General features: G+C 41.5%; 1 protein-coding gene across 3 annotated transcripts; it reads right to left on the bottom strand.

Annotated features, from left to right (window-relative positions):
• Positions 1-19,293: 19,293 nt before the first annotated feature.
• On the bottom strand, positions 19,294-55,009 carry ELOVL4 (ELOVL fatty acid elongase 4). Of its 3 annotated transcripts, none has more exons than XM_087777085.1 (6): positions 54,698-55,009; positions 37,677-37,864; positions 34,252-34,332; positions 27,069-27,240; positions 24,719-24,846; positions 19,294-24,194 (listed from the first exon to the last, which is right to left on the bottom strand). In XM_087777085.1, exons 1-6 carry the CDS (start codon positions 54,798-54,800, stop codon positions 23,919-23,921), a joined length of 948 nt encoding a protein of 315 aa, XP_087633211.1. In that variant the 5' UTR covers positions 54,801-55,009; the 3' UTR covers positions 19,294-23,918. The 3 variants fall into 3 exon arrangements, with proteins under 3 accessions (XP_087633211.1, XP_087633212.1, XP_087633213.1); XM_087777086.1 differs by lacking the exon at positions 54,698-55,009 and adding an exon at positions 54,264-54,504; XM_087777087.1 differs by lacking the exon at positions 54,698-55,009 and adding an exon at positions 48,865-49,070.
• Between the last annotated feature and the right edge of the window lie 17,080 nt (positions 55,010-72,089).

Raw genomic sequence — 72,089 nt, 5'->3', positions numbered from 1 at the left:
CAAGCTGCTTGGACAGGAGATCCCCGTGGAAGAGGGCGCATGAGACGACAGTGACATCCAGGTCTTGCCACTCAGCTCTGGGGCTTCTCATCTCCCTGCAGAGATGTCCCCTCTGTGGTGGGACCTGGGGTCCGTGGGACAGGAGGGGGTGGCAGGACCATGGGCAATGTGGGTTTTGGTGCCAGTGAGCTGAACGTGAAAGGGAAGGTATTAATGGCCCTACCAGGTTTGGGAGCTTGAGGTGTGAACCTCTACCCTGCTACTGTAGCCAATGCAGCACCCAGCCTTTGCTGTCTGCTGGCCAGCTGAACCACCCTGCAGCACCGCAGGCTGCCCTGGGTGGGCACACAAGCTTTCCACACAGCCTACCCACCGAAATGGATAGGAGGATGAAAAGGGAAGGGAGAAAGGAGGGTGAGAAGAAAAGGCCAGGAGAGGTTCGTTGAGAGGAGGTGCAGGGCAGGCAACAGAGTAATACGGACATGAACGAGCAGGCGGAATGACCAAGCCACGTGCGTGCAGGTGCCTAGTAGAGCTCCCATCCTTCCAGGTCAGGAGACGCTGCTCTTATTAATGATTTCAGCAGCACGTGAGAGAGGTGCTAAAGAACTTTGTCCTTAATCCACAAGCAAGGCACAAATAGTTTGTGATGGAAAACAATATTAAAATTGTGGATTTTTACAGAAAAATAATAACACCCATTAATCAAACAAATGGCACGTTCAGGAATTGAGCAGTGTGGGAGAGCAAATTGATTGCAGGAGTTGTCTATTCCCCCTACGTCTCTCAGCATTTCAAAGTGTACGTAATACCCAGCTTTATTATTTGCTGGCCCTTTAAGTTGGAATTGAAATGCAATTAAAACAGCACTTGAGAGAGCCATACATTTTAATTAATGGCCTGCATTGCTGAGAAGTTGGAAAACAAAAAGAGCATTGCCCACTTGCAATGAGTAAATCAAGACAGATGCGTTCCCGGGCGTCCATACATCAATATGACGACATAATCTAGTAAAGCGAGAAACCCATCTCTGCTGTAATATCACTCGTTTTGCTTCAGAAATTTAGCCCAATGGGTGCGTATGATAAGTTGAGTGCCAGCTGAATGGCCTCAGTTTTTAAAAATGGGACAAAATATATCTAAGGGGATGCAGTTCTTCCACAGGGCAACAAAACCAAAAAAAGCCCCTGTGAGATTCAGCCCACCAAACCCCCCTCCCTGCCACGCTGCATCTCCTTTTGGTTTCCAAAAGCCAAATTGGTGGCTCAGATGCAGCAGTTGCAGATGGGGGTGACACCTACGAGTGGTGTGAGAAAGGTATGAGCCCCGTGATGTAAAGCCTGGGGTTTGCTCCAGCTCAACAAGCTTGTTGGCGCCTGGGCCAGCACTCGCTCTTCCCAACAAGCATGGACCCTGCTGGGAAGTATCCTGGCTAACCCCTGCTGCTCCCAGAGGCACTGCTCCCATGGACAATCTGGATGCAGCATCCCTCTTTTGGAGGGTACGCAGGTTATACAGTATATATATGTGTGTGTATATATATATTTATGCCAAAGACTGGTACCAGGCAGGTTTGCAAGCGTAGATGTGGACTTTCTCTCCCAGTCCCTAAGTTCATGAATATTTTAAGTAATGATCATCTTGTACATAGCATTTACTTGGAAACATATTGACACACTGAAAAACAAATAATGCCACTATATTTTGCTAAATAAATAGCAAAATGGGACGTGGTTCACATGATATAAGTCACAGAGACTTTCAAGATTATATATATCCACCCACACATCACACACCAGTTATGATTTTGCCTAAGGAGCAGGGGCTACATAGAAGAGATTTCTTCAGCTCTTTACCAGGGGAAAACCAAACCGAACCAAAAGAAAAAAGGTCAAACTCTTACTAAAAGCAGAAACTGAAATGAGAGACTGGGAGAAAGCAAACCTAGCAACCATTTTAAAACACATTTAGAGATCTTAAAATTACAGACCACAGAGGTAACAATTTGCAGAGGACAGCATTTTTTCAGGTCAATCGGTCTTTCCTGGACTAGGGAAACTCCAGGAAGAAGTGGCAAAAGAAAGGCACTTATGAAGCAGGATGACAGAGGAAATTGGCTGCTGTTAGAATGAGATAATGAGCCTTAACAGAAATAAGTTGAGCTGTCCTGTGCCCTTGTTCATTTCTCAGTTAAATCTGACCATTTTGGAGAAGATGTGGACAACCTTTGGGGCTATAATCCAACAGCAGGCTCTGATCTAGGCACCCTCAGCAAAACACAGAAAGGATTGGGATAGAGAAGTGAGAAAATGCCACTCAGCAAGTCAGCGGTCCTCCTGCATTTTGAATGCTTTAGTTGGTTTTGGTCACTTCATCTTAAAACACATGAGGCTGAAACTGATGGGCTCCAGAGAGGAGTCAGCAAACAAGCGAACACAGGGAAAAACCCTTCTTACTTCCATCTCGAGGTGGAAGTAGCTGAAGGCTTTCCATTCGTCTCAAAAGAGCAGTTTGGCTTTCAACACTTGTTCTATGTCACGGAGGGTTGCAAATCACAAACTGGCCTACCAGCCACCTTTGCAGAAGTGCATCCGCCCCAAGCAGCCTCCTAGGAGAGACACCGACGCAGATCAGCCAGCTGCCACAGCAAGGGGTTTGCTTGTGCAGCCTTTGGCAAGATTGTGCACTGGTAGAAACCAGCTCAGAGGAGAAATTGCAATCCTCTGGATACAAGGAAATGTCAAAAAGCTACCAAGAACACCTAAATATTCCTTATTTTATATCCATTGGGTGAGATGTATGGATTTTATTGTGAGTGAATGTGGAATATCTGCTCCTCTCCTTAACCATGAAGCTACAAAATCAGGTTTTATTTGTGTATGTCCTCTTCCTTTTTCCCCTCTTGGGAATACCCAGACAGTAAGTTGCCAGTGTTGGCTGACGGAACCATTGACTCTTCCTGTGGCCACTGCTTTTTCAGGTGGCTCACACCACGTTACTGAGCAATCCAGCCTAGTCAACCCATTTAGCATGTATGTCTACAACAAAGTGTCAGAGGGGCCGTGGGCCCCATATAAGCCTCATAGAATCATAGAATAGTTCAGGTTGGAAAAGACCTTTAAGATCATCGAGTCCAACCGGTAACCTAGCACTGCCAAGTCCACCACTAAACCACATCCCTAAGCACCACATCTACACGTCTTTTAAATACCTCCAGGGATGGAGACTCAACCACTTCCCTGGGAAGTCTGCAGGTCTTGGCTAGGCAGGAGACAGAGACCTACAGGTCCAGAACAAGGAGGTGCCTGGCAGATGCGTGTTGCGTGGGGAGTTGCATGTACATTTGTTGGGGGGATTAGGGAGAAAGAAAAAGCAGGCTTCTTGCAGCCTGGCTTCTGTCACCTCTGCCTTTTCATTAAATATGGTTGGAAAATATTTCTCAAGTGGAAAACAGCTGTTTGTATATTTTGTTTATTTTTTTTCTCAGCATTTAATAGATCCTTTTAAATGCATCATCAAGGCTTTCTAGCAACTGGCAGTCTAGTAACATTTGCCCACTTTGGAGTGCGTGATTTATCCCTGAGATGAGAAGAAGGTGGGTGGCCCTTAATCCACACCTGCGTATTCACTGGGGAAGCAGCAAAGCTGAAGTACTTCATCTTCTGGGAAGCCTGCTTGAGCATGCAGATGTCCTCTTGACAGCATCTTAGCAGAAACTGGAATATCATATTGTGGCTCAGACCTGTGAAATGAAGCCCAAACAGGCCCCTTACCAGCCCCATTTTATTTTCTGAGGTATTAAAAAGCCGGAATGGGGGAGATGCACATGAAAAGTTACTAGTGGCTGAAGCAAAGGGACCTAATTAGAGGCCTAGATAAGTGCACTGAAGTGAAAGCAGGGAATTTGGATGAGACAAAAAGACACTGTGTAATTATTAAAATAACTAATGTGTTGCTTTATAAACCACGATGAACCACTTATTTAGGGCTATGCCATATTCTGAACTTTGATCGGCTCACAGAGTTATGTCTTAATTGCCAACTTTTTTATAGCAAGGCAAAACAAACACAGTCAGAGTTCCCAAATCTATGTGCTATCATTGATGCCAAGGAGAAAATCCCCTTCTCTAGTGATCAAAGACTAAAGGTGAACTTGAACTTTCCAAGAACCTGAGGTGGAGTTTGAATAAGAATTTGTCATGAAAATGGCACAAGCCTTTGGATCAGGTATCCAAGATGACATACTAAAAATAAAGAAGGATCTCTTCCCTTCTTTTGTCATCTGTCCATACCGCTGTGGCCACTCAGACCTGACCACTTTCTACCTCAGAGCAGCATCCCACTGGCCAGCTTCTGCACCTTTGCTGCTTTTGTCCTGCCTGTTCTGCAGGTGAAAACCATGAAAACCAGCTGGCAGTGTAACTGGTAAAGAAACAGCAAGTTCACCCAGCTGGCATGCTAGAGAGTGGGAAAATTGCATTATCCCAAACTAAAAGTGGATAAAATCCATTCACCTACAGTTACCCTTGACTATACCTTTGCTTTGTCCCTCAGTTTTGAATCCAGTCTGCAGGTGTATTTAAGCAGAGCATTTGCAATGGAATGTAATTGGGAACAAGCTAAATATGGGGAAAAAAAATAAATTCCCCAAGAATCTACTGGAAGATCTTCACTTTCAACATTTTAGCATTTAAAAGCTTTCTTTAAGAGCTACACCATGTTTTCTGGCAGCAAGTCCTTACAGTGCTCCCTCATCCATGCTCATAATCAGCACTGGTTATTTTTGCTGCCGTCACCTCCAGCCCTCTTAGGTACTCTCCCTGAGGTAAAGCCGTTTCATGGGTACATTGGTGAAAGAAACAAACCACACACCTAAAGCTACTCATAGCTATTAATTGGGGTTTGCTAATTAGAAATGAGAAGAGTCATTTTTTTCAGGAATTCATCCCTCTTTTTTGTTTGGAAAGCCAGACAGCTTGAGTGCCTATCCTTTAAAGATAAGCTTCCAGAGGAAAAAACAGGATCAAAAACCTGAGCTTCTCAAGATTCAAGATCTGGTACAAAATAGAAAGCCATAGCTAGACTCATCTGGGAGGATGGTGACCCGAAATGTTTGCTTGCCTCCCCACTACAGCCTTTCCGTGACTAAAGCCACTTGTGGTTATAAGGCACCATCCATTGGATCCAGCCTCAGGAAATCCCAATGCTATTGACTGATTTCTGGAAGAAGAGGACGGATACCCTAAATGTGCCCTCTTTTTATACACCATCCCTATAGACGTGCTGTCTCCTGGCAGAGCCTGGGCACTGAGCTAGGTGGACCTTTCTATGATCTTTTCTAGGGTCCCCTCTGGTGTGGCAGTCCCTGTGTTACTGGAACAACCCCCAGATTTTCTTCTTGCTGCATCCAAAAGTGGCACCTGCTCTCCTAGACATCGCATGTTGGTCTATGTTTGTCTCAGTTTTGCCTTCCTGTTTGCTTATTGCTAAGAAGGATTTCAGGAGCGCAGGCAAGCCTCCCGCAGGCCACCAGGACCTTTGGGCTTGGTGCCCATGATCCACGGCCATGGGCAGATGTGATTCAGCACTTCTTCAGCATACTGCAGGTTAATGGCAAAGCAGTCGGAGCTTGGGCTGCCCCCAGGAAACTGGGACACCCAGGAAAAGGAGAAAAAAGGACTCCGGGATGATTAAAGCAACACCCTGAAGGACTGACCCACTGCTGGGGTGGAGGGTCCCTTTGCAGGACCCCAAACTACGTTGATAACACCTGCAGTTTCCCCATGGGGCAACTCAGGGGCTGAACAGGTTAACTGAAAAAAACCACATTAGATCTTTAAAACCAGTATTGGTGGGCAGCCCTGCGCTGTGTAATAGAAAGAAAACCCCCCACACGGCTGGGTAATCCTGTGATATTTTGAAGAAATCATGCCCCCTGCTGATTTAATTAGGTTTTTTTTAGCCTCGGCTCTAAACCTGATGAGAACATTCAAACATACTGATTAGCGTTCAAGGTCAATAACTCAGATGTCCTGCTGGATAGTAAAAATCTTCTCTTTCAACCCTGAAATAAGATGCTTATTATTGATTTTTCAGAAGCAGAAGGCAAAAGATGAATGGCGTATCCTTGCAGGGCCAGCCTTTCCGAGACCATGCCTAACATTTTACATGCCCTTTGTAGCATTTAATGGGGAAATAAAAGCCTGGAATAATCATACAAACAGAAATTTGTGACCAGGGGATTCACCAGGTTTATAAAGCCTCCGTGGATGTTTGTGACTTACCCGCATGGTAAAATCATCTCATTTTCTAGTCTGCCTACAAAGGACAGTCATCGGCTGCCCATTTAAAATGATCATGAGTGATTAGCACAATAAAAATAGATTGCTGTGGAAAAGCAAACACAGTTGTTTTACGAGATGGTTTTTTTTATATCCCAGTATCTCAGATCAACTTTCTCAATGGCCATCAGTATAAAAAAAGGCACGTTTTTTTCAGAAAACCTCAGCTGTGTCAAACCAACCAGCACGAAGGTCACCCCAAAGCTTCTCTCCTTGTAGGCTGGACAGCAAAAGCAGGAAAGCAAGGAAGAAAACCCAGCGGCATGCTGTCATGGGGTGCAAACTGGGCTCCCGGCCAGCCCCGCACTCCCGTCCCGCAGCGGGGCTGGACATGGGCTCACTCTCCCCACTCCGCTTCCCGGCAAAGGGCAACCAAGCCCCCATTTCCCATTGCCCCTTTTCCATCTGTCAGCTTGGGGTCGCTGGAGCTATGATACAGAGATATTCTTGCTGGATTTAAGCTAGTCCAACATTTCTTTCCCCTAAAATCCTCCTTACAGTGCTTTCTGGTCCTGTATTGTGTTCTGCTATTGTTAATGCAACTCTCAGTGACATTTTCTTTTGGCTTTCCTCTCCCAGCCGCTAGATTGCAAACCTGCCTTCACTGGAAGGTCATTGAGTACCCTCTAGTGGATATTTTTGGAAAATATAGCTCAGCTCTTTATTGCTCTCCGGAGACTTGGCAGCAGCTCTCTGGAAAGCCTTGTGTTTATAGTTAAGATACACAGGGGATGGATTACAGTAAGTACAGCACATGCTAACAGTTGCAAATTCTTACAAGAGCTCCTTCTCTTTTGTTAAATCCAACATGAAGGGCAAACAAGATTAAAAATCAATATTTCCGAGAGAAACTGCTTAAGTTTTTTTAACTAGTAGATGTGTACAGGGCCAAAAATACCTGCAAGGAAAAATTAATCTGCCAACAGTATTCGTTTTCAGTTTTTGGAATAGCCTGGGATGGCAGCAGGCCCCTGACTTACGGCATCCAAGGCTAGGCTGGAAATTATGGCAGGGAGATCCTGGGAGGAGCAAGGATATATCCCCATGATTGGCCTCCTTACCCTTTATTTATTACCTTTATTAATCATCCCTTTTTTAAAATTAGTTAAGGCGTTTGCTCTTTGCTTCCCGTGAACTGTAGGTGGCGGGTTAGCCTTTGCAAATAGCCAAACTCCCACCCAGCTGCTCACTCACCCCCCCTCCTCAGAAAATGGGATGAAAAAGGTCTTGTGTCAAGGTAAGGACAGGGAGCTCACTTGCCAGTTACCATCACAGGCAAAACAGACTTGATTGGGGTAAAAATATTTTAATTTTTTGCCAATTAAAATAGATTCATGTAGTGACAAACAAAGACAAACATTAACATGATAAGTTTTTTCTCCCCCTTTTCCCAGGATCAGTTTTGTTCCCAACGCCTCTACTTCCTCCTTCCCCCACATTGCACAGGAGGATGTGGAATGGGAGCTGGGGTCAGTCCATAACAGCTCCTCTCTGCTGCTCCTTCCTCCTCATGCTTTTCCCCTGCTGCAGTGGGGGTTCCTCCATGGGCTGCAGTCCTTCAGGATAAACCTGCTCCAGTATGGGTCCTCAACAGCACGATGGATATCTGTTCCTGCTTCTGGAGTGCCTCCTTCCCTGCTCCCTTCCTTCTCCTCCTCCGACCTTGGTGTCCCCTCTGCTGTTTCTCACTTTTTCTTTCCTCCTCTGCCCATCCAGCATTTTTGCCCTTTCTGATATAATTTAAAGATAATATTTTCAATAAAGTGTTGCATGGTACTGAACCAAAAGATTCACAGAAAGCCAAATATCTGCCTACACAGAGTGCAGGCAAATCATCTCCATGCAGAAAAACCCTCCATGCCTGTCTCCTCTTCATCACAGCAAGCAGCATGAGTTTCTGTTCCTGTCATCTGTCAGTCCAATCCCTCTGTCAGCAGTCTCATCGGTTCGCTTTGGGTTGATGTCAGACAATTACAAGGCTCATCTCTATGCCTTTTTAAGTGTGGCTTAATGCTAATACTCTGTAAGGCTTCAGGAATTTCCCTAGTACACCAGAATGTATTAAAAATGAAGATGAGTGGGCCAATTATCTCCTAGGCAGATCTTCCAGACCTCCTGAGTATGTAGCAAGACTTAAACCTATTTATGTCTAATACGGATTTTTAATGTCCTCACTTATAACTTAGCAGCTAAAAAATACGACTTCTCTCATTTTGCTTGACTATACCACCCTGCTTCTTTCTAAATGCATAACAGAAATATTTATCTGTCTTTACCTTCTCCCCCATCACATTCATAGGGAGCTGCTGCTGCTGCTGCCGCTGCCTGCTGTTTTTCAGGGACACCCATCAGGCTTTGCCCTTTGCACGTCTCATTTCTCTCCAGGAGCACAAGCTCCATGCTGGTCTGATGCATATTTCACAAAAATACAATACCTCCACCAGCTTAAAAGGCTTCTGGACCCCTCCTGGCCATATGTTGGCTGTTCACCTCCTTTTTTAATGTCATCTTTCCTTGTGGAGCTTTTGGCTGTGGCTCCTGAAGCTGAACCTCACACGCCATTCTTACGCTGAATATTGGTCACTGTTGAAGCTTCAATTTCTGAACCACCCTGATGGATGGAGTTTTGCTTTTGCTGACAATCACCATGATTTCCAGCAAGTAGCTGGCTGTCCATTTGTCATGATTTGACAGTAAACCAGACTCTATATACACGTAGGTTAAAGACGGGCCAGTTGAGCCCCGAACCCTCTCTCTAACCTCCTACTTTGGATTCTACACAGTCCCCCCTCTCTACTAACATTTGAGACACCTTCAGCCTCCCTCTGCCCCATCCCTGGGTTGGTCAAGGTTTCCAAAGGGGCTATGACCCCGTGGAGAGGAGCCTGCGCTGGAGCAGGCTCCTGGCAGAACCTGTGGAGAGAGGAGCCCACGCTGGAGCAGGTTTGCTGGCAGGGCTTGTGACCCCACGGGGGACCCACGCTGGAGCAGTCTGTTCCTGAAGGACTGCACCCTGTGGAAGGGACCCAGGCTGGAGCAGCTCATGAAGAACTGCAGCCCATGGGGAGGACTCACGTTGGAGTAGTTCGTGGAGGACTTTCTCCTGTGAGAGGGACCCCACGCCGGAGCAGGGGAAGAGTGTGAGAAGTCCTCCCCCTGAGGAGGAAGAAGTGGCAGAAACATGTGATGAACTGATCGCAACCCCCATTCCCCATCCCCCTGCACCACTCAGGGAGAGGACGTAGAGAAATCAGGAGTAAAGTTGAGCCCGGGAAAAAAGGAGTGGTGGGGGAAGGTGTTTTTTAGAATTGTTCTTATTTTTCATTCTCCTACTCGTTGTTAATTAGCAATAAATTAGATTAATTTCCTCGGGTTGGGCCTGTTTTGCCCATGACAGTAGTTGCTGAGTGATCTCCCTGTCCTTATCTCAACTCACGAGCCTTTTGTCGCATTTTCTCTCTCCCATCCAGTTGAGGAGGGGGAGTGATAGAACGGCTTGGTGGCCACCTGGCATCCAGCCAGGGTCAACCCACCTCACAGGGATGTGCCAGCTCAAGCACCGAAGAGACAATCTGTTTTACAAAGCAAGTGGAAGTGTTTGTTTCTATGTGATTTCAAGCACAAGCAACAAACACATATAGCAAAAAATAAATTGGCTTAGCCAGCGCTTCAAAGGGCGTGAGCTGCCACCCATGGTAATTTCAATGTGATACCTGCCACCTTCCCCTTTGCAAAAGGCCGCTCCAGTGATTCACGCGCTTGTCTACTGATGTTCCCAGCTTTTTAAACCACACCGCTTACTCTTTGCCTTGGACCCAAACTTTTCAAATGCTTTTTAAAAGGTGTGTGTGTGGGGGGGGGTGTGTGTGCGTGTGTGTGTGTATTTACAGAGCCTTCTTTTGAAAGAGAGGCCTTCCCAGGCTGTGCCCCGAGAGACAGGGCTGGCAGTGGGAAGTCGCCCTCCTCCCCTCCCTTGCTCACTTTGCTCACGCTTGCTTTTCCCCGCAAAGGGATGGAGCCGCATCCTCCCTCCCCACAGGTGAGAGTTGAGGCACCGAGCTGCTGGGAACCTGCTGGCTCTCCCTGGCAAGGGGTGCCTTGCCCTTTTCTGATTAGGCTACAAAGTTAGAATGCTGATGTGCAGTCAGGCTGCACAGTTATGATGCTGATCCAAATGGAAAGCCAGGACATGTGGGTACCTCCTTCCCCTGCTTTATTGCCGGGTGGAGCAATGCTGGGGGCTGCAGGAGCATGGTGCTTCCAGACCCTCCTCTTTTTTGTGCTGAATCCCCCTCTGCCAGCCCAGCCACTCACCATCTCAAAGAACCTTCAAAATCTTCCCTAAAGCATTTTTTTTTTTAATTAGCAGAGATGGCAATGACTACTTTTTAAGAGGAATAAGGAGCTCTGCACCTGTCCGTCCCTGTGGCTCCACAGGGGCCTGGCACGGTGGGCGGGCACCGCGCTCAGTGACACACTCCCAATGCCTCCAGTGACGGATCCGCTTGGCAAAGCAGCTCTTCTGGTTACGTTCAGCTCCTTGATCCTTTTTCTCTCCCTTTCCAGGAGTGACAACTTTTCCATTTGTACCTCCATTGCATCACCACCCCCCCTCTACAGCTGCCCTGCATTTTTTTGCCTAACAGCATGTAATTAATCAGCTCAGGTTTGTAATAAAATATGACGCCCATTTAATAGACTGAGTCACCGGTAGAGCCAAGCAAAATTAGCCGATGGGAAGGATGGCAGGGGAGATAAGGCAGGGCTGTCAGCAGGCGAGGGGCAGGCCTGCCTTGCACAGGCAGCACTCTGCGGCAGCAGCCTGGGCGACACCAAAACCAAACCCGCACATGTTTCCTGGTTGCTTGGTGATGTTTCGGCACGTTTCCCTGCCTTACCCAGTGCTTGTGGTGGGAGCCAGATTGGTCAATCCTTTCCATAAGCGATGGGCATGAGTGGAGGGTTAGGTGGAGAACCGGGAAACAAACAGAAGGGGTGGAGCGGAGAGGTGACTGCCACCCCCGTGGGGACACGCACTCTCAGGACAAGGGGAAGGGGTCGAACCCCACCGAGGGGATGAGCCCTTCAGGGGGAGCCACCAGCCTCGTCCCTGGCATTTCAAACCTTGTGCTGATTTCTATTCGTAGCATTTTTTGTTGCCAGTTGCCGTACAGTCACATTGTTAGTCTTCATTAGGGGGTGATAAAATACACATGTAAAACCTGTGGTAAAACCAGCCGATCACCGGCACTGTGCTTTATGAGGTCTGGAGTCGCAAGACAAAGCAGTTCTGCGGCATTACAAAAAAATCTCCCTCTTGTGGCTCAGAGATCATCAAAGCTAACAAAGAGTTGTCCTTATGCAGCTGAGAAAGGCTTTAGGGCTTTCATATGAACAGCTAAACTGATATATCAGGGACCGCTCCTTAGTAACACCAGGAAGATGGCGGGGGTTTGTACAATTTACTTCGCAAGAGTTGCAGAAAAACACAGCAACAGCAGATTAGTTCCATTTTAACATTAGAAATTCAGAAAATAGCCTGTACAGACTCAACCTAAGAGATGACACATGCACCTTGGAAAGAGAAGGATTGACCAAAGTGAAAAGTGCAACATCATAATTTCCATAATGGGGGTGGCTGGGTGTGTGTATCCAGACACATGTAGCAAAAGTAATCACTTTCTGATTTTGTGGTTAACACAACTGCAGTTGTGTTGGAAGCTTTTTAAGCAAAATCGTTTTAGCTTTGTTTCATGTAATTATGAATATTTCCATATGACTGCTTTTCGGCTGGTTGTTAGAAAAGGCTTATCTGGAAAATTTTTATGATGTAAGCTAATTACATCCCAAATTAAAAAGATTTTGTTATTAATGAACAAGATAGTAGGATTTGGCGTTTGCTTTCAGCATTCAGTGAATTTCCTATTTAATGCTGTACAAACTAACTCGGTATCTTATCCCAGAGCAGAAACTGCAGAAGTTGTGATGGTACAAATGGCGTGTTGCAGGATATTCATCGCACGAGAAGATTCAGGCTGCCCTGGGGACGGGCAGGAGAGCAAAAGCTCTGCCAGTTCTCTAGATGGCCGTGCCCAGGGAGGCAGCAGTGGCTGGGGGACCTCATTTCCAGTCCCTCGCTGCGATGAGTCCTGTGCAGAGCTTGCAGACGCAGCAGCAGCTTTGCGTTAGCCTGCCACGGCTGCAGGAGGAACAGGATCAAAGGGGAGAGTCATCACTACCCAAGTTCTTGCAAGTCTTGTTCCTGGTTGTTCATCAAGTATTCCAACCACTTTGTGAATGTCTCTTTTTTATTGGAAAAAAATATTAACAAAGAGCTAGCACTAACACAAATTACCTACCCCACTTTTTATTGTTGAATAAATAATCTCCTTTATAGTGCTGCCAGGAGGGATAACGCTATTGTTAAGGCATGACACTACACCAGAGAAAGGCTGTCTGCTCAAAACTTGTTCAGTCCTCCCTGATCCTTGCCTGTAGCCACTGGAAAGCATACAAACCTCCCACAGTTAAACAGCATGGTAGCCTTTCCAGGCAAACTATAGGTCTTCTCTTTTGGTTTTCTTTCCCTGTTAAGGTAAAAAAAAAAAAAACCAAAAAACAAAGCTGAAAAACCTGAAAGGGGCCTTTTACTGATGTTGAGAAGCTCCTGAAAGAGCAGCTGAAAGCATTTGCTTTTGGTGGCAGGTGGACACTAGAGAAGCCACTTTAAGATGACCCATCAGTTAAATTCTTAAAGGCAAGGAGGTGGAGCTGCAGAAACACCCTACCTATTGACGCCAGAACATTATCTAGCTCTTCCTTAGAAAACATCACCAGTTCGGGAAGGCTCCAAGTGTTCCTAAGGAAACACTGTAGGGAAACGTATCATCAAGCTGGCTGTGCCTTCACCACCACTCACCTGTATCCATCCCTATGCAGTGTAATCCACTACCACCTCACAGGTTGTGCAAAACCTGCTAAATCCAAGTGCCACCTAGAAAAGGTTTTGCATGTGGATGCAGTCTCCAGCTATGGGAATTTTCACCTTCCCCACTAAATTGCATACAGCAGAAATTCAGCACCCTCTATTTTTATTTATTTATGTAATTAAATAGCTATTCAGTCAATCCCGTAAGTCTCTAAAGGTAAACCAGTCCCAAGGAATAGGAATGACCAGTGGTGAGAACGTTGTAATTTTAAAAGGGGGTCAGGGCCAAATATCCCTATGATTTCTAATTCTTTCACCTTCCATGGGATGCCAGGGCAATCCTGCTGGGCATGTATGGATTCCTCCTTGCTAACATAAAATGCTGCTTCTGCGCCAGAATTTCCAGCTTCAGAAACTGAAATTCTGGCTCAAACATTCAGACTGGATTATAACAGCTGAAAAAAAGAAATCAAGAAATACAATTAGCCCACCCCCCATCTCTGATTGAGTGTATCATTAATCTCTCCTCTACAGCATTCTTCACCACCGTAAAGACTATTTTATCTAAGCAACAAAGAGAGCCCAGCTGGGGCTTTAAAACCTGAGATACTGATTTTCTTAAAATAAATAGCATTAGTAAGCAATAATGAGGACATTTCTTAATTTGGTTGCTTCTGCTACTAAAATAGCAGAGGGCACAAAAAGAACAGTAAGTAATAACCTCAGTGAGCACACTTCAGGGATTTTTCTTCTTTACCTTATTCCTCAATGCTGAGGAAAGAGATGACAAAGTTGTGTTGAATGGAATGACTTTTGAAATTTAGAATCATAGAATAGAATCATAGAATTGTTAAGGTTGGAAAAGACCCTTAAGATCATTGAGTCCAACCATTTGTTTATTTATTTATTTAAATCAAGGATTTAGGACACAAAAAGCTGCATTTTTTTTCTGAATTCCTGGTTCCTAGACATAACTTTTGCAGCTAATATAATGGCACAGATCTCTATATCCTGGCCTAGCTACAGTGCTGAAAAAAAAAAAAAAAAGCAGTTGACTGTATCTACTTTCTGGCAGATTATGGAATTTTTTAAAATTTATAAATCAGATCCAGAATACACTGCTCACCAGGTCATAACAATGTTGAGAGCTAATCTTGGTGTCTAGCATTATGCTTACAGTGGGAGTTTTGCTCAGTGAAGGAGGTACCGCACAGCGTTCTGTGCCTGTTCTAGCAAACAAAAAAAGAACCACATTGCTTCAAGATGTTATGCTGCCAAAATTGCTACATGAAAATTTAAATTGAGAACAGAGCTCCAAATCACTTGTCTGGCTAAAACAACGCGTTACTTTCAGCATCCTTGCAATTCAAAAGCAAGCAAACCACTAACACTTTGTGCATCTGGTTGTAACCCAGCTTATGTTCCTACCCCCCCAAAAAAACCCCCACGCATCAAGATATGGCGTGAAGAAAATACCAGGAATATTTTGATCAGATTAAAATACCTACGTAGGCCCCAGTCAGTCGTTAAAATTCCAAAGAAAACACATTGCAGACAAGTCAATTAATTCTTTCTATTTAATGCATCACCTACTAGAGTTGCTGAGCAGCCATCTTCTAATACCTGCAGTGAACCACTGAAAGCCCAGTGCTGCTCCCTGGTAGCCAGTGGCAGGACCAGATGCTCAAAAAGTCAAAGACTGAAGGTGTTGAAAGGATGAGAACTTGCCTCAATCAGGTGATAAAAAACGAGCTGAAAACATACTTTTGCAAGGTAACATGAGTCTAAGTATATTAAAAACAACAACAAAAAAAACCAGGCTTGCATAATTTAGAATTCAAATTGTCGTCCTAATAGTTCAGTTCCTCACAGTGCAAGGATTATAGTAAATTGCTACCTCTATAGCTTTCAACGGGCTTTGGACAAGACCTTCTAGATCCAAGGGATTTATAGACTTGTGAGACAGCCAACTTATGCCAACTGCTTATCATTACGGTACTACAGGTGTATTCTGTAGTGCTGGTGCAACCAGAGGCATTCAAGAGAGTCTGAGCTACAAGTGTTGCACATGCAACCTCAGAGCTGAGCCCTTATCAAAAACATATTTAATAAAGCGTCAGAAAGCAAGGAAAATAATAATAATAAAAAAATCTTCCCACGCGCTTGTTTGCAGCACAAAGCAGGTTTTTTCTCAGTAAGGAATCCGCCACAGCCAACACTGTGTGAGATCGAAACACATTGCCACTTCTCCTAGTGTTTTACTAAAGTAATTATATATCTTCACTGTAAAGTCTTTAAAAAAAACCTAAACAGAAAAAAATTTAAATCTTTTGTAATTATTTTTCTGTTATTCTCTGAATATCTTAGTGCGCAATGTGAGGTCTCGGTGGTAAGTGAGATCTTACAAATTCTGCTAGCACCATGGAGTGTCCTTAGGTAGTGAAAATTCTCACTGAAATAAGTGAAACTTCACCTAGAGAACACCAAAAAGCATCAAAAAGTCAGGATGAGAATTTTTACCTGTGCAAGAAAATATTTGTACTAGTTACCTGACTTTGAAATAAAAAACAAAAGTCAGATTTATATAAAAATCCATTTTTTATTAAACTCTGATCACAGAAGAGAATAGCTCAATATAAAATCTCTAACAAAGTGATTTTATAGTGCAGTGAACTCCCCGTCTCTCGCAGCCACAAGCTCTGGTTATGAGTATACAATTTGCCTTCCTACCACAGAATACAAAACTGGAGTTTGTCCTTGTGGCCCCGTATTTGTTAAGCAGGAAGACAAAAATTTCATAAAACCTGATCCTTTTTCTAGCTTATTGTATCCATAACACCCAGTTTTGTAATGATGCTTTGAGACCATTACCCGTGAAGTATTGTCAGCCTGCTCAGACCGTGCGGCTGCTATTAGGTATTTCAGCCTGTAAGAGAAGTCACTTCAAATGCCCCAGTGACAAATCCCAGCAGTAAATGATTTCCTGAACACACATCGCCATCTTCGTCCAAGGAGCCACCCTAAGCAGAGCAGAAGGGCATGCATGGTGGTTAAAGCCAGAAAAGGGGAAAAAAGGGGAAGTTTTCAGTAAAAAAACCTAGCTACTACATAAAGCCTCACTTTCTGAAGAAATCCTAAAAGGTTTTGGGTTTTTTTTGTCTATTTAACTGGAGTATTTCTAGCACATTTGGTTTATGTCAAGCAACTAAGAACTGAAAAGCATGCTAGGCTCTCTATGAATACTGAATCCAGAGCCCCATTTTCTTCAAACTCTGTACCTCAAGCTGCCAGTGGAGTGTTCCAACACCCCCTGCCAAGTGCGGTGATTTGAGAATAGGCAGAAGTGAAAAAAAACCTTCCCTCTTTGGCCCAAGGACTTCTCCTGCCCCTTCTGCCAAATGTGTGGAAACCAGGTCAGACACCAAATCCCAGGTGAGAATCTGCTGTCCAGTAAAGAAACTTCATCATGCGCTAGATGGACCCAGACTGCTGTTCCCTGTGCCCAAGAGCAGCATTTGAGGAGAAGCCAGTGTACCAAGGGATGCCGTGGACTTGAAACCCTTGACTGTACAACACCCCGGAGTCCACTTTAACATTTTACTCACTTGAAACCACTACAAGCTCTTTCTATGAAGTACATCCCACTCTGGAATAATTTAGTAAGCAAGCATCTGACCTGAAGACACATTCATAAGAAAGAAGTAAAACAATAATAGGAGCTCTGCAAAATAGGTTTTTAGCAGTTATATAGCAATTTTCCTCTTCACAAAGCTTTGTGTTATTGCAAGAAGCTCCTCAGAAGCTCTGAAAAAGATTATTAAACAGAAAATATAGAGTAAATGCTAATTATTTGTGAGTCCTGCCAATGCAGGACTAGGACGTTTGTCATTACTTCCACTACAAGCATTTGTAGTTAGATAAATAGCTCTCTTTACTGTAATTTAAGACAAAGCAATTTTTAGGTACTTCAGAACGTACTTACGCACAAGTACACTACTTGTGTACTATTACAGCATCTATAGACAATAAATACACAGCAGTAACAGTTACAGAGTAGTCATTAAACTCCTGCAACATCTAGGGGCAAGGGAAAAAACTAGAGGAGCAACTACTCCATGTTCTCTAGTTTTTGACCCAAGTTATTTCTTGTATTTCTCAAGTTTTCTCTCATAAACACACTCCCAAAGATACCAGCATAAAGCTGGTTTTCTCATGAAACAAATTAAGACGATACCACTGCAAGAATAACAGTTCTCAACCTAAACAGAAGGACAGACAACATTTATCTCTGAATCATTTCAAGAATCAAAGATTTCTTCTCCTTTAGCAGACTAAAACCTATCTGATGTTGATTTGACAGGTCGCAGTGATGCCATACGAGCTCGTATCAACTCCCACATATTGAATCAAAATGCAAACAGCTTTTTCCCCTCAAAGCCGTATGGACTGTATGGCCCTCTGGCAGAAACTACTGGCATCAGACCAGCGTGCACTAACCAGGCCCTGGACAACTGGCACCGCAAACATCAAAAGAACCATAATCTTGCCCATCAATAAGCATCTCTGTAATTAAGTCAAACGTGATGTCACTGACACATCAGGCAATCAATAGAAAAGTGTGTGCGCATTCATTAGGCTACATCGAAGTCTCAAGTGTAAAAAGACATTTAAAGGCACCAGTCCATAGAAAAAAAGTACTGCCTTCAAACCTGTCTCCGAGTACACGCTTCATTTGTGTCTAAGACTACAGCGTGCACTCACCCAGTCTCTTGTGGTAACTCCAGTGCTTGGAGGTGAGCAAGCAAACAGGTAATAAAACCCTTCCCCCAATCCCCATTTCCTGGACGCAAGTGATACAATAAAGAAAACCAAACATGAAAAACAAAGCATCCAGTCTATTCTATCCAATCACCTGATGAATCTAACTCGACCATGTGTGCTTATTTTTAATTACTGGTGGGGAATAAGTATTATGGAAAAGATGCCTGGGCAGAGGGCCTACCACCAGCATATGTTGAATCATCCAAGGGACAAATCCTGCTCTGAACACTGTGTATTTTCTGATTTCAGGGAGGATGTAAGCAATGAATTGAAGCAACAGCTGCAAATTATGCAAGAGATAATTGACCACACCATATTTTGCTATGATGGCAGACTTGATTCTCTGCTACCTGACATCCAGAGTAGCTATTTGCACTTAGGTGCCAAGACTGCAACATGGGTGCAACTCAGTATTATAAGGTTGATTAGAGAGATCATACTTGGTGGACTAGCTATGAAGGAACTTATCGTACACAGCAACATATAATCGTGAATTACACTTACTGCCAAGAGTGCTCCAGATTCTCCGGGACGAGAGACATCACATTAACACAAATGCGGTGCCTAGCAAAAGCTAAACCACGTGGCTAATCGCATTCCTAATTGTTAATACTTCCCAGACCGAACAATCTGGAGCCTTGAGTACAGTGTGCAGATTCTTCTACCGCCACCTTCTCAAATAGAAGATTGATTGAGAAGGTTTCTTAGCTAGAACCATAACATTCAGGCATTACATCCATTTTTCACTTTGGTGATCCTTCCCTCCCTCCCTCTCCTGCATACTCAAGGCACAAGCCATACTGGGGTAGTAGCGAAGGCCAACTCCATCCGACACTTTCAGTTTACCCCAGCCTTAAGATGACATTTGGACCAAATGGGATGCCGATACATGCACTGCACAGCCAGAATATATTCCAGGAGGCTTGTTTTTTGTTTAAGTGGACATCCTATTTTCAGTCAGTTCCCTAAGGGTGACTTAGGGAAGCCACTAGACTACCATTTTGGGCAATATTCAAAATCAGAAAGTCCCCTAAACCTTAAAATGGGAGGATGTGCCACAAAAGTGTTTCTCTCAAACTTCTGGGCTACAAAACAGATTACATCAGCACAACCTGTGCAACACTGTAAAATTAGTAAGCATCTCAAAGCAAGATCAGACACAAGAACATTGTACAGAATGCATAAAACCGAACACAAACAGCATGAAAAAAGTAATTTTTATTTTTATTGTTTACAAAAGCATGAACACCTTACATAAAAGCATCATCCTGAACCATATATTTCCCTCATCCTCCTGGGATATTGGCAGAAAGCAAGTATTTTCTCTGTTCTTTAGGGTTAAACATACTCTGCTGAGGTAAATGGGAACCACCCCACCAATTTCCATGGAGCTCTGACTGCTTACGTTAGCAAAGGGGCCAACTCATCAGACCACAACGCAATGAGATGTCATATGGGTGACTTGCTCTATGTGCCAAATTGCCTTAGTCTGTGCTTCTAACCAAGATGCACTATCCAGACACTTAAGAAGCTCTCCATCTCTTCAATTTTAACTGAAATAGATCTAATTTTAAATATCTGTTTAAACATGACTCTCATCCCACACTAACTTCATGCAAGGTTTAACTTTATGCACCATGAACAATTTCACTCAAGTTTTTAAGAGATAGGAAGTGTGCTTATAAGCTATTTTAGGAGTGAGACCTTTCAGCACAATAGCTATTTACTCCTTTCTTACCTGCCTCCCCAGCACATGGAGGTCAAGCGGTTACTCTGAAGAAACGTGCCCTAAGGTTAACCTGAAAAAAAATGTTCAGCATTTTTATTTTGCCTTGATCGTTTTCTCCTGATCTGGAGCTGGAAGTAGTTAATGGTCATATAATCAAATAGGTCATGCTTTTGAACCTACAGAGAAACATTTATTTATTTATTTAAAAAAACATTCTGTTAAACAGAGAATTTGATCGCAATGACTTCAAAGACTTACCTGGAGCAAATTACTCATACCATTTCCTAAAATGATCCCTATTATAAACCACCATAATTCCTCAGCTCCTCCGAGTTGAGGTCCCTCTCCTCAGAATCTGTAACTGATGCCTCAAATATTTATTACACTGGGATAAATGGCTCTGGCTTGTCTGCCATCCTATGTCTAAAATGACTGACAAATACTATTTATGTCTGCAAGACTGATATTGGATCTATGGATCAATGAAAACTGCTTCATTTTACTGCTCGAGCTGTAGTAACTGTTCCATTAGCTCCTGCCAATGTCACATTAAAGAAATATAATTTACTTCACATATTTAAACGAACCTGATAAGAACCCATACATATATACACACACACATACACTATGTATGTGTACACATATATATACACACATATATAGATAATTTGTATTTATTTTACGCTGACAAAGTGCTAAAAGAATCCAACAACTGTCACTGCTAGAGATGAGGCTCAATGAAATGGTATCACTTATATGGCATCAAATAATTATGAGAGTCTGGTCCAAGAGCTTCAGAACTGTTAGCAAAAAAAGTATCTTTCATTGGCAAAAAAGAAAAGTTCCAAATGCTTTGAATTTCACTTTCAAAGAAATTGGAAGCATTTAGGAAAATTAAAAAAATACCATGCAAAGTAGATTTTATAATTTAAATTTCAGTTCTGTGTATAGCAGACACACGTTTATACATATATTCTATTATTTTCGTGGCAAAATTCTGAGGTGCCTTGGACTCAATGATGACTTTATGAATCTGGCAGTATCTCACATGTGCATCATTGCCTCAAATTTTGGAAAAGAAAAAGCTGTACAAGTTCAGCCCTGTATTCTGTGAGTCTGGCTGCATGGTCAGAAACAGAAGTATTGCACTCAAGACCATGCCTACAAAAACGCACGTTTAATAAGGCCATTATATTCAAGTTCATAATGGGACTCAAGTCACATGAACAATCAAATATATCATAAATAGACCTAGGAAAGCCATATTGCGGAAGCTGGACTCAAAACAGCGGTGTTCCAGCAATTTAATAACTGTTTTTTTTTTTTTCCATGAAATGCCAATCTCTCAAACTAGTTTTACCCACAGAGCCAGACAACATGATGCGTACGTATGCATGCATTCTCACAATGCATTGTTTCATTTTTTCTTAAAAGTTACCAAGTGCTCCAGAGTTTGAGGGTAGGATTCTATTCAAGTTCTGCCAGTAAGGTTCAAGTTGTTATCAACTTTAAGCAGCTTCCATGCATGATGAGGGGAGAGAAGACTTGACTTTCAGTTATTTAAATATTTGCCAACATGCAAGACGTAATTCTTACTTTACAGAGTGTAGCAAAGACATAATTGAACCTGTACTGGAATACTTCTCAGTATGCTCTTTCAGAGCTAGATCACATAAAGAGCATCAGTTTATCCGATCTGATCTGGCTTGCCAAAAGAAAGACAGAGCAAACAACCAATTTAACACAATACAAGGAACGATACAGATTTACCAGTTAGCTGCCCACATCCCATGGCAAATAGAAAGAAGCTACCCGTTAATCCAAGTGGGGTAAGCTACCTTGAATTTACAGTAGGGTAAGTGTATTCACACCAGCCATCACCTTGGAGTAGCAGGCATGCTGTAAATCTGCTAGCTTGCTCCGCAGTTATTTGCTCCTTTAGCCATTCCAAAGTTACCCACTCAGCCAGCATTTTGGCTTGGTTAAGGGTAGTGGCATTTGTCCACAAAGGAAGGGTAGACCACTGTCCCCCTGCCCCATGCCACACTACATAAATACACAGAGTTATGCAAATGCAAAAAGCATCAGTACAAAGGCTGGAGGAATCGCAAGACATAGCAGATAGGAAACTTAATGGTCACATGCATTACAGTTCAGCAGAGACATTCTTTCACAATCCTATATGCTGCCATAAAATCCACAGTGGTGGAGACTATGGATGAACTACCTTCCAGCTGAATCAATTCCAGCATTAGGAATTATTTCTGAATACAACAGACTATATCCAACCATTTTTTTTTCCTAGGACCTTTTTTGGGTGTAGACAGTTTTTAGTATAGAGACAAGAGACAAACCTGAGACAGACAAGATGTGACCTGTTTGCATGTTATAAACAGACAAATGGATAATCGAGATGCAAAAACTATTAAACATGTCACACCCTTTACAGCTACAGCTCCGTGTACTTTTTTCCTGCAACAATGGCGTCACTTGCCAGATAGAAGTTTGTCACTAACTATTGAATATGTTTTTTACCAGAGCTGGGAAGAATGCATTTAGACAGCAACAACGCAGCTCTTGCCGTGATGAGGAAGGAACATGGGAGTTCAGGATATGGTTTCTAACTCCACCCCTGTCTTATACTCATTGCATGCTGAGCAGCTCAAAATATCTCTCTTAGTAATCACATTATGTGGAAGGAGAATAACTCTTTCCATATTTTCTTCACAAAAGCAGCAGTAAGAAGTCCATTAATGTATCACGTAAGATGAAAAGCTGTCTAAGATTTCTACTTATTTTAGCAGTTTTGACTAAAAAATGATTAGTAGAATCACTCTGTCAATTAGGTTGAAAAGAGACAAGAATATTTTGGGAATAGTTTCAGAAGCCCATCTCTGACATTCACATTAAAATGGTGGCCTGACTGCTAGCAATACTTTGTCTGCAAGTGTCTAAACAAATAGAGTATTGATGGGTATCAAGCAGCAGCAGCATTTTCAACATTTTATGTTTGCTGTACTTAGTACTTTTTAACTGAATTCTCTCTCCCAGTGAAGTGACTGTCTTGTATTTAGCATGACTACCCATACACACAGGAATTTCTAAGTAGAATTACACATTATTGTTTTCTCTCCACCATACTATTATCTTACCATTTTCAGTATCAGTCAGCACCACAGGTTTAATGCAGGTCACAGACAACAAGCAGCAGGCCTACTTTTACTGGTTGCTTCAAACAATGTATTGTTTCATATTTATACATTCTTAAAATGTTTTCTTCACTTAGCTGTACTAAAAGTACCATTCCAAAATTTAAGTTTACATTGAAAAAGGTTATTGATGACTTGACTGAAAAATACCCCCCAAAATCCCTTTTACTCCCACAGGAAATCATATTTTCTCCTGAATTAGTGTTAACAGATATTTATATTAGAGGACTCCATATTTCAGAAACCAGTTATTTAATGATCAGTATTCTTTTCAGCAGATGAAGAGGTAGGTATATTTCCACACAAGAAAAAAAAAAAAAAAAAAACAACAAAACACAACAAACCCTGTAACAGACACTCAGTTAAATCAAATAATGTCTGAAAAGTCAAACGCTGTTCTGACAGCACATAACATAATGTGTCTGGATATACTCTCCAAGGAGGACAAGAAAAGTTGCACATTCTGATTAGATAATATGTCATAATTTGAAATTTAATAATTTTCTGGAAAGAAAACACAAGTATCCAAATGCTACTTCCTTCCCCTCCCTCCCCAAAGAAATGTGGGTGCCAACAAAACTGCCTGTATCAATGGTAGTATTAACTTTTGGACTGCTAAACATGGAATCAACTGCAATTCTTCCTTATATTCACCAACACCAGCAGTCTACAAGTTTACACAGAGACCATATGCATGATAATTACATAATTACAATAGAAATTCAACTTTAGTGTTGTTCTTAAAACAATCTTCATAAATAATGAAAATATCTGTGTTCTAGCTCTTCAGTAACCTAAGGTTAATTGGTACAGATAGTGGTTTTTTTCTTCCTTTTATAAACCAAACTGGAGGTTCCTCACTGCCAACAATGGTTAAGGCCTGGATCAAGTTACTCTCCTTTTGCTTTTCCCTTTTTCTGCTTTTTTCCATTTTCCACCACTGCATTATTTTCTGGTTTGCTTACTCCATTTGCAACAGCACCATTTGCTATTTTGCCATTCTTTACAGGTTCCTTGGGCAGCTTGTATGTCCGATAGTAGAAGTTACCAAACAGGAGAATGAAGGTGACAGCATAGAAAATTACACCCCAGTGCATCCATTTAGGGAAGGGACAATCAATATAAATAGACAAGGCTGTGTGGCCAATAGTCACATGGAACTGCACCTGAAAGACAGAAAACACAGAATCAAAATATATATTTTGGATATATTCTGGATATATTCTGTATGTTTGACTGCACCAATGTATACCGATGCATTAAGTTATGAAAACTGCTAAATTGGGAGGTGGTAAGGAAGCTGTATTTGGCTGTCACATCGGGCATGCACACATATGCTTCACTAGGGACATCAAATTCATCGCAGTACCTGCCACCAGTTTTCAGAAATAGGAAAAACAGAAGACATTAAGAGATCTGGATTTTCTCTACCTTTCGAACAGGTTTTTGCAGTTCAGTTGAAACAACCAGTAAAGTAGTATTAGACTTTACTCACGCAACTCTTATTTATGCTGTGTATTTTTTGAGAAATGAAATAAATACTTCTATCTCCAGGAAGTAGTCTAACTTGAGCTGTGAGTATCAGACAGCTAAGAGCTTTTGGAAGGAGCAACATCTGTTCCAAAGCTCTGCAAATGCAAATCCACCCAGAGGCAATACCTTCTGAGATAAAGGGAGAAATTTTACTCACCAATTGCAATATGGTCAAGTATCGTTTCCACCACAGGTATTTCTGAACTTTAGGGCCACAGGCAGCTAATCCATAATACATGTACATAATGACATGAATAAACGCATTCATCTGAGCTCCAAAAAAAGCTGTGCAGGAACAGAAGGGAATATTGTAACGTAATTTTGAAAAAAGATGGAAGTCTTTTCTAGTATTTTTCATGTGATAATAAAAATTATAAAGCACAGGACATGCCAGGCTTCCATCTTTGAAATATTCAGTAGTATAGTATAGACCTGACTGCCAACATGTGCTGACAAAAATAGCTGTTCATGCAAGTAGTATGTCACATCTTTCATGGAACGACTTATGCAAAAGCTTTTCATAAGATTTTTGTTGAACAGATATAAATAACATGGATTCCACATTAGCTATTGTAGTGTAAGTGCAATGGTTTTGCAAAAAGGATTATTTACAAATGGTATTTGACAACATAAAGGATACAGTATCAGGTTCTGAACTTAAATCTTTTAAAGTATATTTAAATACACAAGGTTCACTTCTCAGCAAGAAGTCAAGAAACTCATGTGGAAGTCTGATTAAAGAGGCCAAAAAATCATACAAAGGAAAACTTCACTTGTGGTTATAAGATGTTTAATGGCATTGCCAAGTTAGTTTGTCTAAATTGCTCATCTTTAGTTTCCTTACTTATGAGGTCAAATACCCAGCATTCTTAAATATGTAAATGTATAGTATAACTTTTTCCAGAATGATCCATGCTGGAAACAAAGACAACAGTTCTCATTTGCATTAAGGTGTCTCCGCTCTGTCAAGATTAGCAGCCATTTAACAGAAACAAATAATATCTTGTTAAGGTATTCGTACACTGCTAGAGAGGCTCAAAAAGGCTCCAATGTATAAGATTAAGGCAATAGAGACAATAGCTGCTGACATCAAATAGCTCAGATGCCCATGTGGTCTAGACCCAGTTGGTAATAATAGGGTCTAGTTTATAATAGACCTGTCTACATAAGCAATGTGCTATCAACTAGAAAACAGAAGAACATAGATCTATCCACATTTATGCAGTAGCGCTACATAAATGCAGAAAAGCAACTGTTGCTTTTCCTTTTGCAGGGGCTAGAAACTAAGAGGCAGTGCAAAAACACCGAAACTTGAAACAAATTTGGATATTCATTGCAACTGTTGTATTGAAAACCGCAGATATTTATCATGGAAAAGTCTGACAAGGCAACAAGGGAGAGAGCATTTTGAGATATCCAGGGAATTTCTAAGTAAGACTACAAGTAAGCATCCAGTCTCCAATAAACTTATTTTAGGGGTTCAGTAGCCAATAAAGACCATGAAATGCCTGGTTGAGTACCTGCCTCCTGCAAATTACTTGGGAGAAATTCAAGGATAGTCACAGATACTCATTTTAAATATTTCTTCTTTTCAATACAAGTAACCACTCACTACAAGATACCTAGAGTAAATGAGAGCATAACACCCTCATGCATTAAGTATCAGTGTGGTTTGACAAAAAAAAAAAAAAAACAAAATCTTAGTTTGTTCCCGTGTTTACTAGATGTTATTTTCAGTGTCTTAAGCCTACAAACCACATTACAAACCTGTTTTGTTTGTATATTGGGTTCAGGGTATTTTCCCTGAACCCTCAGCTCTGCAGAGCTTAAAATTTGAGAGAGACAAGGCAAAAGAACAGGAACAAGGGTAAAATGCAGGCAAGGGAGGATGTGGCAAGTACAATGGAATAGAATTCTTTGATGGGGGCTTTAGAAAGGAAGCAAGGAAAAAAAGGCTGATAATGAATTATAGACTAGTGTCATTATGAATAAGTTTTAAAGTTGACAGATTTATTCAAGGAAAGGTTTCAGAATTTTATACATGCCTCTTTATAAAAAAGAAAGCAAACCCCAAACTCGGATATAATGCCAAAATAATGTCTCCATTAACTTCATTACATTTGCACACGGATTGTGGCCCATAATTGCATTTTGCAGTTCTCTGTATCTGCAAAAACTAAAGCTAGGCAAGACACACTCATCTTTATATTTCATACAGAACAAGGATAATTTTGAAGACAGAACTTCAGGCTTGCAATCGATGCCCATGAGGAAAAAAAAAAAAGTTTTGCAATTCATTAGATTATCCCCCTGTTATCTTTTCCTCCCCCACGTTTCCCACAGAGGAAGACTGTACACATTAAAGCTACTACACTGCTTCAGTGCTATTTAAACAGTCTTGTATATTATAATGTTAAATCTATGAAAACTTTTTTTTCCATTGATCCCAAACAATAATAATTCTCCCTTATGTCCAGTCAAAAGGGTACAGGAGGAAGGAAACTCACCTTGTCCACCTGCAACCCACTTAATACCAATCCACCACAAGGTGAACATGGTGAAATGGTGATAGACATGAAGGAAACTAATTTGGTTAAATTTCTTCCTCAGGATGAAGAATACTGTATCCAAATATTCAATTCCTTTCGAGACATAATACCACCATAAAGCAGCAGCTATCTGCAATGAAAAAAAGACAACACAGAAGTTTTGGTGATTCCAAGTTGAATGGAATAGTTTTCTCCAACTATCTGCTGCAAGAGAAGGATACCTCTTCCTTCCCCAAATTCTGGTAAATGTTGAGGTGGGGTCATAAAACATCTAACAATATGAGAACAGCAACAAAACCAATATTCCATTCATCTATTCTGGACATGGAAGTATTATTTTGAATCTACTGCTCACAAATCACAAACATAAAAGAAAGCTAGCAAAATTAAAACCTTTGCCATCTCAAAACAGTTTACCATTTAAACATAGGGAGTTTGTGTCCTCATTCTCTATCCTAAGCTTTGCAGGAGGAGACTACCACAGGTCTTCCCATACTAATGAGGGAACACTTTGATGCGGTCAGAACAACGAGGCAGAAACATTACGATAAAATGAAGCTGCAAAGGTTGAAGCCTTATACAAAACTCTTTCAGTACCACAGGCATATGGGTGGGAAGATACCAAATCACTCTTACAAGCTAGGTACGGTGCAGATTTCACATCACTTAGGGCAATATTCCTTCCTCTCAGCTTCTTCTGGCCTGCTCAGTACCCCTGCCTCTGGAAACCAGCATTCCTCCAGTGGCTCTGTGCCATTCAGGGAAGAGAAGAAACGAGACCACAGGAGCAACACAAGCTGTGGAGATATAACCCAGCTACCCAACAGGTAGCTACACACCCAAAATTCTTTTTCTAATCCACCCATTACAGTGGATCTTGCCCAAGATGCAACATGAGTATGGCATTTTGCTGAAACCAGAATATTGTTGTACCAGGTAAAGCCCAGAAGCTCTGCATAGCAATTTGTTAATACTATGATATGGGGGTATGGTGGTGGTGGTGGGTGGTGGGGACTCCCTTCCAGATCTCAAAGCATAGCAACAAGTCTAGTTGCTGGCATCATAAGTCATCTAGCTCGTTATGCAAGGGTGGGACCAGAACATATCCCAGATGGTGACTCACATAGAGAATGGAATAAAGAAAAAAAGAGTTGTGGAAATGGCACCACCAGCAAGGAGAGCAGGCAATGTCACAACACACCTATTTGTAAGAAGTTCACCTGGTCTTTCAGGACTCATCTGATGGCAAATCACCTTCTTACCTTAAAATGGTGTGAAGCAACCCCATCATCCCCTCAGTCCCCAGGGGAGACAGAAGAGAAAAAGTTAAGACAGCAGTAGCTTCTCTTCCCAAATACACACATACTGTTAGGCAAGTGAGAGAAAGGGGAATCAGGAGAACGAGCAGTACAGAACAATGCTACAGCCCTGCATGGTCTTTTCCTCCACCTGTCCAAACTAGTGGGAAAGGAACACATCTCTCCTCAGAACAAGCTCATCACAGCCGTAATTGGACTGGTGAACATTTTAGGAGAGATTACAGCAGAAGCAAAAAAGCAGCACGGGAGCAAAAGAGCGCTGCAGATCTGCATTGCAGACTCTGCAGTTTCCCGAAGGGACTGCACAACTTACTGTTGCCAAACTGCAGACTTCTATGTATCCATTAATGAATACCCTTCTCACTCTCTGGACGTGATTTAGCCTACTTCAGGTCTCAGGAAGAGGAGGCAGATTTTGTCAATTTTATACAAAAAGATACTAGTATCTGTCAAAAGTTGGAAAGAGGCTTAATGAGAGAAAAACAACTCCCACAGATCTTGGAGTTTCCAGACATGCAGGTAAGCTGCAAGAACCATCTCTCTCTCTCTCTCCACACACACACACATATATGTTGCTCAATATCCAGTACAGTTCTGCCTCTGGGACAGGTAGTCAGGTGTTTAGTAACACCTATATCAAGGCTTTGTCTCACACCCATGGATTAGCATAACAGTCCAGCACCTTTTACAGATGTTTGCTAAAGCTGCATCTCTTAAATAAATTAAGATAAGCATCTTTTCTTCGCATGAGTTAACAATAAACACTTTGGACTGTATCCATAAAACGACAAGCCAGCACTACAATACTCGAGCTCTTTGGAGGTCCTTCCTACTGAAAAACTTTTAAAGAATCAATAGGTCAGTTACAAGCAAACTGCCATAAGACCTCTTACAAAGCCAATGCGCATTTTGTTAAAGAAACAGTGGAACAATAAGCCAAATAGCCGATAAGCAAATAGCCAATTACTGTATGACATAGAGCAAAATGTGAGTGGAGAAAAATTCAACAAAAAACCTTATGTTTTATGCCCAAGATGCCACAGGTTCACTATATGTTCCTGGACAAGTCATTTACCACACCTCATTCCTCTTCTTTTGAATTCTACCTGCCTTGCACAGAAAGCAATTACAGCCCACGGATCAAAATCAGTTGAACTTTTGATCAAAATGCTTCCCATCACTTAAGAACAAAAATAGCCTTGATTTCTTTGCAGGATTATACCTGCTGATTTTTGTGTTCCTGATTTTTTTGCCTGACAGCTCTTCTGCTCTCTTCCCATCATCAAATTTTACTACCATTTATTCTCAAACCTGATAGGTTTCGTGTACTGATGATCTATTTCAGTGCTCCCAATGACCTGCGTAGATGTTTTGATCGTTAGCTTATAGATGCAGAAAAAAAATGAAACAGATGTTAAGTCATTTGGCTGAGGCCATGCATACATCAGTGACAGAGGGCAGAAATAAAGTAGAACAATACACCGATATGTAAGCTGTGTCAGGAGCAGATGGCTACTATTAAACTTACTCTGCAAAGCATCATTCTTTGGACACAGCATGAAAGAAAGGTTTAGCTTAAAAGAAAATACACATTAAAATGGCATATACCCAAAATGAATAGTACTAGTCACAACCATACCTTTTCTGGCAATTTTCATATGCACCAATCTAAGTCTGTTAAAACACCATATGGCACAGAAAGATTACATTACAGCCTAGGATTAAGGGGGTCAACAAGAGGTCCAATCCCGTGACCTCTGCCTGCGACAGAGTTTTTGAACAGAGGTCTGTTTTAATATGGGACTCTGTTCCTGCACCCACCTTCCTCATTTCAGGTTGGAGACAGTTATCCAGTAGGGGATCTGAAGGGACAGGTACTTCTTAGAAGGTAACAGTAACATGAAAAATTCAAGTGGCTTTTAAAGAGAACTCTTTTCCCTGTTTCAGTTGTAGAATTTTGTTCACAGGACCATGAAACCTGTTTTGTTAAGTCAAGTTCCCTTTTCACATAAGTATTATACTTATTTCATAAGAGGAAACTACTCAAGCTCTAGACATAAATACAAACAATACAGATTACAATTACAATACAGAAGACAATCATAGCTCAGTTTTATGATTACCATCAGCACACTTAAAACTAGGACCTAATTCACACAGCCCCAGATTCCTAATTCTCAGCTCTCCAGAAATGCTAATAAGACAGATGAACCTTGACCTGGGAAACAAGGACACACAAATGTAAGCAGAAGCGGAAAGTGACTACTCACAGACAATAACATGCCTGAAGTTAGACAGTATTAGGAAACTGAAAACTCCAAACACTGGAGCTTCCAAAGGAGTACTACAAAGCATGGATTTAACACCTCAGCCCTTTGCATTTCTTATTTTGACTCCTAAGTTACAACCAAAAAAAGTTCTTCCAAGGTGCAGCTACAGCTCCTTCAAAATCCCTTCTTGGGGATTTCTTCCCCCTTTTGTTTCTTCTCTACGATGAATATTTTTTTTTTTTTTATACGTAACCAATTACAAAACACACTCCTTTAGAAAGGAGCTTATTTCTGCAACTGTGGAAACTCATTTCCATCCCTGCTTGCGCCAGTCATCCATTGCCTCTTGTAGCACAACAGCCAAGGGAGCCTGAATGAGATTAACAGGTGTAGGTAGGTTCAAAACAGTAAGTAGGAGGACCAACTTCTTCATACTATGTGTAAACTGACTACAAAATTAACTGTCAGTGAAAGCCAGAAGCTTGATAAAGTTGAAGAAAGCATACAGACAAATTCATGGAAGAATATCCCCTTAAAAACCAGCAAAACAAAGAGGCTATGTCTGACTTAAGAGGTCTGTGAGCTGCAGATCGTTGCTGTTGCTAGATTATACATGGGAAGTGCCACCACATGCCCTTGCACTGTTGCCTTGAAACTACCATTGGCTTACTGTCTTGAGACACAATGTGGGTTGGAGAGGAGAGGAAAGACGTTCTCTGGCACCCAGGATGGCCAAACTTTTTATTTTTTTTAACCATTTACCAGCTCTCTGTATTCCCTTGAGGTACAAAGGTTGGTTTCTTGACCCCTCATTTTGAGCAGGAAGTTTGGTCAAAAGGGGCCACTACATGGCAACATCATAGTGGCACATTCCCAAAAAGATAGCAAACAGGTCATACCAGGGCTTCTACGTTTCCATTTAGACCACCACATGCAATTAGTTTTACATTTCTCAGTATTTGTTCCAGCTTTCTAAGCCCCACAATAAAGTCATATATGAAGCTGATGCTTTCCAGAGCATGTTCCATAGTGCCTTCTGGGCTCAGTGCTGTTTCCATTTGAATTAGTCCCAGTCTCCTTTATTGGACTAATACAGGACTCATTTACTGATTCTCTTACAAATAAAATTATTGCATTTGTAATTAGTTCTACTGTTGCAGTGCAGCATTGCTCTTCAGAGAAAACCCGGTGCTAACAGATACTAGACATTTAGTATCAAGATCTATTAAAAAGGTGTGAGAGATGGCTTATCAATTCTAAACTCAAAACTGCAAAAAGAAGCCCACATTTACTTACATTTTAAAGCTGCTTTTGCAGGTTTATATTAAGAAAAATGATGGTGAAAAGGATCTTGAGGAGGTTTTTTGTTTTGTTTTTTGTTTGTTTGTTTCTTTGTTTTTTTTTTTCCTACAGTGTCAAAACCCAACAACATACCTTCTAAATGCGGAGCATGATACACTGTAAAGCAGGCCAGAAACGCATCCTAGACTCTTTAGGTAGACAAAGTACACCTGTGGAAAGTGTAGTTTTGCACTTGCAACTTATTTATCTAAATTGAGAATTCATTCAAAAGAACTACTGGATAATAATCAAGATAAGGGTCTTGACTGATAAAGTTGCTGCAACAACTTGAGAAAACTCAATTTTCCCTACTTCCTCAACTCTCTCAGTTGCAAACTGAACATGTTAGAATTTAAAACTTTTTCTAAAGTTTATGCAAATCCACAAGTTTGCAAAAAACCTTAGAAAGTCAGGAAATCCAAAGAGTAGATATTGCTAGAGCAACCTTTCTTTTCGGGACATATCATATGCAATAAATATGTTGTACAGGTCATTTTGCCTTTATTTCATTGTATAATAATGCTTTGTTTGTTATAATGACCAAACAGAAGATAATTCTTCTCAGCAGGTCTGACCCCTGCACAGCCTTCCACAAACAAATGCACCTAAAAGTGAGGCTATGAAACAGAATTTTTGCATACTAGAAGTCATTACCTCTTGTACTTAGCTGTTATAAAAATTCCTTCAATATATATGCCATACCAGTTCTCAATGTCATTCAGCTGAGTACAAGGGCATTCTATTTTGCTTACCTATTGAAAAAAACCCCACCTGTCAAGCATTTTTTATACCTGGCTACATTTTGTTTTTAAACAAAGTTATTAACAGAAGTATTCTAGTGACTGAAATAGTGAGTGCGCAGTATTGGCAAAGGTGAAAGATAGGCGACCACCACAAGGCCAAAAAAACCTACACACAGAGTTGTTCTGCAATATCAGCCATTATACATAAGGCATAAGACTCAAACTTATCCTTCTCACTACTACCCCTGCCACATGCACAAGCTTTTGAGTAATACTACCCATGAACGGTCACCTTGCAGACAGAAATTTTTCAAAATGTGTTATAAATATTGAATGTATTTAGACTATAACACACTTCCATGACATTTTCAGGAACATGTTCTAATCTGTAGATGAAACTTGCAAGAACAGCTGAGAGATTCTCAAGTGTCAGCTCTGCCGGAAGATAAGGTTTAGTACATGAGCTAATCAACAGTGTTACAGAAATTAACAAGCATCTGCACTTTGATTTTAATTTGAATGCTTTCCAAAAAAATACACATTTGAAATCTAAGCTTCTGCAATGAAATGTACTGATAACACTTTTGCCAGAAGCCAGCAAGACCTCATGAAGCCAAACATGGGTAAGGAGACAAAAAGTTGCCTAACCAGTATAAGTGAAGTGCAACCACAGTATGTGCTGACAAATCTCAGTTACTTTGATCTATCTAGAACACTACACCTTTATTGTGGTTACCCTGGTATCATCAACTTCAGCAAGGTCTAGGAACCAAAGTATGTATACAAAGTTTATCCTGGCTTGTAGAACCATGGATGAAGCCAAGGATGGTATCTTTAAGACTACCCCTACTTGTAGCAATCAGATGAAAGTTAATGCAAATACACCGATGCACTTTGATTAAACCTGCTATGCGCAATGTAGTCAAACCTGAAGCAATCTGTGAGAATATAACGGGATACAGTCTGCTGGTTTTGGCTGGGGTAGGGTTAATTTTCTTCATAGTAGCTAGTATGGGGCTATGTTTTGGGTTTGGGCTGAAAAGTGTTGATAGGACAGGGATGTTTTTGTTATTGCTGAGCAGTGCTTACACAGAGTCAAGGCCTTTTCTGCTTCTCACCCCACCAGCGAGGAGGCTGGGGGTGCACTCGCAGCTGTGAGAGGACACAGCTGGGACAGCTGACCCCAGCTGACCAAAGGGGTATTCCACACCATATGTCGACATGCTCAGCATATAAAGCTGGGGGAAGAAGAAGGAAGGGAGGGACATTCGGAGCGACGGCGTTTGTCTTCCCAAGTAACTGTTATGCTGGTTACTGTATACAGGGTTGAACCACGGCTGGGGTTAAACCACCACATATCATGGCTGACAGCAGAACTTTGGAAATACTATTTTCGGACAAGACAAACCACCATGTAGTGCTATATATTACACACATTCATATACAAATACAAAAAAGAAATACTCACCCTAACTTCATAAACATTATCTGAATAATCCACAGTCTGGCAGACATAGCTGTACCCTCGAGCTCTTGACGACAAAAACAGCTGAAAATATTAAAGTCATGAATGAGGGGAAAGATGCTACATAAAACACGTTCATAACAATTATCAGCAACGTTTCTCACTACTTCAAACTTACCTGAACAGAAATACTTAAAATATCCTTATCAGTCAAGAGAATACTATTGAAGATAATATTTAGTTCTAACAACCTGTTATTATGCAGTACCTATTTTTTTCTTGTAAATTAAAAAGAAAGTACTTTTTCCCTGTATCTATCTGCCCAGATAATTAGAGCCCTGTACAAATTCGTAAGAATTCCAGTATGACCCTAAGCTATTCAAACATGAGTATTCCCTCTGACAGCTCTAGCTTCAGAGACAGAAAATACCTAATTGCTTTCACTATGAATGACAGAAACACTATTCCCATGATGGATTAGAGAACTCTCTCCAATAGACAGGGATTAGATAATTTGGATCTACTATTCTTAAAACGGTATACCAATCAAAATCCAGAAAAAGAAAGCCCTGAACAGCCAATGCTGAGCACCCATAAAACATATTGAGAGAAACTGGATGAAGAAAAGTTCCCCATCTGGTGCCAAAAGAAACAGCCTAAAGCACATGAAGTGCTCCTGTAGGGCGACTCCAAATAAAGCATATTGCAATAACCTGAACAGAAGAAGATAAACTTGACATTTAAGCAAGTTCCCATTGGAAAGAAGAGCACTTGCCTAGAGCTGTACAAGGTTAAAGTAATACTTCTAATCTTGACATTCATAAATGTTATGATCCAAGATTGTTTAAAGCCAAGTAATCCCACCCTTTTAAGGATCAAAAAGGACAGCAGTAGAGCAGACATAACCTGTAAATTGTGAGCTGTAAAAGTAAAGAAGGGTGACACAAAAAGATCTCCAAAATAAACACGGGTAGGCACTGACTATTCTGACCACTAACCTGACTTCCATCTCATTTAGACTGAACTGGAGTTTGCTTATTACGGTATCTCAACTTGCACACAGCACTAGGAGTGCAGATAGATGCAGAGACAAGTGTTATCCAGATAAGACCAACATACAAAACCTTGTGAAACTCTAGACTTATTTGCTGCACGTCTGTTAAGGAGGGAAGTGAAAGAACTGTACACAGAAATGATCCTAAGAAAGAAACTGAACTACTTCTGCATCGTCCAAATCCATTTACAAACTGCTGTAACACCACTGCTCTCCAGTGTGGTCCCACACAGGCACAAGCACATTTGATAATATCAGAGAAGTGCAGGGAACAGTTTAGTCCACACTGTTACAGAAACTAACGAATCTCTACTGTGACCTACTGGGTAATTTGACCAAAGGTTCACCTGGCAAAAGGCAGTAAATTGACTTCACCAGACTGCCTCAAAGTAAAATAAGAAATTCAAGATTTTGTGGCAAAATAGGGGCTACGCATCTGGGACTTCTGCATGTTCTAAGCAGAAGTTGCTCATAATTTGAATCTGAACTTCAGTCCAACATATGGGAGTCTTGGACTACACAACCTAGCAGTGCTCTACAGACTTACCATTTTAACATAAGTTATGACAGATGAACAATACAGCTGCCACCAGGCTGATTATTTAAATAACATTTACAGGCACTTCACATTCAAATTCTGTTCTCAGGCATACCTGGAAACTTTACACAGCCATTCACAAATACAAACTGTGCATCCTTTTACCCATAACAATTACATTACTCATGTGAATTACAACTGTGGCACACTGGTATTGTAAACCTCACGTAGATTGAGGCAGAAGTTGCCTGGTTAAAGGGAACAACTGAAACTTGAACACCTTCCTCCTATCAGTCTTTAAGATCAAGAAAAGACAATTCCTGTAAATGTTGTATCCTTAGCCTTAACATCCATTGAATAACTTCCATCCATTGAATAACTTCCTACCATTTGAAATAGAAGGAAACTAGAACCTCTGTCTGTGTCTAAAATTATAAGCTTTCAGCCTATCAGCAGCAAATATGTATTTGCAGTCCCATTCATTTTTACGTTAATTCAGTGATTTGGAAATGCCATGAAAACACATGGGTTATCCTATATGCAACACAGGTTTGAAAATTAATTGACCACGTCACCAGCTTGTGGATAAAACAAACAAATTTAAGAGAATAAGTGAAAAAGACAGACATGGCAAAACCACCAAAGAATTCATTTCAAAGGAGCTTCAATTTTAACCTGCCAAGATGATCGGATTTCCTCCATTCCCACAACTATCCTTGGGCATCAGCATTGAATTCTGTTGTATCTGTAGTATTTTATTACTTAGTTGAATAGTGCAAGGAAACAATTTAGACAAAATAACGACTGAGGTGTGATGGCTAAAATTTTACTGAACCATGTCTTAAAAAAAGGCTGAAATCAGTTAATGATTTTATTATAGAAGCTCTGGGGAAGGGTCGATATGCAGATCATCATCAGATATGCCATGCTTTCCTGGCAAAAGCACAGAACAGACCAGCCAGAAAAAAAAGAGTTCTGCAATGCTGTAATTTTAACTGCTCTGTTCATTTGCTTACTTCTGGAAACAGATTTTGCAAATTTATGATCCAAGGTCTTCCAGGAAGAAGACTCAATCCACATAAGCAATGTCACAGCAGCATAAACTACTCCTTAACATCAGTTATATTCTGGACAGTTATCCTTGAATAATGATTACCAAACTGTAGTCCCACTTAGCTACTGCTAAAGAGCTGATCCACTGCATTGTTACTAGTCAATTCCTCTGTACAGAAAACCTAATAAAGGAGAAATGCAGCAACACTAAAATTTATTAACACACTCAGAATGTTGCAACCCAAATATTAGAAGACTGTATACTTTTATTTTTACTTAAAGATACAGTTTACTACATTTTTATTCTTATTGTAAAAGACAACTTACAGACAAGATACTTTTCCTCACTACAGACAATGGACATCTGAATTTCTAAAAATTATAAACACATTGAAGGCACCAACAAACAGTTCAATTTCTAACAAGATACATTCTGACACCCTTTAGAATTATTAAAAAGAAAAAGAGGAATCAGTTACAAGTGTTAAATCTCTGTGGATTTTAGTTAATTTGTCCAGTATTTACAATAACATAAATCTAAGAAGAACTTGGAATAGCTAGTACACAAAATTCTCTCTATAGACTCATTTAGTGCATTTATTCTCAAACAGAACGTACCTAGCTACAGAAATCACACATCAAAGGCAAATTCAGCTTAAAAAGTCTGTGCAAAACATTCACCCTCAATAGACAACATGAATATGTAAGATTATTTTCATTTTGCAATCTGTAGACACCCTCAGACTTAAATAGGAATTCCCTCCTGCAAGAGGGCATACACACCTCTTTGAAAATGAAGAAGTTGAGTAGAACCATTCCAAAGTTGTAAACAACCAACAGGAAACGTAACTGGAAGGGCTCTCTTGTCTTCATCCATTTGGGGCCCAGCCAGACAGTGAGGAGATAAATAGTGCTTATAGTCAGTGTTGGAAATGGAGACTGCATCAAGGGCCAATCATCAACACGTTTGTCTGGGGGGGGTGAAGCAAACAGAAGGAGTCAACAAGGTCTGAACAGAATATATTTCATCATCATTTTAAGCATTGCATTTGTTAAGTGTCATTCTCTCCTGGAATAGCTGCATCAGATAGTAGAAAAACAATACACTCATTCTTTCTAGGAAGGTTAAAGAAAACAGTTTTTAAAAACCCCACTATATCACATTACCTCACACAGAGGTGACATGCAAGTTCTATTGTCCAGTTCTACAATCCAAAACAATAAAGCCAACAGAATCACATGAGCCCGAACCCAACCCAACCCACTAATCCCTTAGTTTTGCTTATGATGAACAGTGACTGCAGCAGCAACATAACCCAATATTCAACACCACTGCAAATGAAAGATATACAAATTTGGCAAAATATTGATAAAATTAATAGCTTTTATTAGCTTAAAATTAGGCACTAAAAAGCCTCCAATTACTTTTATACAGGTTGTAGGATGCTAACCAAATAACTTTGCTATTTGATGTAGGTCAGTCTCGTATGTTTCAGACAGAACACTAACAACATTACTGGAAAACAGCCAAATAAAAGAGTTTAAAGGGATGGTTCTAGTTAGAGTAATCTCTGCTGCCATATGGGAGACAAAGGTTTTATTTACAGTCTGCTTCAGTCACTCACGGGATCCAGAGTTACACATACTCCAGGGCCCAGAATACGCTGTATTAAGTCCTGGATCTGTATCAAAAAAGCACTCTTAGCCTGATGAACCAGTGACATCTAGGATTAGAACATGGCTCTGCTACAGAGGAGGGAAGGGAGAGACTACAGGGTCACCTCCTTACTCAGTGATTCCTTCCCCCCCCAATACAAAGGCTAATCTCTAGTTATAACAAGAGATAAAAGATAACTACTCTGTAACTATTCCGTAACTCTCAATACTTCAGATACTGCACAGCTCTACAATAGTAACTGGATTATTTTCCAGATGCTTAGGCCAGCTGGAGTTCAAATGGAAATCACACCACAGGGCTCCTTGGGAAGCTCAGACATCTGAAAGACCTACCTTCAGTCATTTGTGGGCAAACTCCCAAATAGCAATGCAGTTGTCCACAGACTTACCTAGAGGACAAGTTTCTTTTGGAGAACTGTTTTTCTTCATGGTAACCCAAAGACAGTGAAAAAAAATCTATACCATAAATTAATTCCTGATCCCAGGCATACTAACAGGTAAGTTAGAAAACCCTTCTTATCTACAAAATGAGGAATGCAATGAGGAAAGTACAGAACAGCACTGCTCTTACTCCTTCTCCACTTTTTTCTCACTTCCTTGGTTGCCCTTAAGATCATAAATTAGAACCTCATTTTAGGAGTAGATTTCATGCGACCCTCTAGTTCTAATAAACAACACATACTGTGACCTACAGAAAGACATGGCATGGCACTGACTCTTCTTGTTGCCAGTTGATTTAACAATACTTGACCTGCACATCGCAAGTAAGATGCCAGGAGGCCTAAAAAGACGTGGAAAAGAAGAAAGAGAAACCAGCCTAGCTGCTTCCATTATGGCTGTTAATTCCAGAAGAGAGAAGTCATACTAATGCATGGAAACCTCCAGCAGGGCTGACATTGCCAGAATGATGGGAGTCAGCCTTATGACCGCAGCCACCAACAGAAGCCAAGGGCAAGATAGGGCAAGTAGTACAGGGAGGAGTGGCAAAAAATTCAGATAGATTGGCTGTAGAAACACAGGCAGTAAAACACAACTGAACAAAAGCGAAAGAAGACAGTTAGTTACCTCTTACTTTTCAGCAAGTCCCTGGAACAGACACTTCTATTACAATATAATGTACTCTGTAAAACATGAGAATGATTGCTTTGTAGTACAGTATAGTGTCTGGGGATGTAAAGGAACAGCCCCGTTTTCCAGACCTCACAGAACGCTACCTATTGAAGCTGATATCACACCGCTGCATTGCAATTATTACACTGCTATCTCCCTTACACTTTAGGTCCTGCTTGTTTTTAGCAATTGCTCTACTAATATGAATTTAAAAATAAAAGGTAACACCATTTAAAAGACAAGAGAAATACAGAACCTCATCATCCACCTGAAACAAAGTAATGGGCAAAAACTCATCTCCACCAAGCAAGAAGGTGTCACTTCTTAAGTAAGAGACAGCTCTGGGAATCGCCAATGTGTGACATGCTTTAATCAAATTCGCATCTCACTTCAGATGCTGTAGCATGCGAAGAGTTAAGAGCAGGTGAGGCAGGAGACCCAGTTGCTTTCCCAGCCTTTTTGCACTAAGCAATATGAAGAGGCATGGACATATTAGAGAACGTGTCTTCTATTTTCTAACCCAGTGTTTCATGGTATCCTGAATGCTAAAGCGACAATATGAAAAATGTGAAAAAGGAAGATTTGAATTTTACCCAGGAGCTGAATGTTACCACGCTCTGCTGAAAATAGGAAACCATGACCTATTCCAGATTTCTTTTTGTGGCAGGAGACAAAGATTTCTGAAGGGAAGAATGAGGATTCACTACAGGGTGAAAGGAAAGACAAAAGGACAACTTTTATGAAAACCCAGCTGCAAGTGAGCTTTGCCTCACGCTTCATCAGCGCTGTGAACAATTCTCTCACCTACTTTCCAGAAATACTACAAATTGAAGAACTTAACTGGAGAAACCCATTTAATTAACTCTGACAACAACATAAGAGCACCTGGGCAGCTGCCATTACACTTCCATACCCATATCATGGTTTCAGCCTGTTATTTTCCCTCTACACACGGTTTCTGGACAGTGAGCCACCTCTCAGAGACATGTCAAAGTATGTGCAAGACAAGCATAGCTTACTGATACAGACCGCAAAACACACTGCCCAGGGAACCTATCTGATTGGGATTTTGGGGGCCTGACCTCTCCTGGGGCAATTAATTACCTTTTGAACACAAAATGCCTGTATGAGAGGCAATACAGTACGCGATTCAGTTCTGGAGTACATCCTGGCCAAAACAGAAGCATATCAATAGTCAAAAAGTTTATTCTAATTCCTACTGTGCTAACTAAGAACAACACCTTGCATTTATTTTGAGGGCATTTAGGAGACTCTGCATTTGATTATTTTTTACTAATACTGTGGCATCAGAAAACATGCTACTATTCATCCCAGAACTTCCTAGATATAGAAACTCGTTCATCACAAGATCTTGCCTGGATAACGCAAAATAACTTGTTCAGCTTTAAATCAGCTCCACGCACCATTCTTGTTGCACAGAAGGTATTACAAAATCAATTTCATTTCGGTTTAACCAGGCAAGCCTGCTTGTCCATGTTCTACACAGAAAACAGTTACCTGCAGACCCCTGTTCCAAACTTCTTTTCAGATACCCTCTTTCAAACCAAAATAAATTCACTCTCTCAAGTCATCTGCTTAAGTGACAAACCTCCCAAGCTACTCCAACACCCTCCTCCCTCCCACCCCCCCACCCTGTTTTAGCAAAACCAGCATAATTTCTTGTCCTACTTACTAGCTGGTGCTGATGACCACAAATGATTTTTGCAAATTACAGAGAACTGTGATAGCTTAAGGAGACATATGAGTGTATTAAATCCTGCAGTACTTCACATGCAATAGGTACATTATTATATGAAAGATTAAATAAGCTTGAAATAAAAAGGCCAGCTCCCTGAATTAAAAAATCCCTCCAACTGCTTTGAAGCAAAATGACCAATGCCTTTACCTGATTAGAATTGACAGAGACTGACTGCATCTTTCAGGGGATTAATGCGTTTGTCTTTCAAATCCTAAGACCCAGATTCTAATTCGATCACAAATAAAAAGTCTGTTGTGATGGCACAGCCTGTAGTACAGTGCTTTTTTTGTAAGGTGGGAGAAGTTTTAGAACAAACATTTGAAGTTGTACTCAATTGTAAAAGTGAAGTCAGAGTAGAATAAAGCATCTGCTAACATGTTCCTGATAGAAAATTACTGTTATGTAAGGAAAGAATATGAAACGTTTATATACACAAGGTTTTCCTGACATTTTGTGTATATACATTCTCACACTGCAAAGACAAGACAAGAAAAAGAACAAATTTTTATATATATAAATAAATTATTTAAATTGCCCTGAGGGCACCTACCCTTGCAGGATTTAATTCTTTACGTGGGGCAATTAACGGGAAATACACACATGAAACCCTCTGATTTCTTCCTCCAAAGCAAGAACAAGAGCAGGACCAGTGAAAAGGACTGAATATCTTACCTAGTAATGTCCAAAGAGGACATAATTAACCTATATTGAAATATGGAAGGCAAATGAAGATGAATTTCAATAAGTAAGGCTGCAATGATGGTGATCTAGAGTTAAAAAATCACAAGAAACTTCGGTGAAACATACTGTAGGTGTTTTAATATGCAAATGCTTCTGTTAAATGTGGCTCAATATTTCCTTTTCAATAGAGAGGATTTTTAGATTTCCTGCATATTACTGAGCCTATGATCAGTTTATTTTTCCTTCCTCAAGAAGTATAAACTTTAAAAATAAGCACACAAAAGCATAGCACAGTAACTCCCACATTCATCAGGAGAAATCCTGAAACAGTATAATGGTGACTATCTCTGCTTTTAATATTAGTTTTAAAGAAAATATTACATAAGTAAAATACATGACTTTTGAAATTCCCTGCATTCACTTTAGATTCAAAAATCAATACTTAGTAAGTCTTTATTTTTACTGTAACAACATATGTATTCCTTAGCTATAAGGTTGCTACTCACTAATTTATCTGGAGAGCCTTTCGAAGTTATTAATAGCTATTGATACTATTCTCAGCGCAAAGACACTTACAGTGCCAATCCAGCACATCCATCTGTCCAATTACATTTCTAAAGACACTGCAGAAATGATGGTGACTGTTTAAAAGTAGTTCTTAACAGTGAGAGCTCTCTGCAGATCACACCGTTTATTTTAATAAGAAGTCCTCTCAAACCCCAATCTCAAGTTTAAGAAAGATTTCCTTAAACGAGTGAAATTTTAATTCCACAAGATAAGGAAGGCAAACCAGTATTATCTAATTGGGAGTATTATTCTATGAACTACACTGTTTTAATTATCTAAGAATTTCACACATCTTGTTAGCTCCACTAGCACTATAATTGAAGGATATTACAAAATGAAAAACATGTATCATACAAGAAAACATGTAAGAAACACAAACTTCACACACACCTTAAAATGTTTACAAAGCTTTCACATTAAATTCCTTTGCAGTATTTCAGTGCCCCACTCTCCCCCTTTTCTTTCTGGTTATGGGTTAATATGCAACATACTTCTTTTTCTGCATTTGTATTAGAACTACTGGCTCAGTCCTGTAAATATTTACAGGTGAATATAAGGTTCACCGTGGCTATACAGCCACTGCAGAGTGGCTCAACTGAAAGTAAACTCGTAGAAGCATCTACACGACCAGACCCTAGGCTTTTAACTAAATGGAGTAATCCATCACAATCACTTAAAAGTACATTTACTGCTACCGGTTTGTACAGATTCCAAGAAAAAAAGCTCAGTCTTTGACTAACTAAAACCTCAGAACATACAAATGGAACAACAACAGCTGAAGTTACAAAGTTAGCCTTTAAAACAGTACACAACTAACTACATGGGCTGCACAAGTTGAGACTGAAGACTGTTACGAGAAGTACCACTGCAGAGTCAAAACTGAGAGACCATATATCTTTGCATTGAGTATCTACAGAAGTTAAAATTTTCTATTCACTTATTTATTGCAATTTTAATAGAGCAGTTTATATGGCTCAAAATGAATGATTCTTTTAAAGGTCTCCAGTGCTTGAATTAACTTGTCTGTGCTTTGATATTGATTATTCATTGCACATATTGCACTCTAGTCCTCAATTATCTCCGTTTATCAAGTTTCTTTATGATAAATCCTATGACAGAGGATTGAAGCTAGTGCAGGAACTAAAATATCACGCCTATTGCCTCACTCCTGTTTCAATCAGGGAAAAGTCTACGTCCTCCTAGGAAAGATTGCGCAGACAGATTGCTGCATGAAAGCAAAAGGATTGGGACACAAGGAATGTCCAGTTTATGCTTCTTTCTCACCTTTATCTCACCTATCATACTTGGCAATGTGTGCAGTCTTCTGGCACTACGGGTATTTTTAAGGAGTCTGACAGGGTCAAAAGATACCTGTACCTAACTCAGGAACATTGCCATCTAGTATAATCGACAAAACAAAGGCCATGAAACTTGCCCTAACGCACATTTTGGCTAAGAGATCTTCCTTAGAAGAACTTCCCGTTTTACTTGTCAGAGGCAGAGAACCAAGTAGAACGTATAACAGCTTGCTGCAAAATGTTAACTAGACCCACTGCATAAATTTGCTCCCTAAATCCAAAGGAATTAGGATTAAACTTCAACCAATTTGTGATACTTTTCTCTGACAGACTGAAGACCCATCTTTTATCAACTTTTTTTTCCTCCTCATTTGGGTAGTTATAAGCAGCTATCAGGTCACACACTAGCTGCTCTTTTTTAATTTTATTTAAAGAAATACCTTATTTCAGTCACCTGAAGGTGTATTTTCCAATCCTTCAATTATTTTCACGGCTCTTCTCTGGATACTCTACAAATAATTAAATCAGCCTTGCACATGTTTGACAGGGAAAATTAACTATACCAATCAAGTCGCTGCTGCTTTCCCTCTCAGAATTCCGTATTATCACAATAACATCATAGAATCAGTGGTGGTTATGACTGGCAAGAAAACAACAAGGTGAGTATGTTACTGGTAAACTAGGGATGACGTACTCACGATGCTATACGGACAAAGGTTCCCAAAGCCTGGTACAAAAAAGCACAACGGCTGGCCTGATTTAAGTAATTTTTTTTAAATACAGAACTGTACAGAGAAAACACATTTACTTTGATCTTCAAGAATGAACAGAAACATCTGAGTAAAGTATTTTGTCTACCTTCAAGCTTTAACTAGCCAAGAACAAACTAATTTGTTCGGGCCAAGACCAAGAGACATCAAAACTTTATGGCAAAGCACTGTTATTTTAAGAAGCTATGAAGCATCAAGCTAAGATGCAAGAATAAAAATATTAAGTCTCAAGCACAATGAATAATGAAAGCATATACTCTGAAAAACAAAACAACACAACCCACAGATTTTAAAAGTTTGCAGACAAAGCTGTACAAATCCTGTTGCACTGAGAAATGAGATATGCCTGCCCCAAAACCAAAAGGACTACTGACAAGACTAACACATACTGCCCATAAGCAGCTGTGGCTTTGTTTTCAATTTCAGGGCTTTGTAATTGTCTGTTTAGTCTTCTTTAAAGCTATACACAGCAACATAAAAATCAAAATACCACACAGCTAAGAAGAACATTTCCTGTGGCTAATGAACACCTGTGTAATATGCATGTGTTTCATAAACTCCCATTAAAGTAACAGGAATGCCTAATCCCAGTTTGTTGTTAAAAGGTCAGGTGTATTTTAACTAATATTCCCATTATTCTAACTAGCATTCTAGTCTTCTTGGGACTCCCATCAGTCGACCACTAATATCATATTGTCTTTGTGCCTGTACACAGCAACTACAGGATATCCTTGTCTTGAAACAAGTGTAATAATGGAATTATTATGAAGTTCAGGAGCTACATCAATTCACCATCAAGTCTCAGGATTTTCAAGTCTAAGAGATTGCCATGTTCAAATTATTTTTTATTTACCTCCTCCATTGATTATGATTATTTGTAAGGACAGTGCAAACACTCTGCTTCAAGGAATAATAAAAATATAATCCTCGTTGAAGCTTACACAAGATTTGCAAGATAGTAAGCTCCTGAGGCACGTAGCATTCTTCCGTTTGTCAAATCTTACTTTTCCAAACATCACAAAAGCAAGACGCGTTCCCAATGCAGTGATACCTGCGTGCCTTTTCTTAAATGTTACAAGTTACAGAGTAAACAGATGAAGAGAACAGATTAAAAAAAACCCCAAAGCCCCAACCAACCCACAGGATGCAACTTTATGAACTAGTTGCAGAACCCCGTGATCCAGCCCATGTCTCTGTATTGCTAAAGAAATAAAAGTGCTACATAAAACACACTTCAACAAGCTTTCCTTCTACAGTGTCTTCTTTATTGAAACTTTTAATCAAACTTCTCTAGTCTTAGCCAAAACTGTATTTCTGACAGCTCAGACTGGAGGTGTCATCACTTCACACAAAAGTGGTGGATTTTGGTACTATGAAAATAGTTGTAGGGGTATCAGTAAGCAGCAATACAAACACAGGATTCATGCACATTCAGTGTTGCAATAACAGATTAGACTATTGGCCCACCCAGTATTATTCAGGGTTTTATAATGCCAAAGGGGATGATCACAGAATAAATCTTCTCCATAGACAGATTTTTTTATTGGATTCCCTCAGTTAGAAGCTAACATCCTTGAAAAATGGGAAGGATTATTCATAACACTTTAATAATAACTCTGCAAGGCCTTACCCACCATAGAGAGACATGTAACACACTGAGCATACAAGGGACAGTAAATTCAGCGCTGATATATGTCTCGCTAATGTACTAACACAGCGGAAGGATACCGATGGTTAACTACACAGCAAATATAAACAACTTACGTTGCTGCTCTCATAACACAGAATGATTTGGGGTTGCAGATGAACATTTAGAGGCTCCTAGACGCAGTGATTGAACATGTATGAAAACCAGCAATGACAAGTGAAATCTACCTAAAAATAATACCAGAAAGCTATGGGAGAACATTTGCAAGGAGCTGCACAGAAATTTCTCTGATAAACTACTCGTTTTTTCTGTTTGCATCAGCATGAGGATGCTGGTCATCAATTTGGTTTTACAGAAGGATGAATGAGGTGGGAATTCTGTTTTGAGTAAAAACTACAAAAGGAGTTACTGAAATATATTATCTCTTATCTTCAAAGTTCAGGGACAGAAGTAAAATTTACAGTTGCGAGGCACATTAGGTCTTCTGTTACCCTAACACAAGTACATTAGTCAAAGCCTCCAAAGAAAAATAACACTGCAAAACACTTAGAACTTATTTCCTCAACATACCTTCAACATCAGCAAAAATCAGAGGGGCAACATGACACAGAAAAGAGAGACTAATTTTGAAATATTGATTTTCAAAACATGAACACAATGAGAAAATGTTCTTCTACCCAAAGATGACCAGAAGAACGATTGGTGTCTGGATCTTTCACTCACTAAGTATCCAGTAGCAAAATCATCAGTTCAGCAGCTAGATAATGCCATACCCAAATGACTGCTACAACTAAGTCTATTCACTTCTACAGTCGTGTTACCTTTCATGGTAACATATGGCCCCCAAATCTAAGCTTCTCTAATGGCTTCTGCAATGCAGTTTCTTACTCTTGATCAAAAATTCATGGATCACTGAAACTGAGATTAGACAGAGTAGAAGAAAATCTGACCTAAATATGAAAGCATTTTGGGGTAATCTATGTGTAAGTATTTCTGTTGGGCACATTTGTTCTGCTAAACCGCTAAATATTAAATGCAAACTCGGAAAATATGGTTATGAAGTCTCCTATTTACAGTCCAGCTATTCAATTTAGCATCTGTATTTCCTATTTTTTTTTTCCTTTAGAGTATCTTAAACCATTTAAAAACAAGAAGTTACAATGACGCTCTAGGAATAGAAGGACATAAAATCTTGTCTAGAGACATAAGATTTACTGGCTCAACAGAAAAAGTGAACGACGTGGGTTATGAATTCCCTTCTTCCAGCAACATTCTGTGAGCATTTAGAAAGCAGTAAAACAATCTCTCATATTTCCTATAACTGGGAGAGGGAAACAAGGAGATGATATCTATAAGCAGACAAAAGAAAAGAAAAAAAATAGAGAAATACTATGGTCAAGCATACAAACTGAAGCATAACATATACAAGAGCTGGAGGAAGACACTTTTGAAATACTGCAGGAAAAGGTAAGAGGAATAGGAAAATATGATGGAAACAAACCAGATAGCCAAGAGACCACGATTATGCTGAAACAGAGGAGTACATGGGGGAGGTGGATGGATGGATTGAAACCAGGGAAGAATCTCATGGTACAAGCAGACACAATGCCACGGAGAGAGAGAACACTCCAGGGCAGGAGTTAAGGATCAAACCACTGAAATTATTCAAGTACATAAAGAAAGGAGTTGAGTTACAGGCACATAAGTGAATTAACCTGACACAACCAAGAGTGGTTAATGCCCACAGGCGTGCCATTATCTTGCATCAAATGCAAACCAAACTGAGGTAGCTTATTCCCCCTCACCTTCCAGAAGGCAAAGGTAAACCAGCTCATGTTTATCTTGCGATCCAAGCACACACAATGGGAGTTAATACAAAACACGTTGCACTCAATTCATCTCTAGGCTTGCCTTGCAGCTACTTATTGCTTTACCTACAGCCTAGGGTGCAGTCCTGAAAATCCCCGCAGAGCTGACACCTAAGTCTCGGCAGACCTGAATTTCAGAGCTGCCTTCATTTATGTCCTTAAAATGCCACAAGGCCTTGAAGTCTATACACTCAGAAGCACTTTGGTCTTGACAAAATTGGGCATGGTTGTACCCACTTACCACCTAAACAAGATCCAGAAACTATGTATCCCCCACCTACATCTTCCTAAAGGAGATAGTCGCACACATAAGAGCTCCTTATGGAATGCAACGGTAGCTTCAACCTTGTTTTCAAATACAGTCTGAGTAAGCAAAGCCCTGTCATGTAACAGTTTACTAGTCAGAGAATTCCGACCTCATGGATCAGATCTGCCCTTAAAAGCACACGGTCCCAACTTCTGTGCTCCAGGCAGACTCCACTCATACCAACACTCTTTAAAAGTCAAAGCTCATTCTTTTTATGGCCAATTCTTTTTAGCTAAATGAACTCTCAGTTTTTCAGGCCATTCATGTTTAGCCCCATTTGCCTTACCTCAAAAACCTCTTTACACACCACAGCCCTTCCCCTCCTAGTCTTGCGTCCTAGCAAATTCTTCCAAAGTTCTCTCCATGCCTGCTTAGAGCCTTTTCATTCATTCATAAATACAGAATGGCTACCACGATCAAATTCTAGTCAAGTTTCTCCAACTAGAGACAGCTACCTACGAATAACAGTTCAATCACTACGTTCAATCAATTTATCTAACCAGTGCAGTCCCCAGGATGAATGCATTTGCTTCATGCCACAGATATTTCAACTGCTTAAGAATTCTTTACCTCTTGTTGCAGTATGTGGCTCCAGGACCATGTGCCAATTTGCACCTCACTAATGGCATGCAGCCGCAGCTGAGAAACATGATCTGCCAAGAACTCCACAACAGTAATTTACAGTGTACTGCAATTTTAAACATCCAGTCATTTGGCCTTCTGCAGTAAGTACTACGGTCAGGCAATCAGCTTGGTTAAGTTTTGTACAAAGCAGTTTCCCAACCTTTTTCCATGGAATCTGCTTTAAGAGTATTCGTAACATCTTATTTCCTCCAGAGACCTCAAGACATGCTATCTACACAGCCCTAAAAGGAATTTTCAGGAGCTCAGTTATGTTCTTGCCATTTTGTCCAAATGATTTCTTTTGCTTCTGGAATATGCTGATGAGTGCCCAAACAGACGTTTGTATCACATTCTTGCTGGTGCTCTTTGAAAGCTTTTTTCTGTTTCATTTCTTTGCTGGAGCTGAGAGCTGCAGCTGATCACCGCCAACTCCTCCTCCTTCATTTTGGGAAAGAGAAGTCTTCCACTCACAACTCAGCTCCTCATCCATAGTGTCAGCTTTGCTTCAGGCTACTCCCTCAGGCTCGAGTTCTTGAAGCTTGGTGATCCAAAGTCTCTAAGCAGACATTTCCACTTCGGTAATGTACTTTTCTGAATGATGTTTCCATTTCCAAAGGTGCTTGATATCTGGTTTGTTCTGATTATCTGTCTTTTGAGTTCTGCAATCTGATAAAATCTCCTGGTGATGAGACGTGGGTGGAATTTCTCTCAAACACCCAGCAATTGTCTTCAGTACCGACAGCTGTTTTTTCTTCACTAATAAAGTCCCTCCCTCCACTGACAGGCAGTCAAATCTGACAGTTAATGAAATTAATCAGGTAAACTGGGATGGTTCTATTGCTCAGTTTGGTTGACAGTAGACTCTCATAATCTAGCCTTTAACATTTGTTACTTCTGTAATCAATTTCTTCAAGTGCTGCTTCTGCCACAGGTTTGTGTTTCTGCCACAAGACAGCCAAACCCAATTACACTAGCTTCTCCAGTTCCTGGTGCCTTTCCTCCTGTCTAATCCTTGTGTTTTACAGAGTCATGGTCACAGACTGAAAAAACTGTTCCCTTGAGAACAAAATTGTATCTGCAAGACAAGTATCATGCCAAATCACCGAGTCTTTTGCTCAGCCAGCCCTCCAAAAGCTTAGGAACACATTATGCTTTGTTTCCACGAAACAGGCTTCATGAACCTTCATCTCGCCCTTCATTCTCTCTCCTCATTGTCACCCTCTGAAGAGCTTTCATTGGGATTCTACTTGCATCCAGCTTTGGCACAAATCCTCAAACACAACAAGGTACTACTTGCACTCAGACTGTTCTGCTGACCACCCCAATGAACGTCCCTCAAGCATAAACATTCAGGATCCTTTGGCCACACTTGGGTTCTGCATGGGGGAAAGAATGAGGGAATAAGACGACATGCATTTTCTTCCAGTTCTGTTGCCTGGACTGAAAAAGATACTGAACTTGAACTTCCTGAGCATTCTTAACTTAGTCCCAAGATCTTCCTGGCAAAAGTTTTTATGGCAATTTGAGTTCCCACAGAAGCTGCTCCACCTGAACACTTTTAAGGCAAGCAGCTGTAAGTTTCTTGTGTTTCCCATCCTCTCTGCCTTACACTTCTGACCCAACTGATGAAAGCTTTGATTGATACTGCTCCTGAACAAGATGCTCCTTAGAAGACTACCACTAAAGTGAAAGTTTGCATCTTTCTCCTCTCTCCTTTCCTCCTGATGGAAAAAGTCTGTAATCTTATTAACTGCAACAGCTGTAAATAGTTGCTGTTCCAAAGCAGTCCCACGTGGCCTGGGATGGCCCTGCCTTCTTTTAACTTTGAGCTCCAAGAACAATCATTCTCACCCAGTTGGTAGATCCTTCTGTTCTTTAGCTCAATACATTCAAATTAACTAGTTCCTCTAAAATAAATCTTTTTGACACAGGGTTTCACAAATCTCCTTGTCGAGCCACAGCCTCGTACTCCCCCTCCCATGTCTTGAGATTTCCACATTCTTCTTTCCTGGATTGTGTCCCAAGTTATTCATCTTAATAGTTCCCCTGGACTCAGCCTGGAACCTCCCTTTAAGTCACTTGCTCAGTCACCTAATCATACCCTTAATCCTTCTCGGCAGATCTAACTCCAACCAGCTACCCGAGCTGAGAGAAAGAAGGAAGCCCTGCCCTACCTATTACATGTTACTGGTCCCATGCCCTTACAGAAATAATGGCATGGAATTCCTAGATCATCTTTCCTGATAGTAACTGTTCCACTGACCACCTTTTTTTCTCCTGATGTTCTAAGACTATGTTTTTGTTCTTTCTACCTCTCCTTGAAGTTTATGGCTTCCTAAATGATCTTCAGCCTTTTCAGGTGAATATATGGCTACAATGGATTTTAGGCTTTCATGAAAGGGGTCTAAAAAGATAGTCAAGGAAGGAAAGGAAAAAAAAAAATATTTCAACAGATTTACAAGGAAAAGCATATTAAGCTAAGGCTCAAAATGTATTTGATAACATATAGAGGGAAAAAGTCACAGAATACTGTTATTATTCCCAAATGCGAGATTTAAAAAAAAAAAACAAAAAACAAAAAACCAAACCAAAACACAAACCCACAAACAAACTAGCTTTAGATAGCATGCTTAATGCTAAAAAACATTGTGACATCATTAAAAAAAAATCCAGTTAGGCTCATCATACACTCAGTCTTTTGGGGTTCTTTTTGGTCTCAGAAAAGGTCAGTTGCTTTTTAAATAGCACAAAGCAGGGGAGGAAAAAGACCAAATCTTTACAGCACAAAAATAAAGCAGCACAAGACTCAGTGGGATGTTCTGGCACAGTTCTACACAAGTTTCATCACAGGAGTCCAGGGCAGCATTAGAAAACACCTGCTGGCAGGACAATCCTGCTGGATACCGAGATGAAGGCTAAAGACAGACCTTGGGTGTCCAATAAAAAATGGAAGCAAAAACTGGAGAGAATAAGCAAATGTGGTTTTATATGAATGAGAAGGTTTTGTGTAGGAGTAGCAGTGGGAATAAAATTTCTTCACATTTTATTGTGTAATTTTGCTGTGTAGTAGTGTTTCAGTATGATTTATTGTGTAATGCTATTGCATGGCATCATTTGTTGAGCAACTTTGCTGCGTGGTATAGTTTTTTATTTAATGATATTGATGTTAGGCAATGGTCTTGCATGCCATAATTTGTGTTTTCTGTTGAGCAACATCACTGCCATAGTTCTTGACACAAAGGTGAATTGCATGAATTCACACAACAGTGCTGAATTCATGCTTTTAACATATATTCACCCAGATACGGCAAATGGAATCTATTATTTTTTTTTTTAAACGAAGGCACATGCAAAAAAGCAGCAAACTGAGCAGGTAGTTAAGCAGAACTTAGGGCATTAAGATATGATTTCATTAAATAGCAATGCAGTGTAGCCTCATAAACGACACTTTCTTATCCAGAGCTCCCTTGTAACTACATTGGGTGATATTACCTGTTTCCCATATCCATACCTGACTGTAAAAACTACAGGAGGACCTTGTTTTATGTACTACTGGGGATAAATAAGAACAGTTACATGGTTTTGATTTGACTTAGGCTCTGTCCAAAACTATCCTTGCAGGGAGCTGCTGAAATCCAGAAGCTGAACAAGAAACTCTCCAGCCACACTACTGAACTTAGACCACTAATTTATAATTTGCATTAGAAAATTAGTAAAAGAAAGACTTAAGCGTATTTTAGATACCATCACAATGTCATCCTACTACTGCTTAAGATTCTCCAAAGCAGCAGGAGGAAGAAAGAAAAGTTTGCCCTATATGTAGTATTAATTTAAGTTACTTATCTTTATATTTGTTACATAAACTTCCCTTTTCATCCCTCTTCCCCCCCCCCCCAATCATTTTTGCTTATAACAAACGTGGTCCATATATAGACTTAAATAACACGTTTGAAGTTCAGGAAATGTATCAGAACTTGAAATCTTTTTCCAGACAAATCAAGTAATCCATAAGGATATCAACTTCGTACCCACATCCATTTTTATATCCATCTGAAAATGCTATTGATTGGCTAGAACAGCATCTCTTTCATGCATTACCTGGCAGTCTATGAACAATTATACGTAGCAAGAGGCAGAGAAAGAGAGCAAACACTGGTAGATTACAATGCAGTGCTGCTGCTGCAAGCGTTTTTATTTGATCTCATATTCTGGCAGGTTTTAAATACAGAAGAAAAAAAAATATGCACGCAGGCCTAATTTTTAAAATATGGCCAAAACCAGAAGATAGGCTGGGAAGGCAAATTGTGAAAAAAAAGTGAGCTCCCTCCATCTATAACATAAGATTAATTTATTATCTGACAGATGGCAGAAGGGAGGGGGGCGGAAGAGACAAGACTGCTGATGCAGTAGTGAGCTTCCCATCTGTAACGAAGGCCCCACGTTCTCACTTATCACACTGCCACAAAATACGTCCATAGTCGCATTCACTCCAGAGTTTTGCTCCATGTTATTTCTAGGTTTAAATCAAAACAGCCTTGACCTCATCGCTGTGCGGACAACTAAAAAAAATGAAGAAAACATCCAGAGAAGTGACTCTTCTGCCAACTGCCCAAGGCTACCCACAATAGCAACTACGAAAGCTGCGACTCTACCCTGCTCATTTAATTTGACCAACGAGAGCGAGCCATTCACGCTGACCAATACTTCCAGAGCTACCGGTCACTGTAGCAAGTTACCATCTCATCTGCTGTCCCAGCACTGAAAGCTGCTTTTTTTCCCATTTCTCCGTATTCCAAGACATTTTCTCTTCCTTCAGCACCTTTCACATTGCAGTCGTGGGGTGCCAATACAAAAAATGGAGCATATTGAAAACAGAAAACAGCAGAACCAACCCAAACGCACTTAACGTAACACGAAAAGCTTCCACGTCGACAGTAACAACGGTTTCCTCGTTTAGTTCGCCGAACTCCAGGCGATGCTGTCGCAGGGCTCCCACCTGCCGCAGAAGCCACAGCTTCGCTGCCCGAGCTCCAGCAGGAATTACCGGAGGGCCTCGCTTACCTCCGGCATCAGGTTCCCGTATGAGCACCCCAGGGCACGCTGCGGTGTGAGGGAACCAGAGGAACGACGGCTGTGGGAAGCGGATTTTGCTCCATCCGGCCCGCGGGCGGCCGGGGGCCACCCTCACCTTGCCACGAAGAGATGCCCGGCGCACCCCGGGCCGTTACACGGGATTAAGAGAGATAAACAAACAAAGCACCCAAGCACACCCAGAAGGACGAGGAGGAGAAGCGGGTGCGGAGGGGCCCGGCCCCCCGCCGCAGTCCCAGGCCCGGGGACCCGGGCCCGCCCCGCCGCCTCAGCCCCCTCGGCGCGCGCCGCGTCTCCCGGGAGACGGAGCCATTTTGAACCCGCTGCGCCTCGCCGACAGCGGGCGGGGGGCGCCGGGCACGGCGATGGCGACGGCGGGGACGCGGGCCGCCCTGGCGCGTTACCTCGGATGCTCCAGGTCCAGCGGTAGAACTCGAGGGTGTCGTTCACCACGCTGGACACCAGCCCCATGGCACGGGGGGGGTCGGCGGCGGCGGCGGCACCCATGGTGAGCAGCAGCAGCAGCGGCGGAGCCGGCAGACCTGTCTCGGCGCGTGCGTCCGTGCCTCTGCGCCGGGGCTGCTGCTGCTGCTGCCCTTCTACAGCCGGGGATGTGATTTAAATCTCTATCTCTCGGTATCTTCCCTCCAGACTCCGCCTCGCTCCCGTCACCGGCTCCCGTGCCCCGCGGGCAGGGAGGAGGGCGAGGAGGCGGAGGCGGCGGGGGGGGGGGGCGGCACCGCAGCACCCTCCGCAGCGCGCGACGCGGTGCGCTGCGGTGCGGTGCGGCTCGGCGCGCTCGCGTCACGTGACCGCCGGCTCGCTGCCCGCCGGCGGCTGCCCGCGGGGTGCGCGGCGCCCGGCCCGGCCCGGCCGCGCAGGCGCAACGCGGGCGCCCAACGCCTCCCGGCTGAGGGGAGCGGGAGCGGGAGCAGGTGCAGGGCGGCTCGGCGGCCCCTGGCGACCCCTCTCTTCCCTCAGGGGGCGTCCGGGGTGGAAAAGAGGTGCTTATTATCTTAATTTGCCTTTTTTTTAAAAAAATAGGTATGTTTTTACCAGTGGGGGGAATAAATATTTCAGTCGACTTTTATTTCCTTTCTTCCTTTTCTCTTTTTAGCAGTTTCTTCCTCTCTCCTTCCCCTCTCGCTCCCCCTTGGCAGACAGGCCGAGACCCGTGTGAGCGGCGCTTGCTTTACCTCACGCTGTTCGTACTGAGGTGTTGGCTTTTCAGCTGACCGCGCCAAGAAGCCTCCGCTAAAATCCGTTCCCCTCCCAGCGCTGATAAAACCAGCAATCGCAATGGGATCTCACTATCTCCCGGCTCCACCGGCGGTGTTTAGTGGCATTTCCCTGGCCAGCAGCTTGCCCAGCCTCCTCCAGGTGCCACCGAGGTGCGTTTCGCACGCTCTCCCCTGCATCTCCCGGAGCACAGCCTTTGCGGTCACTTTAGGGCGCAGAGATGTTTGCCCGCCTGTACCCTTGCTGAGTGCTGCTGGAGAAGGAGCCTCCGTGGCAAAGACTGGCAGGGCTGTGGGGGCAGTCCCCATTCATCCATTCTGCACCCTACATTTCAACCCCAACAAACCCTCTGCCTGGTGTGGGTGCACCAGCTGCTCCTCACACCCTTTGCCTCTTATCTCCTGCCAGCTTGCCCCTCTCCCTCCCTCTCCCACAATCCACAGTGTGGATTGCTGCATGACACCCTCAAGATCAGTTTCCCCGCCGAGGGACAGGAGAGGAGCTGCTCCACCTGAGTTGTGAGCTTTCCTTGTGGCAGACAGCAGATCAGATGGTATCTACCTCTCCCTCCTCCAGTGCACCAGCACCTGTGTCACTTGTTGTCACTTGGTCTTGGTGAGCACAGCTTGCATTCCTCCTCCTGGGTGAGTTACCCTCCACTCAGCTCCTGGACCACCCTGGTGGCTGTGATCCCAGCCCTATGGATGGGAGAGGCACACTGGCCATCGCTAGCTACTCCACTGTGAGCCTGGAGCTTGGAAACCAGCAGGTGTTTGGGAGCAGGGATCACCTGCACCCGGATAAGGAAGAGAAGCTATGTCAACCCCTGGAGGCCTGGATGGACAAGGCAGTCCAACTTATCCCAATGCTGCCTGAAAGTCGGAGCCGAAGCAAGGTTACCGCATGCTGATGTATGGACATCTGCTACTTCTCTCATGTGAGAAAAGTCAATCAAAACTCTGCATGAATTGCGCTGACTTGTATTACGTTTTATTTTGATGGCACTGATCATGGCAGGAGGTCCGCTGAGAGCTCAGAAATGGATCTGCCACTGGGTAGGGCACGGTGAACACCAACCTGTTTCCCAAGTTGCAGGCAGACAGCGTAGTGTTAGCCGTGGTTCCTGTGCCTCCTTCAGGTGAAACCACTGTAGCGGATCATTGGGCAGTTAGGAAATTGATGTGTGTTTGGCATCGTCTAAAGCACAGCTTCAGAACTTTTTTTTAACATTATCATTTATATCAAAAGGAAACCAGAAGAATGAGTCGTAATCCTCAGATTGGTATGTGGCCGTTTGCCTTGGCCACATGTTTGCAACAGAATGGGCTACTGAATGAATCAACATGACAAAGGATTGCACTCCCCTGCTGTACTTGATGTCAGGCAAGATGTGGACTAAGCAGAGTGCCACCAACACAAGGAGTAAAGATCCACAGCCTACCCAAGAACAAAAAGGAATAAGATATATTAGCAATATTAATACGTTTTCATAATAATTATTTTATATGATACTGTAGATATACTTACTTTATTAAAATCATTATTTATTTATTCCATGGAAGTCTTTTTTGCACAATTGATACTGATAATTATTATTTATAAAATATTTATACAATCCAGTTTACTGTTTCATCTATTTCAGATTAGATTACTTTTCCTTGATTGCAATTAACTTCTTTATATTGGCAATATGATTGTATATAGATAATTTTACAGAGCAATTAAGTTTGGAGAAGAGCCACAACAGAGCTGCAGAGCATGAGGAACAGGGAGAAGATGAACAATCTAACCAGAGTAACAACTTCTGTGCTTCAGGAATTGACATTGGCTTTAGAAAATGTGATTAAGTTTATGACAAACTATTCTCATTCGTTTAACTTTCAGCCTGCGAGCATGCGGAGATGGTTTTAAAATTAGGTCTGTGTCTGAGGGCTTCCAAGCACATCCCAGCTGGTTTCCTACGTTTGTGCACCCAGCAGTATATGCTGGTTCTAAGAAAGCTCAGACCCATGTCTTCTACTTAAAGAGAGCAGAAGGAGGAGGGTATCCAAGGGCATAGCATTGAAGCAGCCTCCGAGGAAATCTGCAGCATGGTAGTCAGAAAAAGATGAATTTTTAATATCATTAATTAGCCAGTATTTTTAATATCGTTCATTAGCCAGTGTTGTCATCTTCTACTTGGCTACCTACACGTTCCTAAAACCTGGACATCTCAGATGAGGAAATTTAATCTTGGAGAAGGCAGGCCTGTGGTGCCTGACCCCAGGGGAGCACACGAATTCCCAGCTGTGCTCCGGCCATTTGTCCAGTGCTCCAGGGTGCTTGTGCTGGCAGCAGGCAAGCCGCGTGCTTCAGGAAAGCTGCGGAAGGTAACAGGAAGCTGTGGGACAGCCTGCCCCAAGGAAGGTCTCCTCCCTGTTCCCATTCAAGGTTTGCCTATACTCGGAGACACAAACCATTTGTATTCCTTCCAGACCTTTTTGTAAAAAAACAATTAGATATCTCATTTCAGAACTATTTCAAGCCGTTTTCTGCTTCTTCATGACACAAATAAATAGCAGTAAAAATGTTACAAAGTCCAGATGATCAATGCATTTAGTAATGCACGTGAAAGAGCATTTATTCATTAATTTCAGTGAAGCATATTCTACTGTAATGTTTGATGAATGAGCAGATGGTTTTGCAGTAATTGAAAGTATTCCCACTTGGGTTTTGCTTCAGGTTAGCGATGAGATTGTTGTAAGGGGAAAGTGAAATACAGGTATGCTGGATAATATTTGTGAAGTGTAGTAGGAAGAAAGTAGTCGGAGCTTTGTACGGTGCTGCCACTGATCCCTCCAGGCAGCTCACCACAAGGCAAAACAAGCAGCAGCAGAACTGTGCTTAGCTACAAAGAGAATCACAACAACCAGGAACTTTCCTGGTGGGAAACCATGAAAGTGCTTGAATCAATGCATTTGACAGGAGAGCTAAATGTTACACCGTGTGGTGAGGGACAACCTATTCACTTCCCAGTAAAGAAGGCATACAGAGTATTATATGCACTAAGCGTGACCAAATTAAAACTGTTCAAAAGACCTTAACTTTAGAAATGTATGTGGTTTGATTACTTTAACTATTGAATATTTTTTCATTTTATTCCATCCGTGTTTTAAGAGGGAAAATGATAAATCAGCACATCAATTTGGAGTGTATGGGATTTTCTTGAACAGCCTGTCAAATTTATGTGCTCCTTGCATTGAAGTTTTCTAGCTGATATGAATTATAAAGACTGCTAGCTGTGCCAAAACAGCTTATCTGATCTCTGAATCAACAAGTACAGGCTTAAGTGTACACATATGCAATAGTACAACTGCTATCTGCTTCAGTACAGAGGCTGGTTTAAGGCAGCTTTATACTATAGCTGTCTTCAAACAACCATACTTTTTAAAAAATATTAACCTGAAAACCAACAATGTGTCTTTCAGCACTAATTAATTTGTTTATTGTGTAACATGTTGTTAACTCCATAATTTGAGGTGGGGTAACTCAGGCACACAGGGATTACAAAGCTTTTGCACAGGGAGTCTTCCGGAGGATCTGGAACAGATCCATCTCTTTTGTCTTCTAAACCGTCGGCTAGATGCCATCTGTCCTTTCAAACATTCAGCTGCATCAAAACAGGTTTTTTCCAAACCAAATATATTGGAATGATGCATCAGAAAGTATCCAGAGATGTTAATACTCAGTGCAGGCTTTGGCCAAAACTTACCTTTGATGTAAGTTCCCACTAGGTTCCACCTCACTTGCATCTGCCGGCACCAGCACTGAATTTGCCTTCTGGTCTGTACCGTCTTCATGTTTTGAACATCAGCCATTTTTGCTGTGGCTCGATCTGAAATATCAGAATTAAAATATGTTTAATATCTTGGCTTAACTGCTCAAGGGCCAGATCCAACAGAGAGAATTCCTAGTGAAGTAAATGCAACTTTTGTTGCCACAGGACTCTATGTACGTATTGACATTTCTTCTCCATCTTTCTACCCAAAAATTTGGTCCCGAGAAGACGACCAGGGAAGTGGTGGACAGCCTTCTCCCAGGCTACATCAGGTTTCATTCCCAAGTCAGCAGAACTATGGTTTGACTCCAGATCATTATGTTTACAGGTTTTAAACTGTAGAACTAACCCCATTTACTGCAAATCTGGACAGTGGCTGGAAGTGTTGGCCTTCAGTGCTGGGCTGCGTCCAACTTAAACTGCTGCTGTTCTGTACTGGTCCAGAAGAGGAGCCATTATTCCAGCGCTTCCCAGCCCCACTCTGAGAGATTATTAATTAATAATTAATTCCTCTGTGGGAGATTTCACCCTAACCAAAAAGCTAACATCTAACACACAGTATATGAGATGTGTTGTATACTCAGCAGGTACATGTTCATAGCTTTACCCGTGCTTCAGCTTCCTTTTAAAAAGGAGTGTTTCACGGACACAAGGATGATAAAAACCTGTATGCATACTATCTCATTCTGCCTTCCTGATACTTTTCTTACATGGTTTCTCATACTTATACACAGTTAAGATTTTTATCTGCAGCAATATCTGTCACAGCATCTATCATTTGTGAGGTGTGGCAAGCACGCTTTTGCAATGAGGGCTTCATGGAGAATGGCTGTGCCAAACTATCAGCTGATGTTTTGAGGGCACTATGTTGAAACAACAGTAACATGTACAGTCAGATCTGCAGCACCTCGCTAACTACCAAATCCAGCCTTTTCCATAGGTGTGTGTCACTGCTACTGCACCCACTTCACTGGGTGTGTCAGCCTCCTGAAGGTGTGTAGCTGTTTGTAGGAATGATTTTGCACCTTTGCTTCTGTGTTAGTAATGGCCTGAAATGTAGGGCATAGCCCCCTGCTGAAGCCGCTTATAGCAATATAGTGACGTGGAAGGGTGCTGGTTACGCAAGCTGTGTCCTGTTACGCTGTCTCTAGCTGCTGCTGCCATACCTGTGTGAGTATGGGTGGTGATGATGGTGCTGGGCATACCCTTTATCTGTGTGATGTGTGGAGGACAAAAATGTGGTAAAGGAGTTACATAAAGGCTGTGTCAGCCTCTGGGCCTCTGAACCGGTGTGACCTGGCACACATTTCGCCTTTCACTCTGCCAGGGGAATATTCTGTAGATCCGTATGCTCTTGACGGACAGCCTGAATGCCAGTCCTCATTAGAGGTTTGCGTTGTCTAGAGGAGGACCACAGAGATGCTCAGTGGGCTGGAGCACCCCTCCTGTGAAGACAGGCTGAGAGAGCTGGGGTTGTTCAGGCTGGAGAAGAGAAGGCTCCGAGGAGACCTCATAGTAGCCTTCCAGCACCTGAAAGGGGCCTACAAGAAAGCTGGAGAGGGACTTTTTACAAGGGCATGTAGCGATAGGACAAGGGGTAATGGCTTTCAACTGAAAGAAGGTGGATTTAGATTAGACATAAGGAAAAAATTCTTCACTCTGAGGGTGGTGAGGCACTGGAACAGGTTGCCCAGAGAAGCTGTGGATGCCCCATCCCTGGAAGTGTTCAAGGCCGGGTTGGATGGGGCTTTGAGCAATCTCGTCCAGTGGGATGTGTCCCTGCCCATGGAAGCGGGAGTGGAACTAGATGATCTTTAAGGTCCCTTCCAACCCAAACCATTCTATGATTCTGTGATCCCCAGAAGATCATGTGGAAGTATTTGCCACAGGGTTATACATTTTATGAACAGCAGGTTAGCCATATAACACCCTAGTGAGATAAGCAGGTATTATTAACTTCATTTTATGGATGGTGAAATCAAGCCTAGAGAATGGCAATGACAGTTCCAGCTCTTTGGAATGGAATAGAGCAAAAATATTGGGATCTCCCTTAAGTTAGCTAAGTCTTGTCCACTCACTAGTATAAATCCATGGTTCACAGGTCTGTCCAGCACCGTAGTCAGGCATGATCAGTTAGGGCAAGAGCCCCCAGGACCCTGCTTTGAAAGAACCTGAAGACCCAGTAGGTAGTTGTAGGCAAGCCAGACACATATAAGACAGAACATTTCCTACGCTGTATGGTGAAATGCCAAATTTCTCACAAAATTTATAAGAGTTTTCTTGTACATTTTCATGCCGTGGCTGTTCTAAAGCTTTTTAGTTGGCAGGGTTCTCAACAGAAATTTTTGTAGTAGTTGTGTGTGTGTATAACACAATGGTGTTTTAAGAGGACAAAACAAGAGCAGAAAAAGATAATGCAAGATAAGAGCACTTAGTTGTTGAAATCAGAAAAACAGCCATTACCTTGTAAAGGACCTTGAAACTGTCTTCTACAGGCTCCTGTCCACACTCAGCAAAAGTTGCCATACGTCCATCTCTCCGGCCTGGGGACAGGCAGGGAAATCCCCAGGGAGGGCTGCTGTGCTTCCTGCAGGGGTTTGCACTGCTCAGTGCAGGGTGTTGTGGTGCTGGGCTTGCTGTTAGCCTGTGAGCCATCCACTCCTAGTGCAAGAGGCAATTAATAGTCGGGAAGATTCTACCAGGATTACAAAGCTCTGGTGAGAGTGAATTCACCTGTCCCCAAGGTGAGAGTCACAACTCTACATGGCAGCTAAATGGACTCCCAGAAGGCAAGGAGACACCCTAAACTGTTGTGCTTTTTAAAAGGCAGCTATGGCATATGAATAGGTGCACAAAATATGCACATTTTATCTGCCATGCACATTTTATCAGCCTCGCATCTAGCCACAAACCTTTATTTTGCCTCAGGTCTTGTCTCAAAATTTTAGGTCTTATCTATGTAATGGAGCAGGATGCTTAAAACCAAAACCTGGGTAGCCTGGCACTGGAAGAGGATCTATCTGTTAAAGGCGATATTAAAGTATGCCCAAATGACAAAGACCAACCAGATACTGTAATACCTGCCCAAAAATCATAGGAACAGAGGTGCTCATGGACACAGAATAATAGCTCTGTATCTGAATTACCTTGAGAATTCATGAAGCAACAGCTGGAACAGCTCCTCAGCTTGTATAAATGAACAGGACTCAGTGGACTTCAGTAGAGTCTTTACAGACACCTATTTTATGTCATTTACAGGCAGAAGCACCAACAGAAATATGATACTTGCCTTTTCATTGAGAAAGTGGCAACTGAAAACGTGAAGGAGGCCAAAGGTGCTGCACTAAAAGAGCACAATAAAATGTTTATCATTATGTTAACGTACTCTGAGGATCAATTTATTAATATATGTCAACATGGCAAAAATCTTTATTTTTCTTAAATAAAATTATTGAATAATAAAATTTGGTTTTATTTCTTCTTAGCTGATTCTAATAACAAAAGAACTGGGCTTGTTTGGTCTACTCCTAGCAAGCCATAGGATTTAAAGATGGAACGCAAAAGAGGCAATTAGCAATAACGACTTTGAACTTCAATAGAGAGGACTTCAGGAAGATTCCTGGTGCGTGAATTCCCAGGGGCTGCTGCTTTGAAAGACAAAGGAGCTCAGGAGAGTGGGTTGATATTCAGGGACAACCTCCTCAAAGCACAAGAAGCATCCACTTCTGTCTGCAGGACATGATGCAGGTGTGAGGAGGCCAGACTAGCTGAATGGGGAGCTCCTGACTGGGCTTAGATGGAAAAAGGAAGCCTACGGAAGATGGAAGCAGGGATGGGCTGCTCAGGAGGAATAAAGAAGCAATGCCCAAGTACACAGAGATTGAACTAGGAAAGCCAAAGCTTAGCCAGAGTAAAAACCAGTGAAGGACATGAAGGGTTACAAGAAGGGCTTTTGTAGGAACAAAAGCAGCAAGAGGAAGACTAAGGCCAAGTGGACAGGTGACCTAGTGATGAAGGAGACGGAAGGCTGAGGTTTCTATGCCCCAGTCCTTGCTGGTAAGGTCTGCTCCCAGGCTTCCCATGTGTTTGGTGGAATACAACCAATGTTAGAGGAAGACTGAGTTAGGGATTACTTAAGCAACCTGAACACAGAGCCAAGCAGGATGGACGGCTGATATCACTTCAAGGCTGTTCTCTGTCTCTTCAGAAGGCTGCAGTGATCAGAAGTTCCCAATGACTGCAGAAGCAAATGGCACACCCGTCTTCCAAGGAGGAAGAAATACAGGCCAGTTGGCTTTACTTCAGTCCTTGCAAAGGTTATGGAGCAAATCCTTCTGTAAGCCATATCCAGGCACATAAGGAAGAAGAATGCAATTGGGAAAAACCAGCATGGATTTACCAAGTGCAAATTGTGCTTGACCAACCTAATTGCCTTCTACCATGTAATGACTGGATTTGAAGATGAGGGCAGAGCAGTGGATGTCATTTACCTTCCCTTTGGCAAGCTTTTGACTTAGTCTCTTGCAGCATCTTTGGAGCTAAACTAGAGAAATATGGACTAGCTGGGTGAATTACAAAATCAGTAAAAAACAGGCTGGAGCAACAGGCTGAAATTGTCATGGTGGCTATTTATAAGTGGTATTCCTTCGGCATTCGTATTGGGACCAATATGGTTTAACATCTCCATTCATGGCTTTGACAGTGGAACAGCGTGTGCCCTCCACAAGTGCACAGATGATATCCAACTGAGGGGAGCAGTCATTGTGCTGGATGATATGGCTGCCATTGGAGGTACCTTGACAAGCTGGAGAACATTTGGCTGACAAACATTTTATGAAATTCAACAAGGGAAAATGCAGTCTGGCATCTGGGATGGAATAACACCATGCAACAGTACAGGGTGGGGACTGAGCCAGAAATCAGCTTTGCAAAAAAACCACCTTGGGGGTCCTTCTGGACAACAAGCTGAACATGAGTCAGCAGTGTGCCTTTGCAGCAAAGGTGGTCAAACACGTACTGGGCAGCAATAGCAAGAGTGTAGCCAGCAGGACAAGGGAGGTGCTTCTTCCCCCTGCTTGACACTTGTGAGATAGCATCTGCAATGATGTGTGCAGTTTGGGGCTCCTCATTACAAGAAAGACTTGGACATACTGAGCCCATTGGAGGACCACCAAGATGGTCAGGGGCTGGAGCACGTAATGTAGAAGGAAGGACTGAGAGAGCTGGGTTTGCTCAGCCCAGAGAAGAGATGGCTTCAGGAAGAACTTATTGCTGTCTACAGCTGCCTCCTGGGAAGGTGGAGAGAAGACAGAGCCAGACACTCCTCAGAGGTGCACAGAGGAAGGATTAGAGGCAATGGGCAGAAGTTGCAGCTGGAAAAAAGATATTCAGAACCCAACCAAACGGCCTGAGCAATCTGCTTTGACTTCAAAGTTGTCCAAGGCTTGAGCAGAGGACTGGACTAAATGATCTTGAGATCCCTTCCAACCTAAATTCTTCTGTGATTTGTCTTCAACTCCAGAAGTTAAATCTTCCCTCCTTTAACTCCAGATGTTAATTTTCATCACTTTCAGTAAACTTCAACACTCCAATCTGAGCAGACTGATGGTGAGCTGAGCTTGGTACTATTTCTCACATCATCCCCTGCATAGACTTCTACAATTTTCTGTAGATATTGTTAATACTTTTAAACTTGTTCTTAAGTACACAGCCTAAGGAAGTGCTAGGTAATGCACGATGATATTACTATGAAGTAAATGTAAGTACACCCTTGCCAGCATGTAGCAGTTTCATTTTATTCTTTTTGTCTGTGCCTCATTGATTTCACTTTAAATTTCTGAGTTTCCACACTCCATGTGGCAGCAGCTGAAATGATCACAACCATGGGGCTGTCCATGCTGGACAGGAATCTGGCAGTTGGACTAGATCATCATTGTACGTGCCTTCCAACTGAAATATTCTGTTCTGTTCTATTCTATTCTACTCTATTCTATTCTATTGAGAATAAGCTGTCTGTATGTCCCATTTAAGCTGACAACTAATGAAAGGGACTGCCATCTGTAGCTCACGGAACAAGAGTAAACATTGTACTTATTGTAAGAACATAAAAACATCCAAGCAAAGGTAGATTGTGTCTGGGAGAAGCCAACAGCAGAATAGAAAGTAACACCAAGAGAAGCCAATGAATGGTAATTCTCCAATAGACTTCCCTAGCTGCTAGCAATCTGTGACTATTTGATCTATCTTTGAAATAAGTTTTATGGGCATCCTTAAACAACAGAACAATCATCCTTATTTCAGCACCAAAGAACCCTGTCTGAAACATTAAAAAGGGAATTTAAAAAAGCATGGAATATGCTACGACTGTAGCTACTTGGTAGCACAACCTTCTGGGGAAGTAAAATAGTTTCTTTGCTATTCTAAGAATTTTTTTAGCTGTCTGAGGAACTCAAATTGATGACTCAATTTATCTGTATTTTCCAAAATCCTTTAAAGAGATCAGTTAAAGTATGTTAAAGAAAAAAAAGTTGCTGTAATGCAATATAACAACATACATCAGACACTGGGTAAGAAAAAAAAGTAATAATGACTAATGTTAACTCTGAACATGAAAATGGTTATCATACGGCCAAAAGTTAATAGATGTGCATACAGTATATAGTAGCATTCATTATACCAGCATGCTCTAGAAAGGGTATCTGTAGATACAGGGCTAGCCCCAGGGATGTATTCAAAGCCCACAGAGGCTACTTAGCTACAGAAAGGAAATCATACTTCTAGATTTTTTACATTTTTACACAGTACAATATTGGCATCTAAAGAACAATGCCCCGTAGGACACTATCTTATTGTAAGGGGGGTCTGTCTCCTCTCTTTTTCTGATGCAGGGGTAAGGGAGCAGTAAGGATAATTCTGCCAAGGTGCAGGTCCATGCATAACCCAGTGCCAGCCCAGAACTGGTCAGTGGCTGCAGCACAGAGAACATGGCCCTCGGACCTGCTGGCTATCGTGTCAAGAAGCAGCTGAAACATCTGTCTTGGTTGCTGTCACCATCTCCACTCTCTTTTCAGCCCAGACTGGCTGCCTGTCAAATAACCTCCATTTAACTTTCTGCAGCAAAGCAAAAGGAAAGTCGTATCTTTTATCTCTATGACATACAAGAGTTTCCATTTCTCTTCTATTTTGAATTAAGTACTTATGAGTTGTTACTTATCATCATTTTTTTTTTCTTGTCTGAATGTCCCGTTGCAGCTTTTAACTACCTGTTACACTTGCTCTGCCCTACTGTATAGATCAGTCTACTGCCAGTAATCTCTTCTCTATGTAGGTATTCATATGTCTTCATTTAGTAACCTCTTGATTTTTTATTGGATTGCAAACCAGATTAGTCGTATTTTGACTGCTATTGTTAGGCATATATTCCAGATGTTATATCATTCACCAAAGTTTTTGGAAGTTTTCAGTATTTTTTTAGAAGTGTAAATGCCAGATCTGTCCGTGGCATCTCAGAAATGGTCTTACTACTTACAGCTGAATGGCTCTCCATTTGCAGTTACCCTTTTGTTCTGTCACTTAATTACTTGCTAAGCCATATAATTTAAATTAAGTAATTTTTGCATCTCTATTTTTTCATCAACCCATGCAATTCAGGTGCCTACAGAAGCTTTATCTTATATACTAGTACCATTACCTTTATCGGTCAGACTTTTGATCTTCAAATAACAAAACCCATCTGACAAAATCTGTATTTCATAATACCAGGCTGATGGACATTAATTGCTTATGTATTTTATTTTCTTTCTCATGGAAACCTATTTCTACCTTTTTAATTGAGTCCTGAATCCATGTCATGTTAATGTGCTACAAGTTTCTGAAATCAATCAGTTTAACATTTTGACGTTTTCTCTAATGCACTTGCAATTCATGAGTGGTTCAAGATTAGAGAAAAATCAACTTTAATCTTTCAGAGAGTTCTTGACCAACTGTTTTAATATTTTAATACTCTTGGAGAGTGAGTTCTCCACTCCTATGTTTTTTTTTAAAATATTACCATATAATTAAATATCTGTGTCCAGTTAATTATAATATTACTTCCAGTGTTTCAAGTGTGATAGCTTTACTTAGTGACTTGTGAAGTGTGGCTGGGTGGGATGCAAATTGTATTCTGTTCCCTGTGTACTGCATTTAATGTGTCACAAATGACAGAAAAGTTTTTGCATGGCAACTAAAAATGAAATCTATTCTTAGCTGTATTTTGTCTTTTTTTTCTGATACGTGCAAAAGTATCCTGGAACACAGGTTACAATGTGACGTGTCCTGAGCTATACTTCCAGTATTTGCTATCTCACAGTACGTCATACAGGATTTATGATGTGTTAATAATCGCAAATTTGCTCACATTCATGAATGATACAGATAAGACACACTGTAAAGGAATACTTGTGAATGTACAGGTGTGATAACAATCACAAATATGCTACTGTATAGGAATTGCAACACTGTGATAAATAATAACAGTAGTAACAATACAGCCAGAATACCCCTCATGGTCATCACAGCAGTGTTTGCAAGACTGCTATATTTAGAGAATCAAGCACTAAACCATATATAGCATATATAGCAACTTTTATTGCCACTTGGGTTTAGATTCCCTATGAATGTACAGGGTTTTTTCTTGCATGACAATATTAAACATGTCAGAATATCTGTCAGTATATCCTAAAATCTGAATATTCTGTGTGTCTAATACATGTATGAATGGAATTTCATCCATGAGTATAATACACCCAGTGTATAACAACTATGGATTATAGGAGGTTTAAAAAATATTCTATTAATTGCAAGTAATAATGGTTTATCTGTAATGTCATAGCAACGAGAGACTCTGGAACTTGTATGCTAGAAAGCACTTACATCTGCAGCAAGGACACAGCCCTTACCGTAAAGACCTTAGGCTTGGATTAAAATATCTTATAAGCAAGTCGGATATTGGCAGTTTCAAAACACTCCGACATGCTTGCATGAAAAATGCTTTGGCCATGGGAGGGGAGGCTAGGGAAAATGGCATCTGGTTCATGTTATGGGTAGAGACTACCAAGAAAATATTCCTATATAGGTATAGTGACCCATAATAATGATTCACTGATCTTACTGCTGTTTAACTAAGTACCTGAGGTGATTCCACCTCCTTCGCCTCTTCCTACTCCTCCTTTCATTTTTCCAAACATGAGGTCAGCTTTGATGTTAAGTTTAAATAGATTCTTGCTGCGTATTCTATTTCTGTGGTTAGGGCTTGCCATGTGTTCAACAAAGAAACCTGAGCTCATGCCTGCAGGACTTAGAGTTTCCAGGTTATTCTCCTGTGTTGTGTCTGTACGCTAACAGCACAGTGTAATAACAATCCACACGTGCAATAATAGGGCTGGGTACACACTTGTATAATTTTTGTTATGTAGCTGTCCAGCTTGACTTAAAGGATATGGTGGGTACAATCTATATTATCATCTTACACAGGTGATACTTTAGCCATACCGTTATTATGAATAAATAATACATAGCAGCAGTTGATTGAGCAAAATGGTAAGTCTGTGATTAATCTCACTTTACTTTGTGCGCCTCCATGTCTTGTATGAACTACTCGAGGTTTCATAGCCAATGGGGAGAAATAGACACCTTAGAGGAAGATGCAGCCTGCCACCCTTAGATAAAACAAGCCACTGCCTGAGGTTTTCTGTCTCTATCAATAATATAAAGAGCCTAGGATGGTGACTAAGGTGAGATACTGAAGTGTTAGATGACTAAAGAAAATGAACCCCACCCTTTTATATAGTTGGTAAACCTCACCCGTTCTGAGCCAGTGTATATATTCTCTATGTACATACAAGCAGAATGTGCTGTCCTATTATGAATAATAACACTTTTCATGTGTGTGTCTCATTCACCCCAGGATATCCTCTGTGTGCTTTATGATCATTAATTAATGTGGCTTCATAACAATCTCATGAGGAAAAAATCGCCCCCAATTTAGAGATGAAGAAATGCAGCCGTAGCATGCTTAAATAAGTTGCCCCAGGTTGCACAGAAAAACAGTGGCATAAATGCAAATACCAGAGGATGCCTCACAATCATAGTCCAAAGGTAATAATCACATCTTAGATGTGGTGTTAACCACATCTTAGATGTGGCTCCCAAATCAATACAAACGGTATAATATGGTGCTTGCTTCCTCCCTATTCAAAGTAAATAGGTTGAGGTGTGGTGTGCACAGGGTAATTCCTGATGTGTTCACATCAGTCATACATTAAACTTGGTACAGATGTAGCCAGACTGACTAAGGACAGAATGACAGGGCAAGGGTCAAATACCTGTTCCACATGCTTGAAACATTTTTGTGTCTGTACGATTCTGCAGAATCCAACCTTTCAGCAAAGAAACACAATTTGACAGCAGCCCTGCAGAGAAAGACTTGGGGGTATTGGTGGATGAAGAGCTGGACATGGGCCGGCAATGTGCACTCACAGCCCAGAAGGCCAACTGTATCCTGGGCTGCATCAAAAGAAGCGTGGCCAGCAGGTCGAGGGAGGTGGTTCTGCCCCTCTACTCTGCTCTGGTGAGACCCCACCTGGAGCACTGCATCCAGCTCTGGGGTCCTCAGTACAAGAAGGACATGGACCTGTTGGAGCGGGTCCAGAGGAGGGCCACAAAAATGATCAGAGGGATGGAGCACCTCTCCTATGAAGAGAGGCTGGGAGTGTTGGAGTCCTACCCCCTGGACAAGGCTTAGAAACAGCTGGGGAGAAGGCTAGCTGGTTCAGGCTGAAAGCAGGACAGGGAGCATTTTAGGAACTTGCTAGAGTAGATGATTTCAGTTCAGGATCGTGGAACATTCCTTGACGCCAATTTATTAGTGAGAACATAGGCACTACTGATGCCAAGCTTTGTTCACACCTTCAGTTGGCTTCACGTCATTCACTTCCGAGGTTATCTTCAATACGGATTTACTGCATATTTTTCCCCACACTGCCCCTCTCCCCTTCTGGCTTCATGCCCTTATTGCTATTCTTGCCCAACACCTCTTACTCACATGTCTAAACCTACCATTATCAGTGTGTGCATCTCCAGAGCTGCAGGAAAAATTGCGTGGTGAGGTTACCTCCCTGCTTTGCCATATGGAAGCAGCAATCACATGGGTACTTCAAATGCTGTTAAAGTAGTCTCAAAGTATATTTCACCCAACTCCCTTCATGTTTTTATTCTCCCTACTTTCTTCCTTGTCACTCTTCCATGTACTGGATAACCTCCTGATATGTATGATTTGTACAGTGTTTCAGTCTCCATTTCCTTATGGCCCTCTCCATTTGCTATGCAGTTCATCGCAGTTATGCCAACCAACCAAATGCCAAGTCACCTTTCCTGCTGCTATCTGGGTCATGGTATGGTTTGGGTTAACTGCTGATGTGAGCAACCAACAGCCAACTCCTTCAGCCATCACCATCTGCTATGACATAACTTTGAACAGAGGCTCTCTCATCCTTTTCCTGGAGGAGACAGGTGAAAGTAACTGAGAGGTTGCATGTTAATGGCAAAGAGGAAGGAGAAGAGACCGCAATGACCGTGGGCCTCAAGGTCAGCCACTGGAAGTGGATGCACTGGAAGATGTTCTGCTGAATGCTACAAGCGCCGGACTAAGTAAACCATTCTTAGAGAATGGTCTATGGCCAGAAAAAGGTCCACTGATCCTTTTTACTGTTGTCATGGGTGAGTTGTAACAGAACAGGAAGAGACTCCTGAATTGCACTGCAGTATCCAGCTTTAAGCACTGGATTTATTACTGTTTTACAGCTATGAATTGTATTTGGCTTTGTGTAAAGATGGGAGAAATAGCATTTCTCTTGCACCACTTCTTTTTTTCCTATATCTGATAATCTACAGAGGATGGAAGGGAAGTGATTTAAACATACATCTATGGCTTCTTTTCAGCTGTCTTTGCAATTTGAAGAAATATAAGGGATATAGGTATAGTAAGGAAGAGTACCTGTCTCTTCCGATATTTTTGTAGATCTATCCCAGCAGTAGATTGAGACAGATTAACTAGCACTGAAAAATTGTTCAAACGGATGGACTGTGGATCCCAGTACAGTTACAGTCTTTGGCTTATGTCATTTCTTAGGAAGCTTTTTCTGATTGAGAGGGATGGGGAAAGGCGCATGAAACAATTTGCTTTTTGGAATTGCCCTCATAGTTCAGCTTCTCTTCATGCTTGCCTAGATTTTCCCTTTAGCTGGCAAGTGACACCTCAGAACACTGCATACGGGTGGAATTGCAGGTGGTCAATGAGATGCTAGTGAGTGCATGCTTTCAATGGCAACCTCCATAACTAACACATATTACAGTCTATAATACACGGTTGAGTCACCAGGTAATGAAGAAATCTCCTGTGCATTAACAGGTGGAATTATGATTATCTTTCCATAGGTTACCTTTTTTTCAGTCTCCAATACTAATGTATTCCAGGACCCACTGAGTATGAAGCAATAGTGAAACCATTTCTGGTAACAAGATCATGATGCCATACTATGTTATATTATTATTTTGCCTAGCAATTCTTCCTTCCATTTTCCCAGTTATTAAAAGTTTTTACTAGTTAATAAAGAAAAAGAAATTCTTAACATAGTTTTTGTTTGTTTGTTTTGGCCCAGACTGCTTTGGCTTTAAAGACTTCCAAATGCACACTATTTCAA

Source organism: Nipponia nippon, unplaced genomic scaffold (genome assembly GCF_047370975.1).
Source record: "Nipponia nippon isolate SJK-2023a ecotype South Korea unplaced genomic scaffold, ASM4737097v1 scaffold_4, whole genome shotgun sequence".
In the NCBI taxonomy this organism is placed as follows: Eukaryota; Metazoa; Chordata; class Aves; order Pelecaniformes; family Threskiornithidae; genus Nipponia; species Nipponia nippon.
Note: the sequence above shows the minus strand (reverse complement) of the source record. Positions and strands in the feature narration are given on the sequence as shown.

Bases quoted from the DNA above. Each gene is read 5' to 3' on its own strand.
- ELOVL4 (XM_087777085.1), bottom strand. From the start codon at position 54,800: ATGGGTGCCGCCGCCGCCGCCGACCCCCCCCGTGCCATGGGGCTGGTG. The intron at 27,241-34,251 runs GTGAGTATTTCT...TTTTCATTGCAG, and splicing joins ATAATGTTTATGAAGTTAGG to ATAGCTGCTGCTTTATGGTG. The intron at 24,847-27,068 runs GTGAGTTTCCTT...GTTCCTGCACAG, and splicing joins GTGGGTTGCAGGTGGACAAG to CTTTTTTTGGAGCTCAGATG.